The following is a 72,089-nucleotide window of genomic DNA, read 5'->3' as shown; positions in this document are numbered from 1 at the left end:
ATTGCTTTAAGAGGTTTTCTATTGCCTTTGGAAGATCACAAGAGCTTTTCTGTTGCTTGTAGAAGACCTTAAAAGGTATTTTATTATTTATAGAATATCCTGAGAGGTCTTCAAAAGCCTGTATATACCTTTGCATGTCTTTTATTGCTTATAGAGTCCTGAAGAAGACTTACATTACCTATATAAACCTTAAGATGTCTTATGTTGCCTACAGAAGACGTTAAGAGGTCTTATTTTGTCTATGAAAGAACTTTACAGCTGTTTTAGAGGTCTATAGAAGGCTGTAGAGGCCTTCATGTGCCTACAAAAGACTCTAAGATGCTTTCTATTGCCTGTAGGAGACCTTAAGATGCCTTGAAAAGGTCTTCTGTTTTTATAGAATACCTCAAGCCAAAAAGTAAGTAATTTAAGTTCTACAGGGGGAATTATGTACTTATTGTATGTGGCCTACGACCTTAGTTTTATTTTATTAAGGTAAATATGGTTGAATTCTTTTGTAACGGACCATGTGTCGTATGATATGCGTCAACACGTATACGTCCTAATGTTCTTCTGCTTTTGTCTTTAGAAGAGCTTACAAAGTTTTCTATAGTCTTTACCTTACAAGGTCTCCTATTGTCTGTAGAAGACTCAAGAAGTCTTCTGTTGGCTATAGCATGTCTTAAGGGGTGTTTTATTGCCTATAGAAGACCTTAAGTGTTTTCTATTGCCTTTGGAAGATCACAAGAGCTTTTCTGTTGCTTGTAGAAGACCTCAAAAAGGCATTTTATTATCTATAGAATATCCTGAGAGGTCTTCGTAAGCCTATATATACCTTTGACTTACGTTGCCTATAGAGACCTTAAGAGGTCTTATGATGCATACCGAAGAAGGTAAGAGGTCTTATTTTGCCTATGAAAAACCTTTTTAGGTGTTTTAGAGGTCTATAGAAGATTGTAGAGGCCTTCATATGCCAACAAAAGACGTTAAGATGCTTTCTATTGCCTTTGAATGTCTTTTATTGCATATAGAGTCCTGAAGAGGACTTACGTTGCCTATGGAGGCATTAAGAAGTCTTATGTTCCTCACAGAAGGCGTAAGAGGTCTTCTTTTGTCTATGAAAGACCTTCACAGGTGTTTTAGAGGTCTATAGAAGACTGTAGAGGCCTTCATCTGCCAACAAAAGACCTTAAGATGCTTTCTATTGCCCATAGGAGACCTTAAGATGCCTTCTACTGCCTTTCGAATTCCTTAAAAGGTCTTCAAAACTCAATATAAGACTTTTTAAGGTTTTCATAAGCAATAGAAGGTCTGCAAAAGACCTTAAAAGGTCTTCTGTTTTTATAGAATACCTCAAACCAAAAAGTAACTAATATAAGTTCTCTAGGAGGAATTATGTACTTATTGTATGTGGCTTACAACCTTAGTTTTATTTTATTAAAGTAAATATGGTTGAATTCTTTTGTAACGAACCATGTGTCGTATGATATGCGCCAACACGTATACGTACTAATGTTCCCCCAATGATTTCATTGTCTATTTAAAAACTAAAATATATTTTTATTTAATATTCTAAATTCAAACAGCGTTCGTATTCGTGTGTTTTGGGTAAACTTAAAAATCAAATATTCCTCACAGGGATACATGAAAATACATAACTTGCTTAAAATTCTGTTTATTGCAACTTTAAGTTCATAAAATTCTCCTGCATCCACCATGTATTCTTATGGTATGGCACACTGCATGCCATAGCTTACTGTACATGCAGATACTTTGAAGAAGATGTTCAAGTATGTAATAATATCTGTACTCGGAGAAAAGTTTTCCATATGTAGTCTTAGAATATTACAAGTGATTCAATAAGTATAGGAAACATGTTTCGCAGACATAAATAAGGATATTGTACCGAAGGGAAGGAAAAAGAAGGGAAGGGAGGAAAGGGAACGCCTTGTTTTATATTAAAAATTATAAAGACACAACTTGTAAAACGTGTTTCCTATTTTTGCTGAAAAACTTGTTATTGTATTCAAATGTAAGTCCATTAATATTACAAACATTTGCCCCCTCGGGGTATTTATGTTCCATCTCCCAAGATATGCATTTTCCGCACAGCTTCTCCCCCTTTCCAATTCTAAAAACACAATATTTACATTAAAGACAAGAGAAGGGGTATGCTGTTTTGAAATGTTGTAATATTTTCGTTCACAATCACGTGTATATACTTTTTGTTCGTTTTTGTTATTGTTACTGTTGTCGTTGTCAAATCGTATGCAATTGCTGCTGCAAATAGAATAGGAAGTGACCATTGTATCGTGGTCAATATCCTTATGGCTCTTCGTGTTTTAGCAGTGATCTGTAGTCATTGTTGTCGTTGGTCATGTTATCCTTATGACAGGATTTTCATGATTGCTTACCATACTATTCTGCTCATATGTGTGTGTTTGTGTTCATGCGTGCTTTGTTGGATTGTTCTTAATGTCGTAATGGTTGTGAATGTTACTTATGACTGTTGTTATATTTCGTGTCACATGAATAACAGTTAGATTTCGGAACATGAAATTATGAGGAGGATGGGACAGAATTATAGCAGAGTTTATGAGAAGGAGTAACGTAAAAAGGTCCATGGCATTTCAATGGCAAACTAATGAGAATAGGCCACAAGGCGTATACGTTGTGACACTACTTATACGCTCTGAGGTACATCAGTATTATTTTCATAAGCAATTCATTGTAGAGAATATTTCTCAGGGGTCATCAGAGCACAAAACGTTGCTATTTAAAGAATATTTTGCAGGGAGACCATAAGACCATGAAATATGGATTTTTAAAGAATATTTTTGCATGGTCATCAGACCACAAACGTGGATTTATAAAAATAGCTTACAATGCGTGTAACTTTTGACACTAATTATACGGCCTGATGTACTTCAATATTATTTTAACAATAGAATATTTTTTCCATTTCAACATATAAAAATAGGTTGCAATGCGTATACGTTGCGACACTACGTATACGCTCTGAAGTACGTCAGTATTATTTTCACAAGTAATTCTTTTGGATTTTAGAAAATATTTTTTTCAGGGATCATTAAAAATGTGGATTTTAAAGAATATTTTGTAGAGGCCATGAAACGTTGATTTAAAAGAATATTTTCCTGTGGAACATCAGACCACAAACGTGGTTTTATAAAAATAACTTACAAGCCGTATGACGTATGATACTACTTATACGTCCTGAGGTACTTCAATGTTATTTTAATAGGTAATACTTTTGATAGAATTGTAAGCTCAATAAACGATTGGGTCTACAAAAACTATTAAGGCCTGCGTACATAAGCTGCTCTGCCTGATTGCCTTGCTTTTCTGCTTCATTTTTGACATAATGAAAATAAAAGAATAAAGAAGGCCGAGGAAATTTCGAACTGGGTTGCCCTTTTCTTTTTTATTCTTTTATCAGAAGTAAGCAAGGTAAGCAGGGAAGGCAGCTTATGTAAGCAGGCCTTTACTTCCTTAAGGGACAAGCAGAGACTTCTGTTCCTATCAAAGTGTGCAGGTCGATCTTTTTTTACCTCACTGATATGGGACTTTCTTCTTATCGCCGAGCTGAATGGTGTGTCGAACATAGTTCGACCCACTTGTAGCACAGTTTTACATAGCTGATATACTTCGGAAAGGTAAACCAAGCCCAATGAAAAATTATGATGTTGTCCCGCCGTAGATAATATGACTTTTAGGCTTACTTTTAGAAACTATCATATTATCGATACATCAAAGGGGCTTCTGAAGATAATAAGAAAGTCATTTCAGGTCTTCAATGTAGACAATAGACAAAACTCTAGGTTTCAGTAACATTCCCGAGGCTATTTACTTTTGTAATCTTATGTAATCTAAGTTGTGGTTTGCGTATCTCATGAAACATAAACGTAGATTTTTTTGTAAAAGAACTTGCAGAGAAAACTGTTGGATATAGTGCATGGCGAAATATTGGAAAGAAAACTGTGGATTTATTGAGGTCTGCAGGAAAATAAACCTTTGTTTTTTAATGGTCTTCTGAAATCAGATGTGTGCATACACTTTGGAAAACTACAGAATAGTAACTCGTTACCATTTGTGGCATCATGGCGTATAAGTACTGACAACACTTATACACCACCAATTCCAACAAACTTTAACAGAGTTGTATCGTAAAAAACCCAATCGTGGTACTGGTCTAAGCATGCCTGTCTTGCTCAATGAATGGCTGAGTTCGAGTCTCCGGGCAAGACAACATCACACTTTTCAAAGGTGTATAAATTTCTCATCGTAAAATTGGCTTACATTTCCTGAGTCCATCAAGTCATATAAAATTGTTCTAAAAATGGTGTCGTTTTATTTCCACCATTCCTTTATAAACCTGTGAGGTCCCACAACATAGAATTGGACTGCACTCGTTGATGTTTTAAGAAAGGCTTCCTTGGTCCTATGGAGCTTTTGTGGAGAAAAACGAATCTGTTTTGTAAATTGCCTCACAAATCAGAAATTGTTTTGTAGAAAGAAACAAGAAAAACACGTGGCGAATGACATATGACACTACTTATACGACACGAGGTATTTCAACGTTGCTTTGGTAGATAAAATCCAGAGATCTTTAGGGTACATTTTTTTAAATATTTTTTTCAAGACTCTACAGACCACAGACCAGATCTTTAGTGTCCAATTTTTTAAATAATTTTTTTCAATACTAATCAGACCACAAAACCTGGATTTGTAAAGAGTATTTTTTTCAAGACTCATCACAACACAAAACGTGGATTTTTAAAGAATATTTTTCTAGAAATCATCACAAGACAAATCGTGGATTTTTAAAGAATATTTTTCTAGAAATCATCACAAGACAAAACGTAGATTTTTAAAGAATATTTTTCTAGAAATCATCACAAGACAAATCGTGGATTTTTAAAAAAAATATTTTTTCAGCACAAAACCAGGGTTTTTAAAAAATATTTTTTCAGCACAAAACGAGGATTTTTAAAGAATATTTTTTTAGAGGCACAAAAGACGGATTTTAAAAAAAATTCCATGAGTCATCAAAATACAAAATGTGGAGATATAAAAAATATTTTGGGTTCTTTTAAAAATCTTTAAAAAATCCACGCTAATTATCCTCTTTGGGTCCTTTTAAAAATCATTAAAAAATCCAAGATATTGTCCTCTTTGGGTACTATTAAAAATCTATAAAAAATCCAAGCTTATTGTCCTCTATCGATCCTTTTAAAAATCTTAAAAAATTCAAGCTTATTGTCCTCTATGGATCCTGTTAAATTTTTTTAAAAAACTCGCGCTTATTGTTCTCTTTGGATCCTTTTAAAAATCATTAAAAAATTCAAGCTTATTGTCCTCTTTACTTACTTAGCAGGCCCATTACAGAACATTTGTTCCATAGGCCGAACTAAGAAAAGATCTCCATTTCTATCTATTTGTTGCTTCGCACTCTGGAATACCGCGCCTTTTCATCTCGTCATCCACTTGTTTGCGCCATCTATTCCTTGACCTGCCAATTCTGCGTGCAGCTCCAAGCGATCCGTATTTATACGCGTTTTTAGCGGGTTCACCATCGCTGATTCTTATGATATGGCCTAGCCAACGCAATCGCTGCATCTCGATACGTTTAACAATATTGATGTCGTTGTATAGCAGATAAGCTCGTGGTTTATGCGACGTCGATATTCACCGTCAACGCAGATAGGTCCGTAGATCATTCGAAGAATTTTTCTCTCAACACTCACCAAGCACTACCATGTCTGCTTGCGCAAGTACCCAGGCTTCGGAGCCATACCTCAGCACGGGTAGTATCAGTGTTTTATAAAGCGTTATTTTTGTTTGATTAGATGTGGCTTTGTTTTTAAACTGCTTACTCAGCCCGAAGTAGCATCTCTTGGCCAATACAATTCTTCTTTTTATTTCACAACTGATGTCGTTTGTTGTGTTTACGGAGGTGCCGAGGTAGACGAAGTCTTTTACTACCTCAATATTATAGGAACCAACTTTCACAGTCAGTCTGAGCTCAATGGACGCATTGCGCTTCGACACCATCAACTTGGTCTTCTCACCGTTTACCGCCAGACCCACTTTAGCAGATTTTTCTTCGACCTTCATAAAGGTATCAGTTACTTCTTTTACTGATCGGCCCATGATGTCTATATCATCAGCATAAGCAAGTAACATGTGGCTATTGGTGTAGATTGTGCCACATTTTTTGACGTTTGCCTCTCGTATAACCTTTTCCAGCAGGATATTGAAGAGATCACACGAAAGGCTGTCTCTTTGTCTGAAACTTCTTTTGGTACCAAACTCTTCGGAGAGGTTCTTTCCTATTTTAACTGAGGACCTCGTGTCAGTTAATGTCATTTTACAAAGCCGGATGAGCTTTGCGGGGATACCAAATTCAGACATGGCTTGGAATACCTTTAAACGCAGCGGGCTGTCGAAGGCTGCTTTATAATAGACAAAAAGGTGGTAGGTGTCGATCTGCATCTCTTGGGTCTTCTCCAGGATTTGCCGCAGCGTAAATATCTGGTCAATGGTGGACTGGTCAGGTCTAAAGCCGCATTGGTATGGTCCAATTATCTCGTTGACCATAGGCTTTAGTCGTTCGCACAATATCCCTGACACGATGATGAAAAGTGTTCTTTCCATATCCTGAGTACACTATCTGTATCAGTTACCAAATTACCTTGCTGGTCTCTACAAGAGGATGTGCCTGTACCAAAGCCATCAGTTTGATGTTTGATTCTTTGGTAGAATTTTCGGACTTCATTCTGGCTCCTGTATATCTCGATTTTTTCACACTCCCGCTTTTCCCTCTCTCTCTTTTTCTGCGGAAAAGACGTTTCTCCTCTCTCCTTTTCTCCCTGTATCTCTCTCGCGCGCTACGCGTTGCTATGGATTGTAAAGTAACCTTATATGCCGCATTTTTCTCTTCGGTGGCAGCACGACACTCCTGATCAAAGCATGGATTCCTTGGTGGAGGTCTCTGGTATCCAAGTATGGATTTTGCGGCTGTTTGCATGGAGTGGGCAATGCTTTGCCATTGCGCTGATATGTTATCGGGATGAGGAGTGCTTTGATTAAGCAATTGGGCGAGTTGAGTGGAATATGCTGTGACTATCTGTTGTGATTGCAGCTTACCGATGTCTAACTTTCGAGTTGTGTATGTTCGTACTTTGTTTGCTATGTTTAAGCGGGTGCGTACCTTTGCTGCAACAAGGTAGTGGTCCGAATCAATGTTTGCGCCTCGGAACGATCGTATATCTAACACGCTCGATGAATGTCTTCCTTCTATCACAACATGATCAATTTGATTTCTTGTTTCCTGATCTGGAGACAACCAGGTGCCCTTATGGATGTCGAGATGTTGAAATCTGGTGCTGCTAACTACCATGTTTTTTGCAGCTGCGAAGTCTATCACCCTCATACCAATGCCAGATGTTTCACCGTGGAGACTGAATTTCCCGACTGTTGGGCCAAAGATATTCTCCTTTCTGAGTTTGGCATTAAAATCGCCTAGTATAATTTTAATGTCATGGGCGGGACAACGGTCATAAGTTTCTTCTAAGCGCTCGTAAAATATATCTTTGGTCTGTTCGTCCTTTTCTTCAGCGGGAGCATGAGCGCAGATAAAGCTGATGTTGAAGAATTTAGCGTTTATTCGAATTGCAGCAAGTCCAGACGTTTTAGCCTCCGACTAACTACGAATCTGCAACCAAACTCATGCTTTACGTCAAGGCAGTGCGTCACCTTTAGGTGTTGTTGTGACGCCTTCCCAATCCATCGTATTTCCTGTATGGCAGTAATATCGGCCTTGTACTTTTCAAGTACGTCTGCCAATGCGAAGACTGCATCTTCTCTATAAAGAGTGCGAACATTCCAGGTGCAGATTCGCAGATCATGGTCCTTAAAACGTTGCGGGGTTCGTCAACTTTTGATGGATTTGTTTTTCTTTTCTTTCGTTTTTTCATAGTAGGCTGTTTTTTTTTTTTTCTAGGGGAGGGTTACTAACCCGACGCCCAAATCCAAGTTTTTAACGTTCTTATGTGTGAACGCGCGGCACATGTTAGCTCACTACTTTTAACGGGTGTTAAAGACAGTTCCCCAGGTGACACCACGGGGAGGTCAGTGTCCACTTGAGATGAAAGAGGGACTAAGATAAATCCTGGGCTTTTCCTATGTTAAAGCCGGTCCTCTTTGGATCATTTAAATTTTTTTAAAAAATCCACACCTATTGTCCTCATTTGGCACTTTTAAAAATCTTTAAAAAATTCGCGCCTACTGTCCTCTTTTGTTTCTTTTAAAATTTTTTAACAAATCCACGCCTATTGTCCTCTTTTGGTCCTTTTAGGTTCCGTTTAAAAATCCTTAAAAAATCCACGCTTATGTCGTGTTTGGGTCCTTTTAATAGTTTTTAAAAAAATCCTCGCTTATTGTCGTGTTTGGTACCTTTTGTCCTCTTTTGGTTCTTTTAAAAATCTTTAAATAATCCCCGCTTATTTTCCTCTTTTCTTCCTTTTAAAAATCTTTAAAAAATCCACGCTTATTGTAGTGTTTGGCTCCTTTTAAAAATCTTTAAAAAATCCACGCTTATTGTAGTGTTTGGCTCCTTTTAAAAATCTTTAAAAAATCCACGCTTATTGTAGTGTTTGGCTCCTTTTAAAAATCTTTAAAAAATCCACGCTTATTGTCGTGTTTGGTTCCTTTTAAAAATCTTTAAAAAATCCACGCTTATTGTAGTGTTTGGCTCCTTTTAAAAATCTTTAAAAAATCCACGCTTATTGTAGTGTTTGGCTCCTTTTAAAAATCTTTAAAAAATCCACGCTTATTGTAGTGTTTGGCTCCTTTTAAAAATCTTTAAAAAATCCACGCTTATTGTGGTGTGTGGTTCCTTTTAAAAATCTTTAAAAAATCCACGCTTATTGTCGTGTTTGGTTCCTTTTAAAAATCTTTAAAAAATCCACGCCTATTGTCGTGTTTGGTTCCTTTTAAAAATCTTTAAAAAATCCACGCCTATTGTCGTGTTTGGTTCCTTTTAAAAATCTTTTTAAAATCCACGCTTATTGTCGTGTTTGGTTCCTTTTAAAATCTTTAAAAAATCCACGCTAATTGTGGTGTGTGGTTCCTTTTAAACATCTTTAAAAAATCCACGCTTATTGTCGTGTTTGGTTCCTTTTAAAAATCTTTAAAAAATCCACGCTTATTGTCGTGTTTGGTTCCTTTTAAAAATCTTTAAAAAATCCACGCTTATTGTCGTGTTTGGTTCCTTTTAAAAATCTTTAAAAAATCCACGCTTATTGTCGTGTTTGGTTCCTTTTAAAAATCTTTAAAAAATCCACGCTTATTGTCGTGTTTGGTTCCTTTTAAAAATCTTTAAAAAATCCACGCTTATTGTCGTGTTTGGTTCCTTTTAAAAATCTTTAAAAAATCCACGCTTATTGTCGTGTTTGGTTCCTTTTAAAAATCTTTAAAAAATCCACGCTTATTGTCGTGTTTGGTTCCTTTTAAAAATCTTTAAAAAATCCACGCTTATTGTCGTGTTTGGTTCCTTTTAAAAATCTTTAAAAAATCCACGCTTATTGTAGTGTTTGGCTCCTTTTAAAAATCTTTAAAAAATCCACGCTTATTGTGGTGTGTGGTTCCTTTTAAAAATCTTTAAAAAATCCACGCTTATTGTCGTGTTTGGCTCCTTTTAAAAATCTTTAAAAAATCCACGCTTATTGTGGTGTGTGGTTCCTTTTAAAAATCTTTAAAAAATCCACGCTTATTGTCGTGTTTGGTTCCTTTTAAAAATCTTTAAAAAATCCACGCCTATTGTCGTGTTTGGTTCCTTTTAAAAATCTTTAAAAAATCCACGCCTATTGTCGTGTTTGGTTCCTTTTAAAAATCTTTTTAAAATCCACGCTTATTGTCGTGTTTGGTTCCTTTTAAAATCTTTAAAAAATCCACGCTAATTGTGGTGTGTGGTTCCTTTTAAACATCTTTAAAAAATCCACGCTTATTGTCGTGTTTGGTTCCTTTTAAAAATCTTTAAAAAATCCACGCTTATTGTCGTGTTTGGTTCTTTTTAAAAATCTTTAAAAAATCCACGCTTATTGTCGTGTTTGGTTCCTTTTAAAAATCTTTAAAAAATCCACGCTTATTGTCGTGTTTGGTTCCTTTTAAAAATCTTTAAAAAATCCACGCTTATTGTGGTGTTTGGGTCCTTTTAAAAATCTTTAAAAAATCCACGCCTATTGTCCTCTTTGGTTCCTTTTAAAAATCTTTAAAAAATCCACGCTTATTGTGTTGTTTGGTTTCTTTTAAAAATCTTTAAAAAATCCACGCTTATTGTGTTGTTTGGTTCCTTTTAAAAATCTTTAAAAAATCCACGCTTATTGTGTTGTTTGGTTTCTTTTAAAAATCTTTAAAAAATCCACGCTTATTGTGTTGTTTGGTTCCTTTTAAAAATCTTTAAAAAATCCACGCTTATTGTGGTGTTTGGTTCCTTTTAAAAATCTTAAAAAAATCCACGCTTATTGTTGTGTTTGGTTCCTTTTAAAAATCTTAAAAAAATCCACGCTTATTGTTGTGTTTGGTTCCTTTTAAAAATCTTTAAAAAATCCACGCTTATTGTGGTGTTTGGTTCCTTTTAAAAATCTTAAAAAAATCCACGCTTATTGTTGTGTTTGGTTCCTTTTAAAAATCTTTAAAAAATCCACGCGTATTGTCCTCTTTTGGTCCTTTTAAAAATCTTTAAAAAATCCACACCTATTGTCCTCTTTTGGTTCCTTTTAAAAATCTTTAAAAAATCCACGCTTATTGTCGTGTTTGGTTCTTTTTAAAAATCTTTAAAAAATCCACGCTTATTGTCGTGTTTGGTTCCTTTTAAAAATCTTTAAAAAATCCACGCTTATTGTCGTGTTTGGTTCCTTTTAAAAATCTTTAAAAAATCCACGCTTATTGTGGTGTTTGGGTCCTTTTAAAAATCTTTAAAAAATCCACGCCTATTGTCCTCTTTGGTTCCTTTTAAAAATCTTTAAAAAATCCACGCTTATTGTGTTGTTTGGTTTCTTTTAAAAATCTTTAAAAAATCCACGCTTATTGTCGTGTTTGGTTCCTTTTAAAAATCTTTAAAAAATTCACGCTTATTGTCGTGTTTGGTTCCTTTTAAAAATCTTTAAAAAATCCACGCTTATTGTCGTGTTTGGTTCCTTTTAAAAATCTTTAAAAAATCCACGCTTATTGTCGTGTTTGGTTCCTTTTAAAAATCTTTAAAAAATCCACGCTTATTGTGGTTTTTGGTTCCTTTTAAAAATCTTTAAAAAATACACGCTTATTGTCGTGTTTGGTTCCTTTTAAAAATCTTTAAAAAATCCACGCTTATTGTCGTGTTTGGTTCCTTTTAAAAATCTTTAAAAAATCCACGCTTATTGTCGTGTTTGGTTCCTTTTAAAAATCTTTAAAAAATCCACGCTTATTGTCGTGTTTGGTTCCTTTTAAAAATCTTTAAAAAATCCAAGCTTATTGTCGTGTTTGGTACCTTTTAAAAATCTTTAAAAAATCCACGCTTATTGTCGTGTTTGGTTCCTTTTAAAAATCTTTAAAAAATCCACGCTTATTGTCGTGTTTGGTCCCTTTTAAAAATCTTTAAAAATCCACGCTTATTGTCGTGTTTAGTTCCTTTTAAAAATCTTTAAAAAATCCACGCTTATTGTCGTGTTTGGTTCCTTTTAAAAATCTTTAAAAAATCCACGCTTATTGTCGTGTTTGGTTCCTTTTAAAAATCTTTAAAAAATCCACGCTTATTGTCGTGTTTGGTTCCTTTTAAAAATCTTTAAAAAATCCAAGCTTATTGTCGTGTTTGGTACCTTTTAAAAATCTTTAAAAAATCCACGCTTATTGTCGTGTTTGGTTCCTTTTAAAAATCTTTAAAAAATCCACGCTTATTGTCGTGTTTGGTTCCTTTTAAAAATCTTTAAAAAATCCAAGCTTATTGTCGTGTTTGGTACCTTTTAAAAATCTTTAAAAAATCCACGCTTATTGTCGTGTTTGGTTCCTTTTAAAAATCTTTAAAAAATCCACGCTTATTGTCGTGTTTGGTTCCTTTTAAAAATCTTTAAAAAATCCACGCTTATTGTCGTGTTTGGTTCCTTTTAAAAATCTTTAAAAAATCCACGCTTATTGTCGTGTTTGGTTCCTTTTAAAAATCTTTAAAAAATCCACGCTTATTGTCGTGTTTGGTCCCTTTTAAAAATCTTTAAAAATCCACGCTTATTGTCGTGTTTAGTTCCTTTTAAAAATCTTTAAAAAATCCACGCTTATTGTCGTGTTTGGTTCCTTTTAAAAATCTTTAAAAATCCACGCTTATTGTCGTGTTTGGTACCTTTTAAAAATCTTTAAAAAATCTACGCTTATTGTCGTGTTTGGTACCTTTTAAAAATCTTTAAAAAATCTACGCTTATTGTCGTGTTTGGTTCCTTTTAAAAATCTTTAAAAAATCCACGCTTATTGTCGTGTTTGGTTCCTTTTAAAAATCTTTAAAAAATCCACGCTTATTGTCGTGTTTGGTTCCTTTTAAAAATCTTTAAAAAATCCACGCTTATTGTCGTGTTTGGTTCCTTTTAAAAATCTTTAAAAAATCCACGCTTATTGTCGTGTTTGGTTCCTTTTAAAAATCTTTAAAAATCCACGCTTATTGTCGTGTTTGGTACCTTTTAAAAATCTTTAAAAAATCCACGCTTATTGTCGTGTTTGGTTCCTTTTAAAAATCTTTAAAAAATCCACGCTTATTGTCGTGTTTGGTTCCTTTTAAAAATCTTTAAAAATCCACGCTTATTGTCGTGTTTAGTTCCTTTTAAAAATCTTTAAAAAATCCACGCTTATTGTCGTGTTTGGTTCCTTTTAAAAATCTTTAAAAATCCACGCTTATTGTCGTGTTTGGTACCTTTTAAAAATCTTTAAAAAATCCACGCTTATTGTCGTGTTTGGTTCCTTTTAAAAATCTTTAAAAATCCACGCTTATTGTCGTGTTTGGTACCTTTTAAAAATCTTTAAAAAATCCACGCTTATTGTCGTGTTTGGTTCCTTTTAAAAATCTTTAAAAAATCCACGCTTATTGTCGTGTTTGGTCCCTTTTAAAAATCTTTAAAAATCCACGCTTATTGTCGTGTTTAGTTCCTTTTAAAAATCTTTAAAAAATCCACGCTTATTGTCGTGTTTGGTTCCTTTTAAAAATCTTTAAAAAATCCACGCTTATTGTCGTGTTTGGTTCCTTTTAAAAATCTTTAAAAATCCACGCTTATTGTCGGGTTTAGTTCCTTTTAAAAATCTTTAAAAAATCCACGCTTATTGTCGTGTTTGGTTCCTTTTAAAAATCTTTAAAAAATCCACGCTTATTGTGGTGTTTGGTTCCTTTTAAAAATCTTTAAAAAATCCACGCTTATTGTCGTGTTTGGTTCCTTTTAAAAATCTTTAAAAATCCACGCTTATTGTCGTGTTTGGTACCTTTTAAAAATCTTTAAAAAATCCACGCTTATTGTCGTGTTTGGTTCCTTTTAAAAATCTTTAAAAATCCACGCTTATTGTCGTGTTTGGTTTCTTTTAAAAATCTTTAAAAAATCCACGCTTATTGTCGTGTTTGGTTCCTTTTAAAAATCTTTAAAAAATCCACGCTTATTGTCGTGTTTGGTTCCTTTTAAAAATCTTTAAAAATCCACGCTTATTGTCGTGTTTGGTACCTTTTAAAAATCTTTAAAAAATCCACGCTTATTGTCGTGTTTGGTTCCTTTTAAAAATCTTTAAAAATCCACGCTTATTGTCGTGTTTGGTTTCTTTTAAAAATCTTTAAAAAATCCACGCTTATTGTCGTGTTTGGTTCCTTTTAAAAATCTTTAAAAAATCCACGCTTATTGTCGTGTTTGGTTCCTTTTAAAAATCTTTAAAAATCCACGCTTATTGTCGTGTTTGGTTCCTTTTAAAAATCTTTAAAAAATCCACGCTTATTGTCGTGTTTGGTTCCTTTTAAAAATCTTTAAAAAATCCACGCTTATTGTCGTGTTTGGTTCCTTTTAAAAATCTTTAAAAAATCCACGCTTATTGTGGTGTTTGGTTCCTTTTAAAAATCTTTAAAAAATCCACGCTTATTGTGGTGTTTGGTTCCTTTTAAAAATCTTTAAAAAATCCACGCTTATTGTCGTGTTTGGTTCCTTTTAAAAATCTTTAAAAATCCACGCTTATTGTCGTGTTTGGTTCCTTTTAAAAATCTTTAAAAAATCCACGCTTATTGTCGTGTTTGGTTCCTTTTAAAAATCTTTAAAAATCCACGCTTATTGTCGTGTTTGGTTCCTTTTAAAAATCTTTAAAAAATCTACGCTTATTGTCGTGTTTGGTTCCTTTTAAAAATCTTTAAAAATCCACGCTTATTGTCGTGTTTGGTTCCTTTTAAAAATCTTTAAAAAATCCACGCTTATTGTCGTGTTTGGTTCCTTTTAAAAACTTTAAAAAATCCACGCTTATTGTCGTGTTTGGTTCCCTTTAAAAATCTTTAAAAAATCCACGCTTATTGTCGTGTTTGGTTCCTTTTAAAAATCTTTAAAAAAATCCACGCTTATTGTCGTGTTTGGTTCCTTTTAAAAATCTTTAAAAAATCCACGCTTATTGTCGTGTTTGGTTCCTTTTAAAAATCTTTAAAAAAATCCACGCTTATTGTGGTGTTTGGTTCCTTTAAAAAAAAACTTTAAGAAATCCACGCTTATTGTCGTGTTTGGTTCCTTTTAAAAATCTTTAAAAAAATCCACGCTTATTGTGGTGTTTGGTTCCTTTTAAAAATCTATAAAAAATCCATGCTTATTGTCGTGTTTGGTTCCTTTTAAAAATCTTTAAAAAATCCACGCTTATTGTGGTGTTTGGTTCCTTTTAAAAATCTATAAAAAATCCACGCTTATTGTGGTGTTTGGTTCCTTTTAAAAATCTATAAAAAATCCATGCTTATTGTCGTGTTTGGTTCCTTTTAAAAATCTTTAAAAAATCCACGCTTATTGTGGTGTTTGGTTCTTTTTAAAAATCTATAAAAAATCCACGCTTATTGTGGTGTTTGGTTCCTTTTAAAAATCTATAAAAAATCCATGCTTATTGTCGTGTTTGGTTCCTTTTAAAAATCTTTAAAAAATCCACGCTTACTGTGGTGTTTGGTTCCTTTTAAAAATCTTTAAAAAATCCATGCTTATTGTGTTGTTTGGTTCCTCTTAAAAATCTTTAAAAAATCCACGCTTATTGTGGTGTTTGGTTCCTTTTAAAAATCTTTAAAAAATCCATGCTTATTGTCGTGTTTGGTTCCTTTTAAAAGTCTTTAAAAAATCCACGCTTATTGTGGTGTTTGGTTCCTTTTAAAAATCTATAAAAAATCCACGCTTATTGTGGTGTTTGGTTCCTTTTAAAAATCTTTAAAAAATCCACGCTTACTGTGGTGTTTGGTTCCTCTTAAAAATCTTTAAAAAATCCACGCTTATTGTGGTGTTTGGTTCCTTTTAAAAAAAAACTTTAAGAAATCCACGCTTATTGTCGTGTTTGGTTCCTTTTAAAAATCTTTAAAAAATCCATGCTTATTGTGGTGTTTGGTTCCTCTTAAAAATCTATAAAAAATCCACGCTTATTGTGGTGTTTGGTTCCTTTTAAAAATCTTTAAAAAATCCACGCTTACTGTGGTGTTTGGTTCCTTTTAAAAATCTTTAAAAAATCCATGCTTATTGTGGTGTTTGGTTCCTCTTAAAAATCTATAAAAAATCCACGCTTATTGTCGTGTTTGGTTCCTTTTAAAAATCTTTAAAAAAATCCACGCTTATTGTGGTGTTTGGTTCCTTTAAAAAAAAACTTTAAGAAATCCACGCTTATTGTCGTGTTTGGTTCCTTTTAAAAATCTTTAAAAAAATCCACGCTTATTGTGGTGTTTGGTTCCTTTTAAAAATCTATAAAAAATCCATGCTTATTGTCGTGTTTGGTTCCTTTTAAAAATCTTTAAAAAATCCACGCTTACTGTGGTGTTTGGTTCCTTTTAAAAATCTTTAAAAAATCCATGCTTATTGTGGTGTTTGGTTCCTCTTAAAAATCTATAAAAAATCCGCGCTTATTGTCGTGTTTGGTTCCTTTTAAAAATCTTTAAAAAAATCCACGCTTATTGTGGTGTTTGGTTCCTTTTAAAAAAAAAACTTTAAGAAATCCACGCTTATTGTCGTGTTTGGTTCCTTTTAAAAATCTTTAAAAAATCCACGCTTACTGTGGTGTTTGGTTCCTCTTAAAAATCTTTAAAAAATCCACGCTTATTGTGGTGTTTGGTTCCTTTTAAAAATCTTTAAAAAATCCACGCTTACTGTGGTGTTTGGTTCCTTTTAAAAATCTTTAAAAAATCCATGCTTATTGTGGTGTTTGGTTCCTCTTAAAAATCTATAAAAAATCCACGCTTATTGTCGTGTTTGGTTCCTTTTAAAAATCTTTAAAAAAATCCACGCTTATTGTGGTGTTTGGTTCCTTTAAAAAAAAACTTTAAGAAATCCACGCTTATTGTCGTGTTTGGTTCCTTTTAAAAATCTTTAAAAAAATCCACGCTTATTGTGGTGTTTGGTTCCTTTTAAAAATCTATAAAAAATCCATGCTTATTGTCGTGTTTGGTTCCTTTTAAAAATCTTTAAAAAATCCACGCTTACTGTGGTGTTTGGTTCCTTTTAAAAATCTTTAAAAAATCCATGCTTATTGTGGTGTTTGGTTCCTTTTAAAAAAAAACTTTAAGAAATCCACGCTTATTGTCGTGTTTGGTTCCTTTTAAAAATCTTTAAAAAATCCACGCTTACTGTGGTGTTTGGTTCCTCTTAAAAATCTTTAAAAAATCCACGCTTATTGTGGTGTTTGGTTCCTTTTAAAAATCTTTAAAAAATCCACGCTTACTGTGGTGTTTGGTTCCTTTTAAAAATCTTTAAAAAATCCATGCTTATTGTGGTGTTTGGTTCCTCTTAAAAATCTATAAAAAATCCACGCTTATTGTCGTGTTTGGTTCCTTTTAAAAATCTTTAAAAAATCCACGCTTACTGTGGTGTTTGGTTCCTCTTAAAAATCTTTAAAAAATCCACGCTTATTGTGGTGTTTGGTTCCTTTTAAAAATCTTTAAAAAATCCACGCTTACTGTGGTGTTTGGTTCCTTTTAAAAATCTTTAAAAAATCCATGCTTATTGTGGTGTTTGGTTCCTCTTAAAAATCTATAAAAAATCCACGCTTATTGTCGTGTTTGGTTCCTTTTAAAAATCTTTAAAAAAATCCACGCTTATTGTGGTGTTTGGTTCCTTTAAAAAAAAACTTTAAGAAATCCACGCTAATTGTCGTGTTTGGTTCCTTTTAAAAATCTTTAAAAAAATCCACGCTTATTGTGGTGTTTGGTTCCTTTTAAAAATCTATAAAAAATCCATGCTTATTGTCGTGTTTGGTTCCTTTTAAAAATCTTTAAAAAATCCACGCTTACTGTGGTGTTTGGTTCCTTTTAAAAATCTTTAAAAAATCCATGCTTATTGTGGTGTTTGGTTCCTTTTAAAAAAAAACTTTAAGAAATCCACGCTTATTGTCGTGTTTGGTTCCTTTTAAAAATCTTTAAAAAATCCACGCTTACTGTGGTGTTTGGTTCCTCTTAAAAATCTTTAAAAAATCCACGCTTATTGTGGTGTTTGGTTCTTTTTAAAAATCTATAAAAAATCCACGCTTATTGTGGTGTTTGGTTCCTTTTAAAAATCTATAAAAAATCCATGCTTATTGTCGTGTTTGGTTCCTTTTAAAAATCTTTAAAAAATCCACGCTTACTGTGGTGTTTGGTTCCTTTTAAAAATCTTTAAAAAATCCATGCTTATTGTGGTGTTTGGTTCCTTTTAAAAAAAAACTTTAAGAAATCCACGCTTATTGTCGTGTTTGGTTCCTTTTAAAAATCTTTAAAAAATCCACGCTTACTGTGGTGTTTGGTTCCTCTTAAAAATCTTTAAAAAATCCACGCTTATTGTGGTGTTTGGTTCTTTTTAAAAATCTATAAAAAATCCACGCTTATTGTGGTGTTTGGTTCCTTTTAAAAATCTATAAAAAATCCATGCTTATTGTCGTGTTTGGTTCCTTTTAAAAATCTTTAAAAAATCCACGCTTACTGTGGTGTTTGGTTCCTTTTAAAAATCTTTAAAAAATCCATGCTTATTGTGGTGTTTGGTTCCTTTTAAAAAAAAACTTTAAGAAATCCACGCTTATTGTCGTGTTTGGTTCCTTTTAAAAATCTTTAAAAAATCCACGCTTACTGTGGTGTTTGGTTCCTCTTAAAAATCTTTAAAAAATCCACGCTTATTGTGGTGTTTGGTTCCTTTTAAAAATCTTTAAAAAATCCACGCTTACTGTGGTGTTTGGTTCCTTTTAAAAATCTTTAAAAAATCCATGCTTATTGTGGTGTTTGGTTCCTCTTAAAAATCTATAAAAAATCCACGCTTATTGTCGTGTTTGGTTCCTTTTAAAAATCTTTAAAAAAATCCACGCTTATTGTGGTGTTTGGTTCCTTTAAAAAAAAACTTTAAGAAATCCACGCTTATTGTCGTGTTTGGTTCCTTTTAAAAATCTTTAAAAAAATCCACGCTTATTGTGGTGTTTGGTTCCTTTTAAAAATCTATAAAAAATCCATGCTTATTGTCGTGTTTGGTTCCTTTTAAAAATCTTTAAAAAATCCACGCTTACTGTGGTGTTTGGTTCCTTTTAAAAATCTTTAAAAAATCCATGCTTATTGTGGTGTTTGGTTCCTTTTAAAAAAAAACTTTAAGAAATCCACGCTTATTGTCGTGTTTGGTTCCTTTTAAAAATCTTTAAAAAATCCACGCTTACTGTGGTGTTTGGTTCCTCTTAAAAATCTTTAAAAAATCCACGCTTATTGTGGTGTTTGGTTCCTTTTAAAAATCTTTAAAAAATCCACGCTTACTGTGGTGTTTGGTTCCTTTTAAAAATCTTTAAAAAATCCATGCTTATTGTGGTGTTTGGTTCCTCTTAAAAATCTATAAAAAATCCACGCTTATTGTCGTGTTTGGTTCCTTTTAAAAATCTTTAAAAAATCCACGCTTACTGTGGTGTTTGGTTCCTCTTAAAAATCTTTAAAAAATCCACGCTTATTGTGGTGTTTGGTTCCTTTTAAAAATCTTTAAAAAATCCACGCTTACTGTGGTGTTTGGTTCCTTTTAAAAATCTTTAAAAAATCCATGCTTATTGTGGTGTTTGGTTCCTCTTAAAAATCTATAAAAAATCCACGCTTATTGTCGTGTTTGGTTCCTTTTAAAAATCTTTAAAAAAATCCACGCTTATTGTGGTGTTTGGTTCCTTTAAAAAAAAACTTTAAGAAATCCACGCTTATTGTCGTGTTTGGTTCCTTTTAAAAATCTTTAAAAAAATCCACGCTTATTGTGGTGTTTGGTTCCTTTTAAAAATCTATAAAAAATCCATGCTTATTGTCGTGTTTGGTTCCTTTTAAAAATCTTTAAAAAATCCACGCTTACTGTGGTGTTTGGTTCCTTTTAAAAATCTTTAAAAAATCCATGCTTATTGTGGTGTTTGGTTCCTCTTAAAAATCTATAAAAAATCCACGCTTATTGTCGTGTTTGGTTCCTTTTAAAAATCTTTAAAAAAATCCACGCTTATTGTGGTGTTTGGTTCCTTTTAAAAAAAAACTTTAAGAAATCCACGCTTATTGTCGTGTTTGGTTCCTTTTAAAAATCTTTAAAAAATCCACGCTTACTGTGGTGTTTGGTTCCTCTTAAAAATCTTTAAAAAATCCACGCTTATTGTGGTGTTTGGTTCCTTTTAAAAATCTTTAAAAAATCCACGCTTACTGTGGTGTTTGGTTCCTTTTAAAAATCTTTAAAAAATCCATGCTTATTGTGGTGTTTGGTTCCTCTTAAAAATCTATAAAAAATCCACGCTTATTGTCGTGTTTGGTTCCTTTTAAAAATCTTTAAAAAATCCACGCTTACTGTGGTGTTTGGTTCCTTTTAAAAATCTTTAAAAAATCCATGCTTATTGTGGTGTTTGGTTCCTCTTAAAAATCTATAAAAAATCCACGCTTATTGTCGTGTTTGGTTCCTTTTAAAAATCTTTAAAAAAATCCACGCTTATTGTGGTGTTTGGTTCCTTTTAAAAAAAAACTTTAAGAAATCCACGCTTATTGTCGTGTTTGGTTCCTTTTAAAAATCTTTAAAAAATCCACGCTTACTGTGGTGTTTGGTTCCTCTTAAAAATCTTTAAAAAATCCACGCTTATTGTGGTGTTTGGTTCCTTTTAAAAATCTTTAAAAAATCCACGCTTACTGTGGTGTTTGGTTCCTTTTAAAAATCTTTAAAAAATCCATGCTTATTGTGGTGTTTGGTTCCTCTTAAAAATCTATAAAAAATCCACGCTTATTGTCGTGTTTGGTTCCTTTTAAAAATCTTTAAAAAATCCACGCTTACTGTGGTGTTTGGTTCCTTTTAAAAATCTTTAAAAAATCCATGCTTATTGTGGTGTTTGGTTCCTCTTAAAAATCTATAAAAAATCCACGCTTATTGTCGTGTTTGGTTCCTTTTAAAAATCTTTAAAAAAATCCACGCTTATTGTGGTGTTTGGTTCCTTTTAAAAAAAAACTTTAAGAAATCCACGCTTATTGTCGTGTTTGGTTCCTTTTAAAAATCTTTAAAAAATCCACGCTTACTGTGGTGTTTGGTTCCTCTTAAAAATCTTTAAAAAATCCACGCTTATTGTGGTGTTTGGTTCCTTTTAAAAATCTTTAAAAAATCCACGCTTACTGTGGTGTTTGGTTCCTTTTAAAAATCTTTAAAAAATCCATGCTTATTGTGGTGTTTGGTTCCTCTTAAAAATCTATAAAAAATCCACGCTTATTGTCGTGTTTGGTTCCTTTTAAAAATCTTTAAAAAATCCACGCTTACTGTGGTGTTTGGTTCCTTTTAAAAATCTTTAAAAAATCCATGCTTATTGTGGTGTTTGGTTCCTCTTAAAAATCTATAAAAAATCCACGCTTATTGTCGTGTTTGGTTCCTTTTAAAAATCTTTAAAAAAATCCACGCTTATTGTGGTGTTTGGTTCCTTTTAAAAAAAAACTTTAAGAAATCCACGCTTATTGTCGTGTTTGGTTCCTTTTAAAAATCTTTAAAAAATCCACGCTTACTGTGGTGTTTGGTTCCTCTTAAAAATCTTTAAAAAATCCACGCTTATTGTGGTGTTTGGTTCCTTTTAAAAATCTTTAAAAAATCCACGCTTACTGTGGTGTTTGGTTCCTTTTAAAAATCTTTAAAAAATCCATGCTTATTGTGGTGTTTGGTTCCTCTTAAAAATCTATAAAAAATCCACGCTTATTGTCGTGTTTGGTTCCTTTTAAAAATCTTTAAAAAATCCACGCTTACTGTGGTGTTTGGTTCCTTTTAAAAATCTTTAAAAAATCCATGCTAATTGTGGTGTTTGGTTCCTCTTAAAAATCTATAAAAAATCCACGCTTATTGTCGTGTTTGGTTCCTTTTAAAAATCTTTAAAAAAATCCACGCTTATTGTGGTGTTTGGTTCCTTTTAAAAAAAAACTTTAAGAAATCCACGCTTATTGTCGTGTTTGGTTCCTTTTAAAAATCTTTAAAAAATCCACGCTTACTGTGGTGTTTGGTTCCTCTTAAAAATCTTTAAAAAATCCACGCTTATTGTGGTGTTTGGTTCCTTTTAAAAATCTTTAAAAAATCCACGCTTACTGTGGTGTTTGGTTCCTTTTAAAAATCTTTAAAAAATCCATGCTTATTGTGGTGTTTGGTTCCTCTTAAAAATCTATAAAAAATCCACGCTTATTGTCGTGTTTGGTTCCTTTTAAAAATCTTTAAAAAATCCACGCTTACTGTGGTGTTTGGTTCCTTTTAAAAATCTTTAAAAAATCCATGCTTATTGTGGTGTTTGGTTCCTCTTAAAAATCTTTAAAAAATCCACGCTTATTGTGGTGTTTGGTTCCTTTTAAAAATCTTTAAAAAATCCATGCTTATTGTCGTGTTTGGTTCCTTTTAAAAATCTTTAAAAAAATCCACGCTTATTGTGGTGTTTGGTTCCTTTTAAAAATCTATAAAAAATCCATGCTTATTGTCGTGTTTGGTTCCTTTTAAAAATCTTTAAAAAATCCACGCTTACTGTGGTGTTTGGTTCCTTTTAAAAATCTTTAAAAAATCCATGCTTATTGTGGTGTTTGGTTCCTCTTAAAAATCTTTAAAAAATCCACGCTTATTGTGGTGTTTGGTTCCTTTTAAAAATCTTTAAAAAATCCATGCTTATTGTCGTGTTTGGTTCCTTTTAAAAGTCTTTAAAAAATCCACGCTTATTGTGGTGTTTGGTTCCTTTTAAAAATCTATAAAAAATCCACGCTTATTGTGGTGTTTGGTTCCTTTTAAAAATCTTTAAAAAATCCATGCTTATTGTCGTGTTTGGTTCCTTTTAAAAGTCTTTAAAAAATCCACGCTTATTGTGGTGTTTGGTTCCTTTTAAAAATCTATAAAAAATCCACGCTTATTGTGGTGTTTGGTTCCTTTTAAAAATCTTTAAAAAATCCACGCTAATTGTCGTGTTTGGTTGCTTTTAAAAATCTTTAAAAAATCCAGGCTTATTGTCGTGTTTGGTTCCTTTTAAAAATCTTTAAAAAATCCAGGCTTATTGTCGTGTTTGGTTCCCTTTTAAAAATCGTTAAAAAAATCCAGGCTTATTGTCGTGTTTGGTTCCTTTTAAAAATCTTTAAAAAATCCACGCTAATTGTCGTGTTTGGTTGCTTTTAAAAATCTTTAAAAAATCCAGGCTTATTGTCGTGTTTGGTTCCTTTTAAAAATCGTTAAAAAAATCCACGCTTATTGTCGTGTTTGGTTCCTTTTAAAAATCTTTAAAAAATCCACGCTTATTGTCGTGTTTGGTTCCTTTTAAAAATCTTTAAAAAATCCACGCTTATTGTCGTGTTTGGTTCCTTTTAAAAATTTTTAAAAAATCCACGCTTATTGTCGTGTTTGATTCCTTTTAAAAATCTTTAAAAAATCCACGCTTATTGTCGTGTTTGGTTCCTTTTAAAAATCTTTAAAAAATCCACGCTTATTGTCGTGTTTGGTTCCTTTTAAAAATCTTTAAAAAATCCACGCTTATTGTGGTGTTTGGTTCCTTTTAAAAATCTTTAAAAAATCCACGCTTATTGTGGTGTTTGGTTCCTTTTAAAAATCTTTAAAAAATCCACGCTTATTGTGGTGTTTGGTTCCTTTTAAAAATCTTTAAAAAATCCTGGTTTATTGTCGTGTTTGGTTCCTTTTAAAAATCTTTAAAAAATCCACGCTTATTTTCGTGTTTGGTTCCTTTTAAAAATCTTTAAAAAATCCACGCTTATTGTTGTGTTTGGTTCCTTTTGAAAATCTTTAAAAAATCCAGGCTTATTGTCGTGTTTGGTTCCTTTTAAAAATCTTTAAAAAATCCACGCTTATTGTCGTGTTTGGTTCCTTTTAAAAATCTTTAAAAAATCCAAGCTTATTGTCGTGTTTGGTTCCTTTTAAAAATCTTTAAAAAATCCACGCTTATTGTCGTGTTTGGTTCCTTTTAAAAATCTTAAAAAAAAATCCAGGCTTATTGCCGTGTTTGGTTCCTTTTAAAAATCTTTTGTGATCCTTTTAAGTATCCTCATTGCCCCATTAAACTGAGAGTCAATCATCTATGCATGTTTATTGTTCAATTTATTGAAAATAGACATATTGGTCACGAATACTATCATGAGAATTAAATCATAATATTGAGAAGAAATATTACAAAAAAAGACATTTCAAAATGACATCAACATTTTATAAGACCCATCCATTAAAAACCAATCTCCCAAGCACATTCCATTCGCAAAACAACATCCATCAAATGTTCAAAATAAAAATATTTTTTGTCCATTGCTGTCATGACCAGTGACATTGCTTTTATTGTTATGAAAATATACTTTCTGAACTTGGGAGAAAAGAACGAAAAAAAAAAATTGCCAAAAAAATACAAATAAAAATAAACATTTTATGACAGCACTTTGATGGAAAATAGGCACAGATGAAGAGAAGAGAACAGCTTGGTATATGGATATTTAACTTAATGGCAAATGTTTTATGTTTCTTTACAAAGTGTTTTGGACAATAAGTCCAAACGGAAAGAGAGAGAGAAAAAACACTTTGCAATCTACCTTTTGCCATTTCAATGACATAAAAAAGAACTTATTATGGCAACAACGGCAACAACAAGTATGACATTAAAAGCGTTATTGTGGAAACAACAACATATAAACAGCAGCAACAACAAACACCACCACCAACAAGAACAGCGTGCAACAACATCACATAGAATGATAAACAACAAAATTGTAAAGGAAAAACAAAACGTTGTTTTTGCTAAAATAAACACAAATGGAGGACTAAAGAGAGGGGTTCAGTGAGGATGGAGATCGGATATCATGTAACAACAAAGACACAACATTAATAGCCTCACTATTGTACTTGCGGCCATTAGACAACCTACTTCCTCTTAAGGTGATCTCTTTGCTATTTGCCTCCACCTCCTCCTCTCCACTCTTCACCACTTCAAAGAAACATACTCCCGCATTCTCCAAGACAAAACAAACAGAAATAACATACATACTTCAACATTAAGCACACACAAATATTTCTGTTCTTTACAACAAAGTGGATAGAAAGAAAGATAAGCGGGGAGAGGATGTTGTGTGGGGTATCTGATGGTCAAAAAACTTGCAGTTTTTTTGGTTTAACGAGTTAAGAAGGCTAAACAAAAACGTATGGCTTTATAAAAACACGTACAACATGAGCTTAACTGTATAAAAACACACAAAAATATAAATACTCACAAGTGTGTCTAACCCTCCGATTACACATGCAAGTAACTTGCCGACAGTTATGTATACGTATTATATTCGAAAACTTCAAAAAATTTGAATTTTGTGAGGAAACTTTCATGTATGTCTACAAAGGAAAGTGCAAGTTCATTTTAAAAATGATTTCAAAACGTAAACATCTCCTAAAAATTTCATTGGTTTTGGAATTAAAAAAATTGAAAGAGCAAGAACAAAATGAACAATTTAAGCAAAGGAAAAGGATAGAAAGGAAGAGATTTTGGGTGAAGCCGCTTTTGATTAGAAGATGTGACTTTGACATGGAAGCGCATTTAATGAAGGACTTGTTTTGGGAAGACGATGAAAAAGATTTTAATAATTTTTGCCGTCTCAACAAAGATCAATTTGAGGAAATACTAAGCCTGGTAGATATGAAAAGTGTTAACTGTTTTATCCGATTTTTTCTGTATGTAACTAAAATTGGATAGTTATTTTCGAATCGGGACGAAGTTTTTCCACATCAGCTCTTGTTTTTGAAATATATATTAGGGTCCTATTTTAGGATTTTTCGTTATCCTTGTCACCATAATTACTTTTTCGTTGTTTTTATACATGTGTTGGTTAAGAAGATGTCGACTGATCGACCCAAACAGTTTTTGCTGTATTCATAAAGCATTTTTGGTGACAAGGATAACGAAAATATTGGTAAAAATCCTAAAATAGGACCCTAATATCTATCTCTAAAACAAGAGCTGATGGAGAAAAAATGTGATGAAACAAAAGTGGTTTTGACCAGTGCAATCAATGAAATAATCTTGAAATATAACAATATTTATAGGTTGAACCCAAGATTAGAAAAAATGACACTCATATGAGGTTAGCAATTTCTCCAAGAACAAAATTGGCAATAGCTCTTCGGTATATGGCTACAGGAGATTCCTTTAGATCCCTTGAGTTCTTGTCGAGAGTTTCGAGAAGCACAATTGCCGTATTTATGCCAATTGTTATTGGTGCTATATATAACGCTCTTAAAGGTACCTATTTAAAGGAAAGTATATCCCAAACTAAATTTTGCGTTCTTGTCTTAACGGAAATTCCTCTTAAATTACAGATTCCGAATACTATACATGAATGGGTTACTGTCGCCAAAGACTTCCAGGATATTTGGCAGTTTCCTCATACTCTCGGAGCGCTGGACGGAAAACATATCCGTATCAAAGCCCCGGCAAACTCGGGATCTCAATTTTATAACTTTAAGGGCTTCTACAGTATTGTACTTTTTGCGGCTGTCGACGCACATTGTCGTTTTCTTTTTGTGAGTGTTGGAACTAATGGCAAAGCATCAGATAGTACAATCTATCAAGATTCAACACTCTACAGCAGCTTGCAAAATGGCGATTTAAATATTCCGTGCAGTAAGGAATTGGTGCATGACCAAGGAAATAAAATTCCATACTTTTTTATAGGCGACGACGCCTTTTGCCTCGATAAACACCTAATGAAGCCTTATAGTAGATGCCTGAAGTTAAATGTTTCGCAAGAAATATTTAATTATCGCCTGTGTCGAGCAAGAATGGTAGTCGAATGTGCTTTTGGTAGACTGGCAAAGCGATTTGGCATATTTAATCGACCAATCGAAACGAAAACCTCAACAGTTGACATGATTGTAATGGCGGCATGTGCTTTACATAATTATCTGACCAAGAAAAGGACCACAACACCAGATTCTGTCATTGAAAGTATTCCCACAACATTCTCATCAATTGGTCAGCAAGAATTGCAATCATACAAATATGCCTGTAGATTAAGGGATGATATTTCAAGATATCTAATTACAGACGGCAATGTGGATTTCCAGTGGAAAAAAATTAACAGAGAGCCTGTATCTTGAATTAATAAAAATGTACTACAAAAAATAAATAAATCAAACATCTTCCTATTTCACATATGCATTATCAAACAAAAAGTATTATAATTAATTTTAATTAATCGAGCTTTTAAATACCTGAGGAGAGTACATTGAAAAAATGATATCTAGCGAAGTTCTACATACATATCAACCGCTATACACATATTATAGTTCATTTAAACTATTCTGGATTTAGCAAATCCACTCGATTTAAGTTGTCATTTTCATACAAAATATGTCAAATAAATCCAGATAATTACTACATCCAGCATAGTCTAAATCAGGTATTATATTCTATAACTTAATAAGCTATGATTACTCTGTGACACAAAGTGGAACTCAATGTCTGTTGGTGGAAAATTCCATGAAAATCAATGGTGTATATAAAGAACCCAAAAGTATATGGTATACACCACACTGTATATAACATGCATATTATAATGTATTTGATGCACCATACATGCTACGTCTTTCGAATTTTGATGCGATTTGAGATGGTGACAATTGTGGAATGATTCAACTTTGAATGATTTTGTGTACCTCGGAACCTACAACAATTGATATGGCATCATCGGCTTGAAGGACAAATTGTCTGTGCTAGTATCCATATCAAATTGAAAATTTCTAGCTTACCCGTTCACCAAATATCAAAGTTATTTAAAATGTGGTCTTTATACAAGAGTTATAGGTCTTAACATCACAAGTTGTACATACTTCATTATATTAGTATATTGATTTATTTACAACAAGTTACAAAAAACGTTTTAAATTCATTTGCGATAACATATACAAAAAACTAAAAGGATTAAACACACACATGCGTTATATTCAAAATACGTCATTTTCGATTCCAGCGTTAGAAATAGCACAACTTAAAATGTCAACATTGGATGTACTTCGTGGAGTTGATGCTTGCAATGGTTTGGAGCTTCTTCCATTCAAAGAAGAGGTGACTTCAGTTGAATTATATCGGCTGCCCTCAACTGATATTGGACGAAACTTATTTTGTCGCATGTTGTACAATTTTCGTTGAACCAACAGGTTCTGAATTTCACCCATTAATTGATAGGCATCCTCTTCTGGAAATTTTTGAAGCTGGAAACCAAGACTTGCGCCAAAGGCTGTAAATTCATTTTCTTTATCACCTAAATCCATTAGTTTGTTCAGAGCAGAATCAAATTTTGACTCTTCTTCATCCTTTCTAGGGCGTTTCGAGACATTTTTGCTTGTGATATTAGAAATTTCGTCAGAGTGATCCTCGAACTCTCGTAAATTTTCGATATTCTGAAAGAAAAGGATGAAAAAACAGTGTTAGTACATGTACAGAGACCCATATACAAAAGTTCCATTGCAATACTCCTAACTGCAAATATAAGGCATTAGAGGTGTGTGTGTAATTACAATGGGACATTTGTCTACGGGGTATTCAATGTGCGCATACTAACCTGTTCCGAGTTATCTATGGACGTGCGAACTGCAATACTTGCGTCCAGAAATCTCATTTCCTCGAACCAAAATAAAGTAGGACGGTACACTTCTTCCGTTTCTGATCCAGATTTTTTGTACATTTTGTTTTTCTCACCTATATATGTGCTTCGTAGGTTACGAATCTTCTTTTTTACGACGTCAGTCGGCATACCCATTTGTAATGCTATGTCCTCATAAGCTTTCATCTTCAAATCGTTCCTTCTGTACAAATTGCTGTTCATATTCCACAAGCAATCATTACACCGATACAATGAAATTAATTTGATAATTTCATTTTTATTTAATTTCTTATCCATCTTAAAATTGCTTTTTCACTATTTCGCGTTTGTTTATTTTTCTTTTTTCTCTTCTCACAAATGAAACAAATCTAGTATTGCCGCGTTTTTAAAATTATACTATTTCTAATTACAACACTTCATTACCATCAAAAACAAGCAATAACGGTTTTAAATTATCCCAAAACTATCACGTCATAAAAATGTTTTTAGTTTTTTTTTTCTTTTTTACGTTGAAAAGTGCATAAAATCGTCAATTCAATTAAAAAACAAATGTACATGAATGATATAAGGTAAATTTGGCAACCTTTTTTTTCTTTTTGACATTTACTGCTTGCAAGTTTCAAAAATTTACTGCCGACGAAAAATCATCGGCAGTGCTGGTGTCAGTTCGAAAAATGTATGTGTGTTAGTGAAAAAATGTGAGTGTATTGGGTTTTTCGAACTGTTACTTGCATGTGTAATCACTGGGTTAAGGGGCTAGTACGAGTACTACGTACATACATATGTACATATGTGTGAGAGTGGGGAAGCACATGTGTACATTGTTTTCTTTGGAAGTGTGTGTGGGGCAACAATGTCCGAAGGTTTCGTGCTTGTTTTATTTTTCTATATAAATGGGAATATTTTTTCTGTTTTGTTATTATTTCTTTTTTTGTATTAAATAGTGGCCCCAGGAATCTGCCAGTTTTGGTTTGGGTCCGAGAAAGCATTCTCTCACGCATGTTCATATGTGTTTGTACTCGTAGTGGTGGACAAGGACATCTGTCGTGTAGTTGTTACCACAAAAACAGAAATTTGGGATTTAAGGAAAATATCATATTTTGGATTAAAGTACATTAGGGAGGGAAATAATAGCAATGGAGGAGGATAATATAAAAAAAAAATATTTTGGGATATGTAGCGTATGGGTACTGACAGCATGTATACGGTATGATGCACCATATAACCAAGTAAACATTTTTTAAATTAAGTTAAAAACACAAGACCAGGGGAATAACAACAATAAGAATAAATGTGGATTTTTTAAAGATTTTTAAAAGGAACCAAACACGACAATAAGCGTGGATTTTTTTAAGATTTTTAAAACGACCCAAAGAACACAATAAGCGTGGATTTTTTAAAGATTTTTAAAAGGACCCAAGGAACACAATAAGCGTGGATTTTTAAAAGATTTTTAAAAGGAACCAAACACAACAATAAGCGTGGATTTTTTAAAAATTTTTAAAGGAACCAAACACGACAATAAGCGTGGATTTTTTAAAGATTTTTAAAAGGAACCAAACACGACAATAAGCGTGGATTTTTTAAAGATTTTTAAAAGGAACCAAACACGACAATAAGCGTGGATTTTTTAAAGATTTTTAAAAGGAACCAAACACGACAATAAGCGTGGATTTTTTAAAGATTTTTAAAAGGAACCAAAGAACACAATAAGCGTGGATTTTTTAAAGATTTTTAAAACGACCCAAACAACACAATAAGCGTGGATTTTTTAAAGATTTTTAAAACGACCCAAACAACACAATAAGCGTGGATTTTTTAAAGATTTTTAAAACGACCCAAACAACACAATAAGCGTGGATTTTTTAAAGATTTTTAAAACGACCCAAACAACACAATAAGCGTGGATTTTTTAAAGATTTTTAAAACGACCCAAACAACACAATAAGCGTGGATTTTTTAAAGATTTTTAAAACGACCCAAGCAACACAATAAGCGTGGATTTTTTAAAGATTTTTAAAACGACCCAAACAACACAATAAGCGTGGATTTTTTAAAGATTTTTAAAACGACCCAAACAACACAATAAGCGTGGATTTTTTAAAGATTTTTAAAACGACCCAAACAACACAATAAGCGTGGATTTTTTAAAGATTTTTAAAACGACCCAAACAACACAATAAGCGTGGATTTTTTAAAGATTTTTAAAACGACCCAAACAACACAATAAGCGTGGATTTTTTAAAGATTTTTAAAACGACCCAAACAACACAATAAGCGTGGATTTTTTAAAGATTTTTAAAACGACCCAAACAACACAATAAGCGTGGATTTTTTAAAGATTTTTAAAACGACCCAAACAACACAATAAGCGTGGATTTTTTAAAGATTTTTAAAACGACCCAAACAACACAATAAGCGTGGATTTTTTAAAGATTTTTAAAACGACCCAAACAACACAATAAGCGTGGATTTTTTAAAGATTTTTAAAACGACCCAAACAACACAATAAGCGTGGATTTTTTAAAGATTTTTAAAACGACCCAAACAACACAATAAGCGTGGATTTTTTAAAGATTTTTAAAACGACCCAAACAACACAATAAGCGTGGATTTTTTAAAGATTTTTAAAACGACCCAAACAACACAATAAGCGTGGATTTTTTAAAGATTTTTAAAACGACCCAAACAACACAATAAGCGTGGATTTTTTAAAGATTTTTAAAACGACCCAAACAACACAATAAGCGTGGATTTTTTAAAGATTTTTAAAACGACCCAAACAACACAATAAGCGTGGATTTTTTAAAGATTTTTAAAACGACCCAAACAACACAATAAGCGTGGATTTTTTAAAGATTTTTAAAACGACCCAAACAACACAATAAGCGTGGATTTTTTAAAGATTTTTAAAACGACCCAAACAACACAATAAGCGTGGATTTTTTAAAGATTTTTAAAACGACCCAAACAACACAATAAGCGTGGATTTTTTAAAGATTTTTAAAACGACCCAAACAACACAATAAGCGTGGATTTTTTAAAGATTTTTAAAACGACCCAAACAACACAATAAGCGTGGATTTTTTAAAGATTTTTAAAACGACCCAAACAACACAATAAGCGTGGATTTTTTAAAGATTTTTAAAACGACCCAAACAACACAATAAGCGTGGATTTTTTAAAGATTTTTAAAACGACCCAAACAACACAATAAGCGTGGATTTTTTAAAGATTTTTAAAACGACCCAAACAACACAATAAGCGTGGATTTTTTTAAAATTTTTAACAGACATTTGGTAATAAAAATAGGTCTTAGTACAACAGAATCTCCAGTATTCACCATTCCCGTAGTAAATATTGTTTATATATATTTTGTTCCCTTTCCACATACGAAGTAGCGGGCATTTGCTAGTTTTTTTTATAAATCCACGTTTTGTGTTGTGATGATTTATGGAAAAATATTCTTTAAAAATCCACGTTTTGTGTTGTGATGAGCCTTGAAAAAAATACTCTTTAAAAATACAGGTTTTGTGGTCTGATGAGTCTTGAAAAAAATAATTTAAAAAAAAATTGGACACTGAAGATCTCTGGTCTGTGGTCTGAAGGGTCTTGAAAAAATTATTTAAAAAATTTGACCCTAAAGATCTCTGGATCTTATCTACCAAAGCAATGTTCAAGTACATCGTGTCGTATAAGTAGTGTCGTATGTCATACGTCATGTGTTTTTCTTCCTCCTTTTTACAAAACAATTTCTGTTTGGTAAGGTAATTTACAAAACAGATTCGTTTTTCTCCACAAAAGCCCCATAGGACCAAGCAAGACTTTCTTAAAACATCAACGAGTGCAGTCCAATTCTATGTTGTGACACCTCACAGGGTTATTAAGGAGTGTTGAACATAAAACGATACCATTTTTAGACAAATTTTACATGACTTGATGGACTCAGGTAATTTAAGCCAATTTTACGATGAGAAATTTATACACCTTTGAATAGTGTGATGTTGTCTTGCCCAGAGAACTCAGCCATTCATTGAGCAAGGCAGACATGAGTTTTTTTACGATACAAATATGTTAAAGTTTGTTGGCATTGGTGGTGTATAAGTGTTGTCAGTACTCATACGCCATGCTGTCACGAATGGTGGCAAGTTACTTTCATGTAGATTTCCAAAGTATATACACACATCTGATTTCAGAAGACCATTAAAAACAAAGGTTTATTTTCCTGCAGACCTCAATAGATCCACAGTTTTTCTCTCCAATATGTCGCCATGCTTTATATCCAACAGTTTTATGTGCAGGTTCTTCTACAAAAAAAAAAAAAAAAATAAATAAATAAATAAAAAAAAATAATAATTGTTGAACTCTGTTCCACAACTAGTTTAAGTATTTGAATTTAACGAACCCAATGAAGTACAATTTGAACACACTAACAGTTCTAATGTTAAATATGTTAATTTTACATCAGTGAGCTTTCACTCATTTACTATGTTTTCCATCTGATTCCATTTGTTTCGCTCTATATTTTTAACAAACCAAAATGTCTGCAATCAGAATGTCTTGTTACTTGTTAAACAGAAGCCAAACTATTAGGTTTCAAGGAACTCAATAAAACCCGCAACATAATTTATATTTGAAATTACATCCGCTGCCTTTTATTTCCACAAAAAATCAAGCACTTTACAATTCTGGGAATTGTACATGGTCCAGTCGAGTCTCTGAGGAAGAACAGAGCTACCTTTTATCTGGGATTACGTCCACCGCTAAAAGCTGAAGATTTCCTAAGGAAAACCAAGAGGTTACATCATGGAAAAAAGGTATGTAAGATCTTGTTAAAAGTGTGAGCATTAGGGTTTGTTTGACATTAATTGCTGTTTGAATTCAAACCTTGAATTCATACACATCATTGCTACCTCCCATAAACACGGAAAAGCTTCTGTCCAAGTCCGCAAAATCTCTTTATCAAACGAGTATTTTCGTACGTAGAGAACCTCTACCCGCTAAAAAACAAAAATTCTGCCCGCAACAGAATAAAAATTCTGTCCGCTACAAAACAAAAAAGAAAAAACCACATATTAAGAGCAAGGGAAAAATTTACATCACCCGCTTCAACATCGATTACGCAACGATTTGTCTTCATTACAATCTCTTTCAAGTCCAAGGTTATTGACTTTGAAGAAATAGATTGAACAACGAAAAAAAAACATTGCAAGCTCTTATTTTCATTTATTTCAAAGAGACAAATAGAAAACAACAACTCTCTCCGTAACAACAACAAACACTTACAAAGTTGGTAATAATTCTCCCCTCTACTTATTTCCATCCATGCAAAACCACACAAAATAAACCTACCATTGCAAAAAAAAACGACAACTTTACTCTTAAACAAAGAGTTTATGCATGCGTGCATGTCTTTCTGTATACTTCCATTCTGCCAAACTTGCGCCAACCATCACACTGGTAGGGTTGACACGCACACTGAACGTACTCATTGCTAAGAGAATCGTCGTTGACGGGGTATAATTCTGTCACTCGTTCTCGCCAGCAGAGCAACATCACCAATACAGACGGCATACCATTCTCTCAACCACTCGCGCACACACTAGACAGGGATGCCAGATAAGTTTGGTCGAAAATCGGCACTTTTCGGTTGCCAAAATCGGCAAAATCGGCAAAAAAAATTTCAAAATCGGCAAAAAATCGGCAAATTAAATAACGTTTATTGCAGTTCAAATTATTGCTATATTTAATAAGCATAAGTTAAAAAATTAAATTTTAAGTGCAACAAAACAATTAACAATTCATAAATCAAGGCAATAATTCAAAATATGTATGAATACTCGTATAAATGGTTTTACCATATCATATGCATATGGTAAAACCATTTATTTAGTATATATTTATAAGTACTTGTATGTATATATGAAATCAATATATTTTCAATTCAGTCAAGCTAAACAAAACGTATACAAATATTGTCTTAAGAGGTTATTAATAAGGTGATTGTTTTTATACCCTCAGCATTTATGCCAACGAGTGTATATAAACTTTCATACGGGCAAAATGTGCCTCATCGAAATAATGGTTTTAGACCCCATGTATGTATTGAAGGGAGTAACCTATTTGGTCCATACTTTGCACATTATGAAATGTCTACCAGACTTAGATGAGGTTCCAATACGTACTCAATCGGTCCACTCCTTCAGGAACCTCCCACACAAAAGTCCAAGAATGTTCGGAAAAATTGTACGCCCGATAACTCTTGAAAGGAGTGACTGATTTAGTCGATTTAGTACCTTACACATCCTAATATGTCTACAAGATATAGGTTAGGTACGAATATGGACTCTATTTGTCTATTTCTTCGGGTACCTCCCACACTAAATTTCGTATAAGTTTTCTGAGGGCCAATTCCGTTTCTATGAAAATGTAAAATGAAAACTTTTAGAAAGGAGAAAACTGTCAAATGAAAAAAATTATTAAGGAAATATTTTTCATAGAACAATAATCCAGCCCCTGCTCTCGAATCACTTCGATTTTGGTTGAAACAATTTGAATACGCTGCCTCCATTACGACGGTAAAAGCTTTTTCAGGGGCATGTCCATACTTCTTGAGAATATAGCCCGAGAGGTGTAAAAACCCCTATGACACCAAATGTAGTGGCTGTAGAGCACGATAATTCTCGAACTGATCCACCGATTCCAAAACTTATACGATGAACCACTGAAATGACTAGTGGGCGCGATATCTATCGAAAAGATATAACTCTCAAAATAAAATCCACTTCCCTAATGGACTATGTCGGTCCATTCCTTTAAGTACCACCTCCACAACACTTTTGAATTTAAATTTTAATCCACATTTTTCGGCAAGTTCAAATGTCTAAAAATGGCCACATAATTCTGAAAAGACCTTAAAAACATTCGATCTGTCCGCAGAAGAAAGTTTCAATTCACATAGGCTGAGGATCATGACACAATAAGAAGGTAGCATTATCAGCCCAGCTGATGGTAACATAATGTGTCAATTGCATTGAATTTATGCCAAATTTTGACATTTTATGTTACCAAAAAACGGCAGTTGCTGCTACCTTCTTATTGTGTCATGCTGGGGATATACCTCTGTCAGCAAAGCCGACTGACACTTTCTTACTAGTTGTATTGGAAATTTGAAATGTTGGTTTACAATTAAATTCAATTTCTGTAATAAATATTTGAATTAAAGTTTTGTAACAAATCATTTTTAATGACAACATTATAACAGTTAGGGCCATTATTACATGTGTTCTTTTACTATCTGATGGATTTGAAAACGCAAAATAAACCATTTTGGTGGCATTAAAAATATAATTTTTACATTGAAAGTTAATTCCAAAAAGATCCTCCTTGAAATTCAATCATCACTTTAAACTTTAAGTTAACCGGAACGCTATAAATCTGTTCGGTAAATCCAAACTATAACAAAATAATACTTATAATAATGGGGGTTAGACTTATTTAATTTTAAGTAGTCTTTAGTAAAGAGAATTCCTTTCATCGAGACCCTAACTAACCGATCTCGGCACTTGTTATACCCTATACCACAATGTGGAAAAGGGTATTATAAGTTTGTTTTGGTAAAAATTCATGTAACACCGCGAAATATTCGTCGGAGACCCCCAATGTGGTATACCAATCTTCATATCTCGACGAGATAAAGCGATTTTGAGATGTGTGTCCGTCCGTCAGTCCGTCCGTCCGTCTGTCCATTATAAATTGTAAACATGCTCCAGGCCGCAATTATAGACCGATCGTCACGAAATTTTGTATGGAGGTCGGGTTCAAATCAGAATAGATCCCTATTCTTACTGGTGATGATCGTGAAATATTTAGCGGGTGAAATGGACCAAAAACATAATATTTATCCAATTTTCTAGCGGCTCTGTAGGTCTCAATAATAGTCCGATCAACGCGTAATTTTAAATAAGGTAAGAGTATATCACAAAGGAGAAGCTTGCAATTTGAGATGGCGATCGGATAATATTTAGAGGGTTAAATGGACCAAAACTTTTGTGTGAAAATTGTGAAAATTTTTAATATACAGCTTATATCTTAATTCCTGGAAGTGACATTCTGGACAAGTGAGATATACTTGATAGTGGAACACTTGACCTTTCAATTGATGCCAATTATGTTGGTGTGCATGATCAGATAACAGAGTTACAGCCTAATATATTCCGTTATTTGTTTGTAGTGTAATAAAAAACTCGCTAGAAGTCGCAATTATACATCAATAGTCACGAAATTTTGCACCGGGTAAGAGTATAGGTCGAAAAAGATGCCTACAATTTTGAATGATGATCTGATATTCTTTAGCGGGTGAAATGGACCATTACTTTTGTATGAAAAATATAAAAATTTTATTTTTGGTCGATATTTTAATTCCTTGAGGACATATATATTTCGCAAAGTAGCCTACATATGGAAAAAAACTATTGACCTTTCCTCTGATGTAAATTGCAATAAAGTGTTTGCTAGATAACGGGCCTACTGCCTAATATATAATGGGTTCTGTGTAGAGAACCACATTTCTATCCCATGCTACATATTGTCTCTCCAAAAGGTTATGTAACACCACGAAATATTCGTTCTAGACCCCTTATTTGGTATGTCAAAATTCATATCTCGACGAGATAAAGCGATTTAGCGACGTGTGTTCGTCCATTAAAAATTCTAAACAAGCTTAAGGCCGCAATTATGGACCGATTGTAACGAATTTTTTAAGGAGGTTGGGTTCGGGCCAGAATAGAAATGATTAGTTTCGTGAAATGTTCAGGGCATGAAATGGACCAAAAACAAAATTTTAACCAATTTTGTAGCGGCTATGTAGGTCAAAATAATAACCCACAAAATTTTAAACAAAGTTTGAGTTTATGATGAAGAGGAAGCGTACAAACTAACGTGAAGATCAGACAATACTTAGCGGGTTAAATGGTGTGAAATTGGTAAAAATTTCAAATTTCATAAGTAGGTTTCATTACATTTTAGTTTGTGTGAACTACATTTTCCTTTCCTGCTACAAAAATGTCTTTGTCATGCTAGATAACTTTTTGGTTTTGGTCATAAGTATTATACATTACATCTCTGATATTTGATAATTAAATTTTTACAATCATTGAAAAGAAGTTCCGTGGAGAGCGATTGTCCAGGGATAGTGGTATAGGGTATCCCATGGTCGACTTCGTCCGACTATAGACTTCACTTACTTGTTTTTATTTAAATTTACTTGGCTAGAAACTCTTTCCACATTTGCAGAAGAATGTGGCAAGACTAAAACACGTTTAATAAATTTGGACAAAATAAGAAATAATGATTCATAATTTGCACATATTAATGCACACATTGTTTTCCAAAATTCTAGCAACCCTACGTTTTTATCTTTAAACAAATTTTTGGAATTTAAACGTGAAAGTTCTCGTGATTCTTGCTTTTCGTTTATGTTTATAAAGCATTCGTATTCATTAATAATGTCGAAAAATGAATCTTGTGTGCCATTTATTATAAAACTTTGATTTATTGAAGCTAGGCACTTAAATTTATTTTCAAAATTAAACCGCTTCAAAATCTGACCACAAAATTCAATGTAAAAGTTTGTGCAGTTTTTATTTATTTCCACTTTTCGACAATTTCGTTTTTTGAACAATTTCCTTGACGTATATACTGAAGTACACGTTATGGTAATCAAGAAAATTCAAACTGTTTTTATAAAATATTATTATTAATCAAACTACTCTTGACAATATAGTTGTCTTTGTTATTGTACCAAATTAGTTCTAGCAACCACAATTTTCATACAAAATGGAAATTTTATGTGAACAAGTTGCCTTAACTAAAAATCGCCATTTTAGGGGTAAAAATCGGCAAATCGGCATTTCTATTTTTTTGGACTAAAAATCGGCAAAATGCCGATAAATCGGCAAATCTGGCATCACTGACACTAGATAAGATTATCGTGAGAGTCGGCGCGCTGCGGCAGCGACTCGTCACACAAATTGGCGGTCGAAAGAAGAAGAGTAGAACATTATTAGTTAAAATTGTCCATCGGTAAAGCAAGTGGTTTGACAAAGTATGGTGACAAATTAACTATTTTTTGCAGAAATCGTTTGCAAACCCACAGTAATAAAGGGTTTGAGCAATATTACTAAATGGAAATTAACCACTTTACAAAAAGAAAATAAAATAAAATAGATTTTGTGAAAAAAAAAACTGGAACAAAAGTTGAAAATTTTTGGCAAACCACATCGTGTACATAACAAAATCCACAAGTATTAGAATAATAAAGAAGAAAAGAAACAAAAGTTTGCCGCTGTCAAAAGAAAAACGACGAGAAGAAACAAAACAAAAAAAAAAGTAGAAAGGTACGAAATTGGCGTGAAACGAAAAAACAAAACTAGAAACCAATCAATATAATAACAACAGTTTGTGATTATAAAAGAAGGAAATTGCAATTACAACAATACCATAATTTTCTTCGTTACAAAAATAAAACAAATTTGTATCAAATTTCTCGAATACTCCTCTTTTTTGCAATTAGCAAAATTACACAAAAAAACATATTCACGTCGGCAATATTGTGGGCTTAAACCCAATTTACACTGCCACTAAAAAAGTGGTCGAACAAATTCTTCTCTTGTTTATGCATATTCAAAGGGTTAAACCCAATTTACACTACCGCTGCATAAAGTGATTGGTTTGCAGGTATACAAAAGCTTAACCCCTATTCACACTACCGATAAATAAAACCTTTCAGCAAATTCGTCTTTGTTCACAGAAAATTCAAAAGGGTTACACCCACTTTACACGAACGCCAAAATAAAGTGTTAAAACAAGATAGGGTTTGTTTACAGAAAATAAAAGGACTTGCACTTTATATACACTAGCGCCTAGATAAAGGGTTTGAAAAAATTTGTCCTCCATATCAAATGAAAAACGAGTTTTATTAAAACATGTCTGAGGTAAATGAATCTCCAATGTGATAAGTCAAACAATCAAGAAGGAACCTCCTGTGTCTCTGTTTCTAAAATAGGCTGATTTTTTCGTCACGTCTCCTCACAATGTCCTTTAATAAACTATTCCAAAAGGAATAGAATATCAAAGCATACCCACTTGCAATCTTGCAAATTATTTGCTGTATGACGTGTTTTTCATAAATCAAAAACCAATGGTTTGACACTGTGCTTAATTTTATTGGAAATTCACACGTCAACAAGATTTCTCGCTTGGTAAAAAAGGTTTTCACAAACAGTTTCAAAAGTACATTGCGTTGCCTGGTATTGTCCTATATTTAACATCAATTTGGCCCAAGGGAAAAATGCCAAAACCTCTTTATTAAAAAAATAAAACAAAAAAAAATTGAAAGAGAAACAATAAGCAGGAAACTGTAGTTTACAACAACCAAACCCAAAAAATATAATAGCGAGAAAACGAAGGAAGATATATTAAGTGCAAAACTAACAAAGAGAAGTAACCTCAGCACTACAAAGCTACAGTATCCAGTACATAGCACAATAGGTGATGAACAAAAAATAATTGAGTGCGCACAACTTCGTATGTGAGTCAAAAATGTGCGCAAATTTTAACATCAAAAGTATTTAAAAATTATCTGCTGCAAACGGTTTTCTGATTTCAATTCTATGGAGTATGCATCAAATAAATCCTTTTAAAAAGGTTAACCATCCAAAACGCCATAATACTAAACTGGCTATAAGTCACTTAAGCACTTGATATGATTGTCGTAAACAAGAATTTGGAACAAAACCAATTTCTGTGTAAATCCGCTTTGCATCATTTAAAATAGCCGTCAGCTCAAAAATCACCATAACCGTAATTCCGAGTGAATAAGAAAGAAACCGCAAGAATCCTGAAAATCTTTAAAAATTCTTCCTCATAACGTGCAAAGGGTTACAAGTTTGAGTGCAAGAAAACAAATATACTCTTCAACGAATGTGCTAGGAAAAAGAAGTTAAATTTCTTCTAATTTTCTTAATTGCTTTCGTGTTGTTATTGATTGGGTACGTTTTGTTTTCTTCGTTTCGGCGATCACTGCATATTCATACAAGACTTTGTGAATCAGTTGTTCTTTTTTTCTTTCTGTGGCACTTCAGCATATGAATAATACAACAACCATAAAACCCGGATTACTTTAGGAGGTAAAACATAATTGTCAGCTAGCAAAGTCATAAAATTCCACGAAACCAAATATCTCCACCAACATTGCATTTATTATCATTATCGCAACATCCAAACTTGCCCACGTTAAATGCAACAGGCAACAGCTGTGAATTGAAGTTTGTTGTACTATGGGAGAGAAGAGTTGACTGTGGTCAGCACCAAAGAGTTTAAGAGTACATACAATAACATACTGGATAGAATTTGTAGAGGAGGAGTATCACGGAAGATAATTTTGGATGCACCCATAAACAAAACCATTGTGAGTACAGTACAAATCAGGTTTATAAGGTACGTTTAAATGTGCATGAAATGTTTCGTCATTAAATATTCCATTCATCACTTCAATCAAGGGAACATCGAATTACCTGTGGAGTTACACTAATTAAACAAAAATTAATCATCGGTCCTGGGAATAACGTAAGTCAATGTACTATCATTCTTTATTCAGGGTTTGAATCTATAAGAGACAAAACATTAAATTGATACATTGCTTTAATGAGAAATTTCACCCCTTTATATAAAAAAAATATTGGATATCAACAATTTTTGAATACTACAAACTATCTGCTTTTCTTAGTACACTCGAAGATTCTCGATTTTCAACACTAGTTGAGCGCATCAAATTATATTGAAAAACAAATTTGAAGTTTCCATTGGTACTCGGAAAAAATTAAGTGAATTTTTTTGCGCATTCTTTTCCGCAATTTTCTTAGACTTGCTATTACAACTGGTTTACATTTTGTTATTGGTTTTCAGTACACCCTATTGAGTAATAGTTGAGGTTTCCAGCAGCTAGCACAATCCTTACCAGCCCTTGGTTTCTGTTTTCGGCTACTTTTGAATTAACACAAAGGTTGTTTCAAAATTTCTCAGTCTGGTATATATGCGTAAGATTTTCACAATATTTGTTTGGCAAGTCATTACAACAAATATTGATCGAAAATCCGAAATTTTCTGATAATACTTTTGTTCATTCTGCTTATACGTTGCAGATTTCTAATTTAGAATATTCCGAAGGGAATATTATCGTATAATTAGTAACATCTTCAACTAATTGAACTAAAAGCTACTTGGGAAGATTTGCTTTCAACCTACAACCTTTTTTTAGTTCATTATGGCCACTGACAGTAACAGTACCCTTGCCCCTCAGAAATTTATTTTCTTTTCCGACCAAGTGATCACGTTTTGTGCTGAATTTGGCCTAATTCCGGTTCAGGATCACACTGGGTCTAGCTTACAAGTTGAACTTGATGACTTGGAAAGACGTTGGCGTCAACTTGTAAACGTGTATGAAAATGAGATGACTTCTGCTGACCCCACTTTAACAAAAGAGGCCAGAGGAGAAATCCATGGAAAATTTACAGAATGTTGTCGATCCTATAAGGAATGTAAATCCTCAATACTTGATCTAATTAACATTGAGCACCAAAAACTTCTGACCTCTGAGCCCAAGTCTAAAGAAGAAAAAGTTTCCAAATCTAGCACAAGTTTTTCATTAAAGTTACCGCCTTGTGACACTGAATTATTCAACGGCGGCTACGACAAGTGGCCTAGTTTCAGGGATATGTTTACCGCTATTTACATTAAACATCCCGAATTGTCACCTGCGCAAAGGCTCTTTCACTTACGGGCAAAAACAAGAGGCGAAGCCAATCACATTGTAAAAAGATTTCCTCTCACTGATAGCAATTTCGATTTGGCATGGGAGGCTTTACGTCAACGCTTTGAAAATAAGCGAATTTTGATAAATCATCAGTTGAGAAAGATCTTTGATATTGATCACGTTTCTTCGGAGAAAGAAAAGCCCTTGAGAAATCTCCAATATACAATCAACAATTGCTTGTCTGTCCTGCGGACGTACAACATTTCGGTGATATCGTGGGATCCAATTTTAGTTTATTGGGTCTCTTCCAAATTACCCGAGGATACACTAACAGCTTGGGAAAGTTCTCTTGCAAACAATAAAGAAATGCCCTCGTGGGATCAACTAGACGATTTCATTACAAAGCGTCTAAATATGATTGAATCTGTTTCCGATATAAGAAAGCAGAATTCGCATTCTTCTAGTTCTCAAAAAGTTGCCTCGTACAATACTTCCGCTTCCACTGAAAGTTTTCAAAAAACATGTAAAGCATGTAAACAAATTCATCCTTTAAGAAATTGTTCTAAATTCCGCACATGGCCGTTGTCGGATAAAAGAAAATTCGTGTTCGATAATAAGGTTTGTGAAAACTGCCTGTCATACGGTCACATTGCCAAACACATTGCCAAAAGATGCAAAAGTGAACATCGTTGCCAAACATGTCGTCAATCACACCACACATTACTCCACCCTGATGAGAATAATAACAGGACTTCTGTTTCAACAACCGCGGGTCCTCGACCCAACCAAAGGTGGCAACCGCAAAAATCCGCCTCCGCTTACCATGTTGAAACATATTATGATGAACAGCCGACCACGTCAGCTGCCGCTTACTCGCAAATTCAAAATACACAATCCCATTTCTCTCAATCAGGAGAAAGAACTGTTTTGCCAACTGCGTTGATTGACATTGAGCATCAAGGACTATTCTTCACCATTCGCGCGTTCATTGATCAAGGTTCACAAGAATCCTTTATATCAAATCGCATTATAAATCGTTTCGATATTCCAACCAGAAAATCATTCACAATGATTTCTGGACTTGGTGGCACTGTTCTTGAGAATTCCTCTAAAAGTTGCCAAATCACTCTAATATCTAGACAATCTGACTTCAAGTTGACTACAACCGCCATCGTAGTATCCAGTCTTAACCACTTAATGCCAGCTTCTCCTACCGCAATCTACGATTTCACCAACTTACAGAAATTACAACTGGCTGATCCAAACTTTTTCAAACCTGCTCCAATTGACATGCTCATCGGTAGCGACGTCTTACCAAGAATAAAGCCAGGTTTGGAAAAGAATGTTTCTGGTGATCTTTTGGCCCAAAGTACTGAATTTGGGTGGATAGTAAGTGGTAAACCCACTTCTAACTCGGTTGTCTCGTTTGCATCTTGGACGGCAACAATTGATCCACTGAATGAAGAACTGAAAAAAATCTGGGAACTTGAAAACATTTCTAATGAGAAGACCTTGTCCGCATCTGATATATGGTGCGAAGAATTTTACATGAACACTGTTACTCGAAGAGCAGATGGTAGATATGTCGTAAGTCTACCGTTCAAACAAAATTTACCATGTGACCAATACCTCGGGTCTTCTCGACCTGCCGCAATGGGACAATTCTTAAGAATGGAAAAAACACTGGAAAAGAACCCTGAACTTGCAATAGAATACAATAATGTACTTGCGGAATACCTTACGTTGGGTCATATGAAATCGACCACAAACACCGAAATTGTTCAAAATTCTCATTTCCTCTCATATTACTTGCCCCATCATGCAGTTGTGAAACCTGAGAGGACTTCCACTAAAGTCAGGGTCGTGTTCAATGCATCCAAAAGAACTGCTAGTGGATTATCATTGAATGATATTCTATACACTGGACCCACATTGCAAAATGAACTAATGAACGTTATTCTTCGCTGGAGATTCTTCAAATATGTCTTCAATGGCGACATTCAAAAAATGTACCGCCAAATATTTGTTCATGAAAAGGATCAGCAATTTCAACGAATTTTGTTTCGATCTTCTCCTTTAGAAAAAGTTGAAGATTATTGCTTGAAAACTGTCACATTTGGGGTAAATTGTGCACCGTACTTGGCGATACGAACTTTGCTTCAATTAAGTGATGATAGTAAAGACTCACACCCAACAGCATCGCAGATCCTCAAGAGTCAAATTTACGTGGATGACATCTTATCTGGTGCTCATTCACTAACCGAAGCAAAGTCGTATTTGCATGAGGTGATTGATTTGTTACATTCCGGTGGTTTTCCCTTGAAAAAGATCACATCAAATCATCCTCAAATACTACTAAATCTGCCCCCGGAGGATCTTCTTAGCGAAGATTTCTTACGGCTAGAAGAGGTCAGTGAAACTAAAACTTTGGGTATTCAGTGGAATGCCATTTCCGATCATTTCTTTTACAAGGTGACACATTTCGATTTACCCACTGCTTCCGTAACAAAACGAAAAGTTTTGTCAATAGTTGCAAAATTGTTTGATCCTGCTGGATGGTTGGTACCCATTATCGTAGTTGCGAAAGTGTTGATGCAACAACTGTGGATTGATGGTACTAACTGGGACGAAGAATTAACACCTCAGTCATTTGAAAAATGGAACGTTTTCATATCAAATTTTTCGCAGATCGAAAAGATTAAAATTCCACGTTGGATTCACTTCTCTCCTGCAAGTCAAATTCAAATACACGGCTATTGTGACGCTTCCGAAAAAGCTTATTGTGCCTGTTTATATATCAGAGCTACCTCCCCAGATAATATTACGCATACCAACTTACTTGTTTCGAAAAGCAAAGTTGCTCCTTTGAAGACTTTGAGTCTCCCAAGACTAGAGCTTTGCGGGGCTGCCATGTTGTCAAAACTCATCAAATCTGTTTGCCAAAACCTGGAAATTTCATCACCAGAAATATATTTATGGACTGATTCTACAATCGCCTTATCGTGGATCAGCAAACCACCTTTCTATTGGAAGACTTTTGTTGCAAATAAAGTTTCCGAAATACTTGAAAATGTGGGTAATGCCAACTGGAGGCATGTTGTTTCTGCTGACAATCCTGCAGACCTTGGCACTAGAGGATGTACAGCTGAAGACCTAAAAGCCAATGATCTTTGGTGGCATGGGCCAAAGTGGTTAGCCATGGAACCAGAACATTGGCCAAAATCCTATACAACCAAAGAGTCAGAGCTCGAGAAAAAGGTTTTTTCCTTACACGCAGAAGTGGTTGGTGATACACTACTGGAAGATTTTTCATCACTAGCCCGAGCTCTCCGAGTTTTTGCTTATGCATTCCGTTTCATAAATGGATGTCGAAGAAACACTATTGCTGGATTACAGAAAAATGTCATACTTTCTCAAGAAATAACTGTCGTTAAATATCACTTTATACGATTGGCACAAATGGCACACTATCCTTGGGAATATCAGGCGTTAAAATCTAACCAACCGATACCAAGAAAAAGCAGATTACTAACCTTAAATCCATTACTCGATGAAGCCAAATTACTTCGCGCTAATGGACGCTTAGTCAACACTTCCAATAGTTACAATGAAAGACACCCAATTATTCTTCCGGAAAAGTCTCGATTCTGCAAACTGTTTATTGAATACACTCACACTATTTTACTGCACGCTGAACATCAAGTAATGCTACGAGCAATTCGACAAGAATTTTTCATCATCCGTCTTAAAAGTGCCGTTCGATCCTGTATTCGCAATTGCCGAACTTGTACTATATACAAACACCGCATGCAAAACCAAATCATGGCCCCATTACCAATCGAACGTTGCACATTTTCCCTCCCATTCACCAATACCGGACTTGATTTTGCGGGACCATTCGATCTTAAAACATCCCGTCTACGAAATTCTAAACTCCAAAAAGGTTATGCCTCTATATTTGTCTGCCTATCAACTAGAGCAATCCATTTGGAAGTGTGTTCTGACTTGTCCTCTGAATCCTTTCTCGCAACTTTCAGTAGATTTGTGGGTCGAAGAGGTCTTCCGCGCAATATATTCTCTGACAATGGAACTAATTTTGTGGGCGCAAGCCGTTCTCTTGCCAAGGAATACAAAACTTTCCTCCGATCCGCTGAACAACATATCGTTTCCAAATACAATTTACATGGTTTTACTTGGCATTTTATACCGCCACATGCTCCACACATGGGTGGTTTGTGGGAAGCCGCTGTTAAAAGCATGAAGACACATTTGAAAAAGGTCGCAGGTAATACCAAATACACGTATGAAGAATTTTCCACATTATTGGTGAGAATTGAGAGTATTCTGAACTCTAGGCCGTTGTCTCCTCTAACTGAGGAACCTAATGAACTCATTCCGCTCACACCTGGTCATTTACTACGAGGGGCTCCTCTCGTCGCTACTCCTGAACAATTTACTGATCACTTATCTCTCATGAATCGATGGCAACGCTTGAAAACAATTCAACTGAATTTCGCTAAACGCTGGAAGGATGAATACATCACTACACTTCAACGACGATACAAATGGAAGCAAACCCAGCGAAATTTAGCACCTGACGACTTCGTTGTTATTAAAGAAGATAACCTTCCTCCGACAGAATGGCGACTTGGCAGAGTCATTAAAGTGTTTATGGGAAAAGATTCCAGAGTTCGCGTAGCCGAAGTTCGCACGCAGAACGGAATCATTGTTCGCCCACTGGTCAAACTTTGCATCCTCCCAAATTGCTAATTTTCTTTCCCTATGCTCACACATTTAATAACATCTTACGTTTTCAGCAACACACCTTTGCCTAAATGTCGCATATGTCACGAGAGACATTTTATCCGATCCTGTCCAACGTTTCACAACATGGACGTTATAAAAAGGAGAAACATAGCTCAGCAAAAAGGGTTTTGCTTCAATTGCTTGTGCACTGCCCACAAAAGAGAATGGTGTCCCAGCAGGAAAACCTGTATGGTTTGCCATAAAACCCACCATACTCTTCTGCACATAGACTCAGACGCAAAATCAAAAAACGTTGCAACGAGAAAATCAAAGCCTCATGACTCCAGTTCGGAATCAGAATCTCCACCTAAAAGGAAAAGTCGTCCTCCTCAACGTAACACATCCCCCGTTCCAAAACCGTCTACGTCGACGGCAGCGAAAAAACACCACCAGAGCAGGCCAAAATCCAATGTGAGTGATCGCTTGAGTTGTCGTACGAGGATCCACGTTTTTTTGCCTACCGCACTAGCAAAGGTCTTGACTGCGGAAGGTTGCGACAAGGTCAGACTAATACTGAATTCGGGGGCAACACAAACGCTGATATCCGTTAAACTGGTTGAGCGACTACAACTCAAAATAACGCAGAAAGCCGGTCGAACGTTCACAGCCATAAATCTTCAGTCATTCCATGACCAAGCCGTCAAAATTCACGTCACTGGAGAAGTCCGTAGTCAGCTTAATACGTCTTTACCAGAATCCACCAAAGATAAGAATCTTCAATCCCTTTACAACCATTTAACAGACTTGGCCGACCCTCATTTCTTCAATCCCGTCAACGTCGAAATCGTGATTGCCAATGACCAAATTCCAAAGATCTTAAAGGCTGGTCTTATACAAACCTCATCAAACATGCCCATTGCCCATAGTAGCGCCTTTGGTTGGATCATATCCGGAGGCTGCCAATACTGAATAAAACTTCAACAAAACGGGCCGGCATGTTGAACTCTGTTCCACAACTAGTTTAAGTATTTGAATTTAACGAACCCAATGAAGTACAATTTGAACACACTAACAGTTCTAATGTTAAATATGTTAATTTTACATCAGTGAGGTTTCACTCATTTACTATGTTTTCCATCTGATTCCATTTGTTTCGCTCCCGCAACATAATTTATATTTGAAATTACATCCGCTGCCTTTTATTTCCACAAAAAATCAAGCACTTTACAATTCTGGGAATTGTACAATAATAATAATAATAATAATAATAATAATAATAATAATAATAATAATAATAATAATAATAATAATAATAATAATAATAATAATAATAATAATAATAATAATAATAATAATAATAATAATAATAATAATAATAATAATAATAATAATAATAATAATAATAATAATAATAATAATAATAATAATAATAATAATAATAATAATAATAATAATAATAATAATAATAATAATAATAATAATAATAATAATAATAATAATAATAATAATAATAATAATAATAATAATAATAATAATAATAATAATAATAATAATAATAATAATAATAATAATAATAATAATAATAATAATAATAATAATAATAATAATAATAATAATAATAATAATAATAATAATAATAATAATAATAATAATAATAATAATAATAATAATAATAATAATAATAATAATAATAATAATAATAATAATAATAATAATAATAATAATAATAATAATAATAATAATAATAATAATAATAATAATAATAATAATAATAATAATAATAATAATAATAATAATAATAATAATAATAATAATAATAATAATAATAATAATAATAATAATAATAATAATAATAATAATAATAATAATAATAATAATAATAATAATAATAATAATAATAATAATAATAATAATAATAATAATAATAATAATAATAATAATAATAATAATAATAATAATAATAATAATAATAATAATAATAATAATAATAATAATAATAATAATAATAATAATAATAATAATAATAATAATAATAATAATAATAATAATAATAATAATAATAATAATAATAATAATAATAATAATAATAATAATAATAATAATAATAATAATAATAATAATAATAATAATAATAATAATAATAATAATAATAATAATAATAATAATAATAATAATAATAATAATAATAATAATAATAATAATAATAATAATAATAATAATAATAATAATAATAATAATAATAATAATAATAATAATAATAATAATAATAATAATAATAATAATAATAATAATAATAATAATAATAATAATAATAATAATAATAATAATAATAATAATAATAATAATAATAATAATAATAATAATAATAATAATAATAATAATAATAATAATAATAATAATAATAATAATAATAATAATAATAATAATAATAATAATAATAATAATAATAATAATAATAATAATAATAATAATAATAGAATAAAATCGACGTATATGTTTCATGAGGTATGCAATCCACAATTGAGGTTACATAAGTACTTTTGGAAAAGTAAATAGCCTCAGGAATGTTACTGAAACCTAGAGTTTTATCTATTGTCTACACTGAAGAGCTGAAGGGACTTCCTTGTTGTGTTCAGAAGCCCATTTTGATGTATCGACAATATGATAGTTTCTAAAAGTAAACCCAAAAGTCATATTATCTCCGGCGGGACAACATCATAATTTTTCATCGGGCTTGGTTTATCTTTCCTAAGTATTTCAGCCATGTAAAACTTTGCTACAAGTGGTGTCGTACTATGCTCGACACACCATTCAGCTCGGCGATAAGAAGAAAGTCCCATATCAGTGAGGTAAAATAAGATCGACCTGCACACTTTGATTGGAACAGAAGTATCTTCATGTCCCTTAAGGAAGTAATAGCTTTTGTAGATCTAATCGTCTATGGAGCTCACAACTCTACCAAAAGTATTACCTATTAAAATAATGTTGAAGTACGTCAGGGCGTATAAGTAGTGTCATACGTCATACGCCTTGTAAGCTATTTTTATAAAACCACGTTTGTGGTCTGATCATCCATGGAAAAATATTCTATAAAATCCACGTTACATGGCCTCATGACCTCTGCAAAATATTTTTTTAAATCCATATTTTTGATGATCCCTGAAAAAAATATTCTCTAAAATCCAAAAGAATTACTTGTGAAATTAATACTGTCGTACTTCAGAGCGTATACGTAGTGTAACAACGTATACGCATTGCAATCTATTATTATGTGTTGAAATGGAAAAAAATATTCTATTACACTGTGCAACATTTTAAAGGTGATCTTGTGCAAACAATTCGAACTGAGGATTTTTTGAAAGTACAGACCCAAACAACAAGAAACCCTAGTTGGGTTTTGTTGTGTCAGATCCAGCTCGGATGTTATGGCCAAATCTAAACATGGTTAATTATATAGATTTTTTAAAGAAATTCGGGGCTATATCTCTGAAACCAATGCGAATCTTCTTCTGACCTCTGAAGCAAATTTGTAGATAAGGACAAGAATAAAATATTTGGAGAAATAATGAACTCGAAAAACAATATCTATTGCCTCAAATTGTATAAAATATCGAAAATGTCCATAATTTGTATACACTTGGCAGCATATCTCCAAAACCCTTAATTTTTTCTGAATATTTTCTTTTGGAAAAATCTTCCCAGGAATGTAATACACAACTCTTCAGAACATGTCATTGTTGTAAAATGCCTTTGTTTCGTAGTTTTCAGTACATTTTTCAAGGACGATTTAATAAAAATGTCAATAGAGTAGTGAAATCCGAAATGCGAGAATAAACTGTTGGTGTGAACTGTGTTTGATATACGTGTTGTAAAAGGCTGAAACAACATGAAGAAGGTATTTTAGAGTTTCAGAATGTTCTAAAGAATTGTGGAGAACTCTATTTGGAAGATTTTTGCAATGGGTTACTTGGTTCAACTCCCAATAGTTTAGACGATACTGACCTGAATTTCAGCAATTATGTAAAATTTTCTATATTTTATAGATTTTGATGCCCTAGATGGAGTTTTTCTTATGTGGGGTTTTCAAAAGATAACTTGTACTAGTTTAGGGCTACAATATTGCTAAAGACAACAATGCCAAATTCCTAATCGTTTCTGAGATAAAGGCCCTATAAATGCAAAAAACTGTAGTTTTAGCCCGGTTTAGATGAGGCCATAAAATCCGAACAGGACCTGACAGGACAAAACCCTACTAGGGTTTTTGTTGTCTAAATATGTACTTTCAAGAAATCCATACTAGAAGTTGTTTGAATTTTCACTGTTGCATAGTGTTATTAAAATAATATTGAAGTACCTCAGGCCGTATGAATAGTGTCATAAGTTACACGCATTGTAAGCTATCTTTTATAAAACCAAGTTTGTGGTATGGTGATACATGTAAAATTTCTCTTTTAAAATTCACATTTCATGGTCTCATGGTCTTCCTGCAAAATATTCTTTGAATACCAACGTTTTGTGGTCTGATGACCCCTGAGAAAATATTCTCTAAAATCCAAATGAATTGCTTGTGAAAATAATACTAACGTACCTCGAGCGTATAAGTGGTGTCACAACGTATACGCCTTGTTGCCTATTCTCATTGGTTGCCATTGAAAAGCCATGGGGCCTCTTACGTTACGTTTTCTTATAGACTCTGCTATAATTCTGTCCCATCCTTTCAGTCTCATAATTTCATGTTCCGAAATCTAACTGTTATTCATGTGATACGAAATATAACAACAGTCAGAAGTAACATTCACCAACATTACAGCATTAAGAGCAATGCAACAAAGCACGCATAGACACAAACACACACATGAGCAGAATACCATGGTGAGCAATCATGAAAATCCTGCCATAAGGATAACATGACCAACGACAACAATGACAATACAGCATCACAGCAAAAACACGAAGAGCCATAAGGATGTTGACCACGACACAATGGTCACTTCCTATTCTATTTATAGTAGAAATTGCATATGATTTGACAACAACAGCAACAATAACAAAAACGACGGCAAAAACGAAAATATTGGACATTTTCAAAACAACAAATGTCTCTACGTAATGTAAATATTGCGTGTAGTCATAAAAGAAGTGATAACGGGGAAGAGATATGGAATAAGAAAGATGTTGTACATCCTAGGGCAAATGCCTGTAATCGACCTAAATCCGAATACAATAACAAGACCATAAGACAATAGAAAACACATTCTCCAAGATATATCTTTATTATTTTAATATAAGATAAAAAAGGACGTTTGTTATTTTTGTTTGTTGTTCGTTTTCTTTATTGGGACGCATATAATATTGGGAATTTGCATTTGGAAAACTTATATAAGAGCATTTTCCATAAATGAACATCTTAAAGGTATTTGCATGTACATGCTATTGCATATGTTGTGCCCCAAGAATGCAGGAGAATTTTATGAACTTAAAGTTTTAACAAACTGAATATAAAGTTAAGTCATTTCCGAAATATTTGATTTTAATTTGAAATCAAATAAAGTAATAACTGTTTTTAAATATTGCAAATATCAAGTAAATTAAATGGTAAAATATTTGCTCTAAAGTAATTCCAATTGATGTATTCCTTGGGGGCGTATACATAGCGTCGTAACTCATACGATCCAATAATGCTGCACTTTCCTAAGGTTGGTGAGGTGAACATTAATGCATATTTTCGATATTGATGAAATGCTGGAAGATGTGTGACCTAAATGGTTGCTAAATGGGAGGGTAATATGTACATGGTTTATTTCCAGAGAATTTATAAATGAAGTGGATCATTAATTTTTTTGCCTCTAATTTGCGTTAGTTGCTAATTTAGATATTGTTTGAAATGATTGCAGCACTAATAAAATTTTAGAGGATTGACTTGTAAGTGTTGTCATACGTTAAGATTCTAAAATCATGCAATTTACTTTCCTAAAATTTTTCGTTATTGCAAGCTTCTTTAGATTAGTTTTCCTAGAATTATTCCCTTCTTCCCTTGATGTTGTATGATAACATATTCACTAAAAAATTCAAGTTTCTTCCCCTGAAGGAGGAAAATTATTCTTTAAAAATCCACGCTTCTTTCTTTGATTGTGTAGAAAGAAATTTTCTTTAAAAATCCATGAAAAAATTCCAATATGTTTAAAAGTAAACCCCTCCTCGTATAACTGTTGTCACTACTAATACGCCATGGTGAACCATGTGTTTTTTTATTATTTAAAGTGGCAATGAAGCTGTATTTCAATTGCATTTCTTTTGACAAAGAAAAATATTTTCTTAGAATTCCATTCCTTTAAAATGAATCATCATAAAGTCGACCTTATAAATTACATTGTTTATATATAAATAAAACTTATTGAAAGTATAATTTGTGTTCAATCTATTATCATTGTGTGAATTCTACAATACCTAAGTTAACCACAAAATGTAAATCAATATTTTGGTAGTTTAGTTAGTTTTTAAGAATCATCCTTCTATCTTCCCCCGAACAGACATCCAAAAAAATAAACAAAAGGGTTTGTGGTAATTTCTATTGGAATAAATTTCTCAATAATTATAAAAATATAAATACAATTTGAAGAATAAACAAACAAATTTGTGGAGAATAGTTTTTAGAGGCTCTGTAAATTTATGGAATATTTAAGGAGCGACATCGGGCATCCGCTGAGGCTCGTAAAGGTTATAGAATATTGTAACCGAGCTATATGTACAATATCAAGTCTTGCTAAATTTTGAAAATAATTTTAATAAACTAAGTGACCTCTAACGAGCTCAATGGGTTTTTAAGAATATTTTAGAGACCCACCTGGCATCTGTAGAATAATTCTACCGCTCCCTGGTAACTATACAAAGACCTTGTGGAATTCTTAAAATATTCTTTAGTTCCACTTGGCCTCCCCTTAACATAATTGAGCTGTAACAATTTTCTTTGAGTTCTTCCTAGCCTCTACTGAGACAGGTACATTTTTTTATAAATAATTTTATATATAACTATTACCGATTTGCTTTAGCTTGTGAAATTTTAATATATTTTGAACCCACTTGTACCTACCGTAGCTTATTGATTTTAACAAATATTTTTAGAGCGCCATCTGAATTTTACATAAGCTCTTTGACTTTATAGATTTTTAGGGAACAGCATCTGGCCTCCAAAGCGGCTTGAGTTTTGAGAAAATGTGGTGGTTCCTACAAAGGTTCCTTGAGTTAAAAGGAAAAGGGCACCACGTCGACTTCTCAGGGGCTTGAATATTTTTAAGAATATTTTAATATCACATATTGATCTCTTTATAGGCTCAGTAGTAAACACCTATGCTCGTGGACTTCTGTAAGGAATTTTTTTTAAATATTTCTGTACTCTTTATGACATCTAGAGAAGTTCACTAGAAAATATCTACGCTCAAAAAGATGCTCAGGGATTTTTTGATTAATTTTCATTTTATCGCTTCTACCGGGAATATTTTTAAGACACCCATTAGTCTTAACGGAAGCTCAGTGGATTCCCTTTTTTCATTTCTTTCGTTTTTTCATAGTAAGCTGTTTTTTCTGGAGAAGGGTTACTAACCCGACGCCCAAACCCAAGTTTTTAATGTTCTTATGGGTGAACGCGCGGCAAATGTTAGCTCACTACCTTTAACAGGTGACACCACGGGGAAGTCAGTGTCCACGTGAGATGAAACAGGGACCAAGATAAATCCTGGACTTTGCCATGTTAAAGCCGGTAAGGACTGTTCCTTGGTATCTGCTATCCCCTACGCATCCAAAATATTCTTTAAAAATCCACATTTTTGATGATCCCTGAAAAAGAAAACATTCTCTAAAATCCAAAAGAATTACTTGTGAAAATAATACTGACGTACTTCAGAGCGTATACGTAGTGTCACAACGCATACGCATTGCAACCTATTCTTAGGTGTTGAAATGGAAAAAAAAATCTATTATTAAAATAATATTGAAGTACCTTAGTGTCATAAGTCACACGCATTGTAAGCTACTTTTATAAACCCACGTTTGTGGTCTGATGACCCATGGAAAAAAACATTTTTTAAAAATCCACATTTCATGGCCTCCCTGCAAAATATTCTTTAAATACCAAAGTTTTGTGGTCTGATGGTCCCTGAGAAAATATTCTCTACAATCCAAATGAATTGCTTATGAAAATAATACTGACGTACTTCAGAGCGTATAAGTAGTGTCACAACGTATACGCCTTGTGGTCTATTCTCATTAGTTTGTCATTGAAATGCCATGGGCCCTTTTTACGTTACGACTTCTTATAAACTCTGCTACAATTCTGTCCGAACCCTACCATTATCCTCATCATTTCATGTTCCAAAATCTAACTGTTATTCATGTGATACGAAATATAACAACAGTCATAAGTAACATTCACCAAACATTACAGCATTAGGAACAATTCAACAAAGCACACATGTGCACAAATATACACTCCCACGCAGTATAGCATGGTAAGCAATCATGAAAATCCTGCCATAAGGATAACATGACCAACGACAACAATGACAATACAGCAAAAACACGAAGAGCCATAAGGATGTTGACCACGACACAATGGTCACTTCCCATTCTATTTATAGTAGGAATTGCATATGATTTGACAACAACAACAGCAACAATAACAAAAACGACGACAAAAACGAAAATATTGGACATTTTCAAAACAACAAATGTCTCTACGTAATGTAAATATTGCGTGTAGTCATAAAAGAAATGATAACGGGGAAGAGAAATATATTGTACATCCTAGGGCAAATGCCTGTTATGTTAATCGACCCAAATCCGAATACAATAACAGGTCCATAAAACAATAGAAAACACATTCTGCAAGATGTATCTTTATTATTTTAATATAAGATAGAAGAAGGACATTAGGTATGTTTGTTTGTTGTTATTGTTCTTTATTGGGACGCATGTAATATTGGGAATTTGCATTTGGAAAACTTATATAAAAGAATTTTCCATAAATGAACTTCTTAAAGATGACAGATGACCCTTTGACGACGGATCAGGTCGAAAGGGTCATCTATGATAAAACATATGATTTTACTTTTAATAGGTCTATTGACTTCTAAAAATGCTCATGATTTTCCACAGATACTTCGGAAGTTCTAAAATGGCTCCTGGTTTTTTTTAAGTAGATATACAGAATATTTGTTGTACACCTACGAAAGGCCCTTGTCATCTTCAAACTTTCCTAGAACTCTACAGAGGCTTGCAAATGTTAGGACATATTTTTAGAGCATCTACTGAACTTATAGATTCTTAAAAAATTAACAAAAGTTTTTAGAGCACCTACTGGTTTCAAAAAAAGGTTTGTGGTATCCGAAGCAGGGTCATGGTTCCCTTACATTGTTTCCCTAATGTTTAACCCAAATTTTAGAAGGCATACCGACTTTTAAAAATGCTCCTGAATTTCTATAGACGTTTCTGGGTCTTTACTTAGGCCCTTGGTTTTTTAAGAATATCCAAAAACTTTCCTGGACTTCTGCAGAGGCTTGCATTGGTAACCAAATATTTTTAGAACACTTTATGACTTCTACAGAAGGCTTCAGGAAACATATAGGTGATCATGGACTGCTTGAGAGGGAGCGAATATTTTGAGACCACGTAGCGACTTCCAAAAACTTCGATTCTAAAGCTCCTCTTAATTTTTAAGCGTAAACCTTTGAAATTTCATTCAATATGAGAAAACATATTGGACTTCTACGAGAAGATGATAGATGACCCTTTGACGACGGATCAGGTCAAAAGGGTCATTTATGAGAAAACATTTGATTTTACTTTTAATAGGTCTATCGACTTCTAAAAATGCTCATGATTTTCCACAGATACTCCGGAAGTTCTAAAATGGCTCCGGTTTTTTTAAGAAGATATACAGAATATTTTTTGTATACCTACGAAAGGCCCAGGTCGTCTACAAACTTTTTTGGACCTCTACAGTGGCTTGCAAATGTTAGGACATATTTTTAGAGCATCTACTGACCTTATAGATTCTTAAAAATGTGAACAAAAGTTGTTAGAACACCTACTGGTCTCAACAAAGGTTTGTGGAATCCGAAGCAGGGTCATGGTTCCCTACATTGTTTCCCTAATATTTAACCCAACATTTAGAAGGCGTATCGACTTTAAAAAATGCACCTGAATTTCTACAGACGTTTCTGGGCCTTTAGAGAGGCCCTTGGATTTTTAAGAATATTCAAAAGCTTTCCTGGACTTCTACAGAGGCTTGCATAGGTTACCAAATATCTTTACAACACTTTATGACTTCTACAAAGACTTCAGGAAACATATAGCGGATCATGGACCTCTTGAGAGGGAGAGAATATTCGGACTTCCAACACGTATAGGCAACCGATTCTAAAGCTCCTCTAAATTTGAGTAAACCCCCTAAGCTTTCATTAAATATAAGAAGACTTATTGGACTTCTACGAGAAGACAGATCCGTCGTCGAAAGGGTCATCTATGAGAAAACATATGATTTTTTTAAAAGAGAGAGAGAATTTGGAGATGACCGACTGGTCTTCTATAAGTAGAGCTAAGCATATCGTCGTACTAAAACGATTTTTAAGAATATTCAAAAGCTTTCCTGGACTTCTACAGAGGCTTGCATAGGTTACCAAATATCTTTACAACACTTTATGACTTCTACAAAGACTTCAGGAAACATATAGCGGATCATGGACCTCTTGAGAGGGAGAGAATATTCGGACTTCCAACACGTATAGGCAACCGATTCTAAAGCTCCTCTAAATTTGAGTAAACCCCCTAAGCTTTCATTAAATATAAGAAGACTTATTGGACTTCTACGAGAAGACAGATCCGTCGTCGAAAGGGTCATCTATGAGAAAACATATGATTTTTTTAAAAGAGAGAGAGAATTTGGAGATGACCGACTGGTCTTCTATAAGTAGAGCTAAGCATATCGTCGTACTAAAACGATTTTTAAGAATATTCAAAAGCTTTCCTGGACTTCTACAGAGGCTTGCATAGGTTACCAAATATCTTTACAACACTTTATGACTTCTACAAAGACTTCAGGAAACATATAGCGGATCATGGACCTCTTGAGAGGGAGAGAATATTCGGACTTCCAACACGTATAGGCAACCGATTCTAAAGCTCCTCTAAATTTGAGTAAACCCCCTAAGCTTTCATTAAATATAAGAAGACTTATTGGACTTCTACGAGAAGACAGATCCGTCGTCGAAAGGGTCATCTATGAGAAAACATATGATTTTTTTAAAAGAGAGAGAGAATTTGGAGATGACCGACTGGTCTTCTATAAGTAGAGCTAAGCATATCGTCGTACTAAAACGATTTTTAAGAATATTCAAAAGCTTTCCTGGACTTCTACAGAGGCTTGCATAGGTTACCAAATATCTTTACAACACTTTATGACTTCTACAAAGACTTCAGGAAACATATAGCGGATCATGGACCTCTTGAGAGGGAGAGAATATTCGGACTTCCAACACGTATAGGCAACCGATTCTAAAGCTCCTCTAAATTTGAGTAAACCCCCTAAGCTTTCATTAAATATAAGAAGACTTATTGGACTTCTACGAGAAGACAGATCCGTCGTCGAAAGGGTCATCTATGAGAAAACATATGATTTTTTTAAAAGAGAGAGAGAATTTGGAGATGACCGACTGGTCTTCTATAAGTAGAGCTAAGCATATCGTCGTACTAAAACGAATTTTTCCAAGGAGTTAATTTTCAATCGCCACATATTGTTACTTATTTTTTATTTGATGGTCCATGGCGGCGTATAACTACTGTCAATACTTATGCGCCATTAAGGAAATCATTTGTTGTGCGAAAAATTATTTTAATAAGAATATCTTCTTTCTTGATACCAAGAAATCTTTCCTTAGTAACACAAACAAGCAATTAATTTTCAATCTTCACATATTTGTTAATTAGCTTTTATTAGAATTTGCCATGGTGGCGTATAACTACTGTCAATACATATACGCCACTAAAGGAACAAACTTTCTATGAAAGAATTAATAATAATATAAAAACAGCTAAGGTTCTTCTTTCTTTAAGAACAGAAAATATTTTTTTTCACAAGGAACTAATTTTCAATCGCCACATATTGCTACTTAGCTTCTATTAGAATGTTCCATGGTGGCGTATAACTGCGGTCAATACTTATACGCCACTAAGGAACACATTTTCTATGAAATAACTATTTTAATAAAAGAGCTAAGGGTCTTCTTTCTTCAATATATTTTTCATAAGAAATTATTTTTCAATCACCACATTTAATTACTTTGGTTTTATTAGAATGTTCCATGGTGACGTATAACTACTGTCAATACTTATACGCCACTAAAGGAACAAACTTTCTATGAAAGAATTAATAATAATAAAAACAGCTAAGGTTCTTCTTTCTTTAATAATAGAAAATATTTTTTATAAGGAATTAATTTTCAATCGCCACATATTGTTACTTAGCTTCTATTAGAATGTCCATGGTGGCGTATAACTGCGGTCAATGCTTATACGTCACTAAAGGAACATTTTTTTTCTATGAAAGAACTACTTTAATAAAAACAGCTAAGTTTCTTCTTTCTTTAATAACAGAAAATAATTTTTTCACAAGAAATTCATTTTCAATCACCACATTTAATTACCTTGGTTTTATTAGAATTGTCCATGGTGGCGTATAACTGCTGTCAATACTTATACGTCCCCGTAGTAAAACTTCTGTTTGTATCAAATCACCAATAACTTAAGTTTATTTGCCCCAAGGGAAATTTGTTTTGCCATTTCCTATTGCAAATGTTTTTGTTTTCACTTAGCTATTAGAAAAAGTTACTCACAAAAAAAAGCACTCTTAGATATTTGTACGTAGCTATATTTATTGATTTAATTACTCAAACGTGTGCGGCATCCTAATGGCATATACTTTGTGTCATCAGTCATACGCAACCTAATTTTCAGTTAGACTAATTAAATAAATTCTATTATAATACTAATGATGCAGACATGTTTGTGGTGACAACGAATTACAATTACTATTTTCATTTATTACCGTGGGGAAACAAATAGTTTTATGTGCAGTCTAGACATTAGAAAATTGTTCATTACAATTCTAGTGGTTATATTGGAAACAAAAGTTCATTAAACTCGAATCAGTAGCTAATGAGGAAAATTTTAATTGGTAAATGTATGTGCGTGAGCTTTAAATTAAATATCAAACATTTTTGGCTAATGAACTCTTGTGGCGTATGAGTTGTGACACAAGTTATACGCCTAAGAGTACACTACACAGGTATTCTAATTGTTTAATGGCTTGAAACAATGTTATATTCGAACGGTTGGAGGAGTTCCCGATTTTTTTCGTTTACGGAAATATTCTGGGTTGGAAGGCAGACTCCGGTTATTTTTGGGGCTACCAAACTATGACTCTGCCTACACAAAAATTATTTCTCATCATTGCCCATAATAAACAAAACATTAATTTTGTTTTAATTTCCTTTCCAATTTTCTCTATTTTGCACTTAATTGAATTATTTATATTTTCGTAATTTCCTCATGGCTTATTGCACAAATTGCCAAATAATTATTCTAAACAATTTTCCAAAACGAAAACGATAATCTATCTCCTAATGGCTTTATTGCCCAAAAGCCAAAATATTTTAAATATAAAATTAAATATTAATGATATATGCCACAGGCATCTGTATATAGTCATATAATCATAGTCATTAGCCACCCAATATTATTTTAGTAACAATTAACAATATTTGAAATTAATTTCAACTTCACAAAATACTTTGGTTAACTCTTTTAATCTTGCCCGAGAAACATGAAAAGTTTTGCAAATTCTGTTTAAATTAAAATGTTAATAGAAATTACCACAAATTCGTTTGATAATATCTGTCGGATGAATGGAAGAAGGATTGTTCTTTAGAAGTAATTAAGGATTTTGTTATTGATACTATAATAATACCTACCACAATTTAAGTGTTGTATACGAGTGCTAAATAAACAAAATATTTATTTAAAGGTTGTGGTTTACTCAAGAGTTAAGGAGTCAATTACAAAAGTTAGACCACAAAATATATATTTTGAATAGGTCGTATTTATATAAATAATGTAATTTATAAAGACAATATTATGATGATTGGTTTAAAAGTAAGGCATTCAGAGAATATAATTATACTTAACAAAAATTACAAGGGCAAATAAACAAATATAGACAGCTTTACTGCATTGAATTACAAAATAACCGATGGTACACTATGGCGTATGTGTTGTGCCCACAGTTATACGAGGAGGGGTTCATAATTAATTTTATATGAGGATTTTCTATAAAATCATATTTTTCTTTTGCAAAAAATTAAGAAGCGTGGATTTTTTAAACATTTTTTTTTATAGAACATCAAGGAAAGTTGTGTGGATTCTAAAAAAATATTTGTTCATACAACATCATAGGAGGAAGCGTGGTTTCTTAAAGAATATTTTTAATAGACCTTCAGAAGAGTAAGTGTGCATTTTGTAAAGAATATATTTTCATAGAACTTCATGAGAATAAGCGTGATTTTTTAAAGAATATTTTTTCATAGAGCTTTTTTCATAGAATATTTTTATGGGCCTCAAAAGAGGAAGGCAAAGAGCCGGAACGTAGAGGTCATTTTAGCTTGAATAGATTCTGTAGATATTTTTAAAAATCCAGGAGTCTCTTTATAAGTCCAGGAGTGTTTGTAGAAATTCAGTAGCATTTGCGAGCCTCTGTGGGGTCCTTGGGCCTCGATTTAATTTTAAAAAGTTTTGTATAGCTCAGTAAAAGTCTAGAAAAGCCAGGAGATGCCCAGGACTCTTTGTATAAGTCAGTAGTTGCTCTACAAATATTTACCAACCTCTGCAAGCCTTTATAGATGTTCAGGAATGTTTGTGGATGACCAGGGACGTTCCTAATGGTCTGTAGGTATCCTAAATTAATCTGTAGATATTCTTAAAATTCTAGGAGCCACTTTACAATTTCAGGAGCGTTTGTGGAAATCCACGAATATGTTCAGACGTCTGTAGGTCTTCTATAAATAGAGTTAAACATTTGCGAGCCCATTTAGGGGACAAGGGACCTCTGTATGGTAGCAAAACACTTAGTTGGGACCAGAATGTTCTTCAAAAGATATTTCTTTACATTTTAAAGAGTTTGAAAACGTTCAAACATGTTTGTAGATGGTCATAAGCCATCGTTTAAGTCAATAGGAGCTTTAAAAGTATTTCCTAACACCTACAATCCTTCGAAGAAAACCAGGAAAGTTTGTGGATGTCCAGTAGCTTTTTTAGGGGTCAGTAGGTGCCATAGAAATATTTAGTAAATATTCTTAAAAATCTAGGAGCGTATTTAAAGGTCCAGGAGCCTCTATAGAAATTCTGGAGTCTCTATAGGGGACCAGCGGCATGCCGAGAAGTCCTAAACCTTTATTAATACAACTAGGTGCCGTTACAATAGGTTTTAACATTTTGCGGGGCCTCGTGGAGGCCCATTGACGTCAGAAGTGACTAAGAGGCATTTGTAGATGTGCTCTAAAAATATTTCCCAAGCCTATTTAGTGGTTCTGAACAGTTTGTTGATGATCACGAGCTTTCCTAGACGCCGGTAGGACTTCCAAAAATATACCTTAACAATTGCTAGCTTCTTTAGGGGAACAAGGGACCCGGGTAGGAGTAAAAAAACCTTTGTTGAAACCAGCAGGTGTTCTACAAATATTTTTTTCACATTCGTAAGGCTTCGTAAAGGTCCACAAATGTCTGTAGACGCTCTTTGTAGGAGTTCATAGGTGGTCTAAAAATATTTCCCAACATCTACAAGCCTCTGTGGTAGTTCAGGATAGTCTGTGGATGTCCAGGAGCTTCTGTAGGTGTCCCAAAAAATATTCGGTAAATATTCTTTATATTACAGGAAACTTATTATACATCCAGGAGCGTCAGAAGCATTTAAAAAACCTGGTAAGTCTTTCAAAATAGGCATAGGGAACCAAATGCCTTTTTTTGGGATTCTAAAACCTTTGATGCGATAAATAGGTGCCATAAAATACTGTTGTCAGATTTTTAAGGTCCCGCAAAGGTCTATGGACGCCTAGAGATGCCCATGAGCCTTCCGAGAGGTCAATAGGTGATTTGACAAAAATCTTTAACATTACATACACTCTGTAGAAGGCCTGAAACCTCTTTAGGTGTTCCAAGGATAGTCGTACAACAGCGTGGATTTTTGAAGAATATTTTTCCATAGACCATCAGAGGAAGAAGCGTGGATAATTTAGGGAATATTTTTCCATAGACCATCAGGGGAAGAAGCGTGGATATTTTAGGGAATATTTTGCCATAGACCATCAGAGGAAGAAGCTTGGATATTTTAGGGAATATTATTCCATAGACCAGAAGTGTGGATATTTTAGGGAATATTATTCCATAGACCAGAAGCGTGGATATTTTAGGGAATATTTTTCCATAGACCAGAAGCGTGGATATTTTAGGGAATATTTTTCCATAGACCAGAAGCGTGGATATTTTAGGGAATATTTTTCCATAGACCAGAAGCGTGGATATTTTAGGGAATATTTTTCCATAGACCAGAAGCGTGGATATTTTAGGGAATATTTTTCCATAGACCAGAAGCGTGGATATTTTAGGGAATATTTTTCCATAGACCAGAAGCGTGGATATTTTAGGGAATATTTTTCCATAGACCAGAAGCGTGGATATTTTAGGGAATATTTTTCCATAGACCAGAAGCGTGGATATTTTAGGGAATATTTTTCCATAGACCAGAAGCGTGGATATTTTAGGGAATATTTTTCCATAGACCAGAATTTTAGGGAATATTTTTCCATAGACCAGAAGCGTGGATATTTTAGGGAATATTTTTCCATAGACCAGAAGCGTGGATATTTTAGGGAATATTTTTCCATAGACCAGAAGCGTGGATATTTTAGGGAATATTTTTCCATAGACCAGAAGCGTGGATATTTTAGGGAATATTTTTCCAGAGACCAGAAGCGTGGATATTTTAGGGAATATTTTTCCATAGACCAGAAGCGTAGATATTTTAGGGAATATTTTTCCATAGACCAGAAGCGTGGATATTTTAGGGAATATTTTTCCATAGACCATCAGGGGAAGAAGCGTGGATATTTTAGGGAATATTTTGCCATAGACCATCAGAGGAAGAAGCTTGGATATTTTAGGGAATATTATTCCATAGACCAGAAGTGTGGATATTTTAGGGAATATTATTCCATAGACCAGAAGCGTGGATATTTTAGGGAATATTTTTCCATAGACCAGAAGCGTGGATATTTTAGGGAATATTTTTCCATAGACCAGAAGCGTGGATAATTTAGGGAATATTTTTCCATAGACCAGAAGCGTGGATATTTTAGGGAATATTTTTCCATAGACCAGAATTTTAGGGAATATTTTTCCATAGACCAGAAGCGTGGATATTTTAGGGAATATTTTTCCATAGACCAGAAGCGTGGATATTTTAGGGAATATTTTTCCATAGACCAGAATTTTAGGGAATATTTTTCCATAGACCAGAAGCGTGGATATTTTAGGGAATATTTTTCCATAGACCAGAAGCGTGGATATTTTAGGGAATATTTTTCCATAGACCAGAAGCGTGGATATTTTAGGGAATATTTTTCCATAGACCAGAAGCGTGGATATTTTAGGGAATATTTTTCCAGAGACCAGAAGCGTGGATATTTTAGGGAATATTTTTCCATAGACCAGAAGCGTAGATATTTTAGGGAATATTTTTCCATAGACCAGAAGCGTGGATATTTTAGGGAATATTTTTCCAAAGACCAGAAGCGTGGATATTTTAGAGAATATTTTTCCATAGACCAGAAGCGTGGATATTTTAGGGAATATTTTTCCATAGACCAGAAGCGTGGATATTTTAGGGAATATTTTTCCATAGACCAGAAGCGTGGATATTTTAGGGAATATTTTTCCATAGACCAGAAGCGTGGATATTTTAGGGAATATTTTTCCATAGACCAGAAGCGTGGATATTTTAGGGAATATTTTTCCATAGACCAGAAGCGTGGATATTTTAGGGAATATTTTTCCAGAGACCAGAAGCGTGGATATTTTAGGGAATATTTTTCCATAGACCAGAAGCGTGGATATTTTAGGGAATATTTTTCCATAGACCAGAAGCGTGGATATTTTAGGGAATATTTTTCCATAGACCAGAAGCGTGGATATTTTAGGGAATATTTTTCCATAGACCAGAAGCGTGGATATTTTAGGGAATATTTTTCCATAGACCAGAAGCGTGGATATTTTAGGGAATATTTTTCCATAGACCAGAAGCGTGGATATTTTAGGGAATATTTTTCCATAGACCAGAAGCGTGGATATTTTAGGGAATATTTTTCCATAGACCAGAAGCGTGGATATTTTAGGGAATATTTTTCCAGAGACCAGAAGCGTGGATATTTTAGGGAATATTTTTCCATAGACCAGAAGCGTGGATATTTTAGGGAATATTTTTCCAGAGACCAGAAGCGTGGATATTTTAGGGAATATTTTTCCATAGACCAGAAGCGTGGATATTTTAGGGAATATTTTTCCATAGACCAGAAGCGTGGATATTTTAGGGAATATTTTTCATGAACGATCAATGTAAGAAACGTGGATATTTTAAAGAATATTTTTTCATGAACCATCAATGGAAAAAGCCTTGACAACACTTATACGTCACCCAATAAAATGCTTAAATCTTTTTGTTTGTAACAATTTCATTCTGGAAGTTTCGCATATTAAGTCTTATGCCAAACTATGAAAATTTTCAATAACATGAAAATGAATTTATAGATATGAGGGGTGAGGGGATTAAACTCTGTATACAAGGTTCTGTAATCTGAAATTATACTTTGTGTTTAAATTCGTAACTCTCAAACCAATGAAAAGCAATGAAAATATCAAAATTTTCATATTATTTTATATATGTGTGTGGACATCAATGAAATTTTAAAAAAGAATAACAAAGAATTTTCTTATGAAAATTTTCATAGTCTGGCATAAGACTACATTTGTTTGCTGTTGTGTTTTTGTTTTTGTTAAAAAAATTGTTTTTCTCGTTGACCTTTAAAAGTCTGCCCTACGGTTGTTACTCAAATTACATTAATTGAGTGTCCTTTCAGTGTATTGTATTTCAACAAGTAATTTGTGATTTTCCCCATGGGGAATTCATTACGGCACCTAAAATTAATTATTCATTTGAATTTCGGGATTGTTGAAAAACAACAAAAAAGTTTTTGTTGCTGTTTACTTACAGATATACAGTAAACAAATAAATATTTTAATGGCGTATAATTGTTGTCAACACTCATACGCCCTGGAGGTTTTTTCCGTAGAATACTTAAGGGAAATTTTGGAGGTTTAATATTCGTCCAATTGAAGCGTAGATAAAAAAAAAAATCAAAAATATTAAATTTTCTTTTCACCATATTGCAGAACCTCCTTTGGAAAAAAAACCTTCCGCCCTTTTAGTTCATCTTTCATTGGCAATAATTGCCATCACAAACATTTTTCAATTCGATATTTCAGTGAAATTGTGCAGTTGTTTTGTTGATTTTTTTCTTTTGCTATTTCATGTTTTACAATTGTAAGGCAATTTTTTTCTCGTTTACATACCTATATCCTGTATAGGGGACCTCAAATTTGTTTACACACATAGACTGCAGCAACACATTCTTTGTACATTTGTGTAGCATTTTTTTCTTCTGTTGTTTGTGAAACGCTCGTCTGGGGTTTGTGCATTGTTTGCCGTCACTGGAAATAAACAGCCTTTTGCATGTCCTTTTAAATGAGTGTGTGCGTGTGTCTGTGTGTGGATGCATGTCCAAGTTGAGGGTGTTATATCAACTAAAGGTGTCACTTACCCTTTTTTGTTTGGTTAATGGTTGTTTTTCGCTTTGACCTTAAATGCAGATTTCTTTTCTCTTTGTCCTGCATATCCTGTGAAGTGGGTTTTTTTGTTGCTGTTTCCCAGTAGCATTGGTAACTGTTGTTGACTGTCCACCTTAGATCAAATAGAATGAATTCAGTGTTGGTTGCCGGGGATTGTTTTTGTTTAGGGCCATACAACATTGTTTCATCCGGGAGGACATTTATCATGGCTATGCAGGATTTTTTTGAAATTAGTTTTTTTGGTTTTCACAAATCTTTGGTTTTTTGATTTGGCCAACTTTCATTGTCCTCTTTTTCCATGATTTGGCCAGTATACCTATTTTACATATCTCCTTCCAAGTGATTGCTTACGTGTTCATATCCTGCTGAGTCTAGAATATGTTGTCTTTTTCTTCTTTTCGTCCAGCTCCATAAATTATATTGTCTTCTAAGTCTCTTCGTCGTCACTCAAACTGACCTTCATTGTGGTTTTTGTTTGTTTTTTTGGCATTTGATTTCTTTTGCGATTTTTCATCGCTTTACTCTGTTCATTGTTTGTGTTTTCTTACTTTTGGCCACATTAACCAAAATTTATGGCATGTTTTTGTTTCCATCTTTGTATTTACATTGCAAAAATTGAAGGCTGATTTATTGGCAGCACAGTTCGAGGTTTACTTGTGATATTTAAGTAAATATAGTTTTCTATTTTTGTCTCTTTTTTTTTCTTAATTTACGGTCCAAGCTGCATAACATTAAAGAAATTGGCTTACAGCCTAATTAAGAGACATAAATTTCATTGAAAGTTCAAAGGAAATAACTGTTAGGTAATTCCATAAATTATAAATAGATATTGTGGCGTATGAATACCTCTACAGAGGACTTCTGTTGCATACAGGGTGTCAGTAAGATGATTATCTCAATAGAGACCATCTGCAACAGAAGAGATACCCTCCATCTATAACATAAAAGACCTCTGTAGATCTCTTCAGTGGCATAAAAGACATCTAAAGACTTTCACCGTAGCAATTAACACCTGTAGCATAAAAGACCTCAAGAGGTCCCACGGCAGCGGGTTCTTTGTACCGGATTGACCCGGAACTGCACAACATCATTGTTCCGGCCAGCGGCTGCCACCTCAGTGTACATATGTTTGTATTTGTTTCGTTTTTCTGTGTTAGGAGCAGCATATCCCCTAATGCCTGCTCCGAATATTTTTGGTCCGTGCCGGGACGGAGGAAAACCCAGTATCAATATATTTGTGCTCGGTTTGTCACATCCGCATCTTCACCCACATCCAGCCTTCGTGTTCATCTAAGAGGGTTGCTCTGCATGCTGTGTGAATACAGTCCCCAGTGAGTCGTCATCGGATTACGAAACTCCCTCGTCGTCTGATTATGAGACTCCCCCGCAGTCCCCTCGACAACAACCGCACATGCAGCCTTTAACACCAGCCGTTGTTGTCCCAATCCCGGAAAATGTATCCTTTTTTGCAATTTAATTGCAATGGACTACGAGGTAAGATCGAGGAAATAGTAGATTTCATGAGTCGGAGGAATATCAAGGTCACTGCGGTGCAAGAAACCAACAGCAACTGTAGCTTACAACGTTGAGATGTGGCATTCGGCCCTCGGAAACGACCAGAGAGGTACAGCGTTGAGTGAGCAGATTGACAGCTCTACCTTTTGCACGGTCAATGAGGACGCTCCTACCAGAATTAGAGGAGAGTGTCACAGCTTGCCAGATATAACCATCGTGTCACCTGGTCTGACAAATGACGTTACCTTATCCGCTGCAGAGAACTGCCCAATCCTTTTGATGTTCGGGTAGCGGTAGGGACGTTCCGAGACATCATCACTGCTGCAGCCGCTCGCCATATCCCTGCTGGTCGAATACCCGAAGTAAGACCAAACTTCCCAGCAGAGGCGACGGGATTAGCAAATGAGCGTGATGAGCTTCGCCGAACCAACCCCAATGACCCCAGAGTCAGGGAGCTGACACTGGAAGTCAACAGGCTGGTCGGAGAGCATAAGCGGAACAAATGGTTAAATCATCTGAAGTGTTGCAACATTGGAGCCGGAATTGTGGGCAACGGTTAAGTCACTCTCGAACCCTGGATGAAGGGAATATAGGACCTCAGTCACGTTTAGCGACGTTACGTTGACTGACACGAAGAGGTGCGCAAGTTATTTCAATCGATAGTTTGTCGAGCATCCCGAGAGTGATGATGTTGCCAATGTCATCAGGACCGCTAAATCATCCAAAGCGTTGGGCCCTGATGGAATCTCCATGGTAATGCTGAAGCAACTGGATGAGCCGGGAATGGAGTATTTCACTAAAGTTCTCAACATGTCGCTATCCACCCTCATTGTTCCCGAAGTCTGGAAAATGGGCAGGGTGGTCCCACTACGGAAGCCCGGCAAGGATGCCAGCAAAAGTGAATCGTACAGGCCGATTTCGCTTTTGTCGCCTGTAGCAAAGACCCTTGAGGCCTTAGTCCTTCCCTGTATCAGAAATAGCTATCAAGTTGCCGATCATCAGCATGTATTCCGTAAGTAGCACATCACGACAACTGCGCTGCACGCCATTACCACACATATTTTTCATGGACTCAACCAGAGACGGCCGTGCGATAGAACAGTGATTGTGGCGCTTGACTTATCAAAAGCCTTTGATACAGTCAGGCACTCCACGCTGTTGACATTGAGCAGACAACCCTCTGGTCAAGTTTGAAACGTTGGATAGTTAATTATATGTGTGGACGCCAGTCGTACGTGGAATTCAGGAACAAGAAGTCTAAACCCCGTAGAGTGAAACAGGGCGTTCCCCAAGGTGAGGTATTATCTCCGGAACTGTTTAACCTCTACCTCTCCTGTATTCCACCCCTCCAGACAGCATCATGATCGTAACGTATGCGGATGATTGCACGATCCTGGCATCGGGTACCTATCCTGATGACATCTGTGAGAGACTGAACAACTATTTAACTGATCTTACCACATTTTTTTCCATTCGCGGAATATGCAGATTTCCGCCACAAAATCAAAAGCCACCACATGGACAGTGCAGTTTGGAAGAGAATTGAATGTCGTGGTCGACGGTAGCAGGTCCTCAAGTCTCTAGCCGGCAGCACTTGGGGTGCAGATAAAGAAATCTTGTTGACCACATAACACGCGATAGGTCGGTCTGTGGTAAGCTATGCGGCGCCAGTCTGGTCCCCGAGATTGTGTGATACGAATTGGAAAAAATTTAAAATTGCCAGAATGTCACCCTTAGAACAGCAACAGGGTGCCTCCTCAAATCTTCAGTGGACCATCTACATGAGGAGGCATAGATTCTTCCAGTAAAGCAACACAGTGAGATGCTTTCGTTGTAGTACCTGCTTGGATGTTACCGTGTGACCATCCCAATCACCATCTTGTGGGTAGGCCCGACACATTCAGGCAGATCAAGAAGGATATCCATGCTCTAGAGGGAGAGGTCCAACGATACAGGAGAGAACCCCTAGATCAACAAGCATATCAACCAGGTTTAAATAGTATTCACACGGATGCAGTTGCCAAGGCCTTAAGCAATTATAGTGTGAATAAATTCCTCGAAATACATCCGCCATCTATTGCAGCTGAGGAGCGTCAGCTGCCACGACAAACCAGAGTAGTTTTGGCTCAACTACGCTCGGGATATTTCAATCGCCTAAATTTTTATTGGGCGGAAATCGACTGCGCCGTGCAAGACATCTGCCCAGTATGTGGCTTGGGCCCGCACGACACAAAACACCTTTTCAACTGCCCAGCCAAACCTACTCCTCTAACTCCAGTGGATCTGTGGTTACATCCCATCGAAACAGCCACTTTCCTGGAACTGGAGATAGACCCAGAGCCAGATTGAACAGAAGAACGAACGTACAAACATAACAACAAACACTGTTACAACAACAACAAGAAGTTGTCCTCTGTAACATTAAAGACCTCTAGAAATCTCCTCTGTGACATAAAAGACCTTTACAGAGCTTCTTTGTAGCATTAAATACCTCTATAGAGCTCCTCCGTAATATTAAATACCTCTATTGACCTGCTCTGTAGCATAAAATACCTCCAGACCTCCTCTGTAACATTATACACCTCTATAGAGGTCCACTGTAACATTAAAGACCTCTACAGAGTTTCTTCGTAGCATTAAATATCTCTATAGAGCTCCACCGTAATATTAAATACCTCTATAGACTTGCTTTATAACATGACAAACATCCAGAGTTCCTTTGTAACATTAAGTGCCTCTATTGAGCTCCTCTGCAACATTACAGACCTCTACAGAGCTCCGCTGTACCATAAAAGATCTTTATAGAGCTCCTCTATAACATTAAAGACCTCATAGAGCTTCTCTTTTACATAAAAGAACTCTATGGAGATCCGCTTCAACTTTAAATATCTCTACTGAGCTTCTCCGTAGCACTAAGTACTAAGTACTATAATGCTCGTCCGTAGCACAAAATACTTCTATAAAGCTCCTCTGTAACAGCAAAGACCTCTATGGGGCTCTTATGTACCAATAAAGATTTCAATTGACCTCCTCTGTAACATGACAAACATCCAGGGTGCCTTTGTAACATTAAGTACCTCTATAGAGCTCCTCTGCAACATTACAGATCTCTACAGAGCTCCGTTGTACCATAAAAGACCTCTATAGAGCTCCTCTGTAATCTCAAAGGGCTCTACATAGCTTCTCCGTTACATAAAATACATCTACTGAACTCCTCTATAACATTAAAGACCTCATAGAGCTTCTCTTTAACATAAAAGAACTCTATGGAGCTCCTTACTTACTTACTTAGCTGGCCCATTACAGAACATTTGTTCCATAGACCGAACTAAGAAAAGATCTCCAATTCTCTCTGTTTAGTGCTTCGCCTTCTGGAATACCGCGCCTTGTCATCTCTTCATCCACTTGTTGCGGCATCTAGTGACAACACGTATACGCACCCACATATATTTTTATTTTATTGCATAAAGAGATCATTTCATTATTTTTTTCAACATATTAAAAAGTTAATTATGACCAAAACAATTACGTTTTTACTATTTATTCCTCTTTCGCTATGTTGATGAAATTTCATAATCACTCATTAATTTGTATGTTTGTAAAAGACTTCAGCGAAAGTCATTAGAGGACTTCTGTAGGTCTGTAAATTCATCAAAGGTTTTCTTTATGTCACCAAAGGACTGTGATAGATTAGTATATGAATAAATAACTAAGAGATCATCTTCATGG

At 33.9% G+C, this 72,089-nt stretch overlaps 3 protein-coding genes across 3 annotated transcripts; 2 read left to right on the top strand and 1 right to left on the bottom strand.

The window, feature by feature from the left end:
* The first annotated feature begins 25,169 nt into the window (after positions 1-25,169).
* Positions 25,170-26,834, top strand: LOC141402698 (uncharacterized). The gene is made up of 2 exons (XM_073984485.1): positions 25,170-25,314; positions 25,728-26,834. Exons 1-2 carry the CDS (start codon positions 25,210-25,212, stop codon positions 26,778-26,780), a joined length of 1,158 nt encoding a protein of 385 aa, XP_073840586.1. The 5' UTR covers positions 25,170-25,209; the 3' UTR covers positions 26,781-26,834.
* Positions 26,835-27,516: 682 nt separating this feature from the next.
* On the bottom strand, positions 27,517-28,786 carry LOC141402271 (uncharacterized). The gene is made up of 2 exons (XM_073983175.1): positions 28,244-28,786; positions 27,517-28,082 (listed from the first exon to the last, which is right to left on the bottom strand). Exons 1-2 carry the CDS (start codon positions 28,580-28,582, stop codon positions 27,627-27,629), a joined length of 795 nt encoding a protein of 264 aa, XP_073839276.1. The 5' UTR covers positions 28,583-28,786; the 3' UTR covers positions 27,517-27,626.
* Positions 28,787-41,609: 12,823 nt separating this feature from the next.
* Positions 41,610-47,813, top strand: LOC141403295 (uncharacterized). The gene is made up of 3 exons (XM_073985482.1): positions 41,610-44,656; positions 46,136-46,383; positions 47,374-47,813. Exons 1-3 carry the CDS (start codon positions 41,610-41,612, stop codon positions 47,811-47,813), a joined length of 3,735 nt encoding a protein of 1,244 aa, XP_073841583.1.
* Positions 47,814-72,089: the final 24,276 nt, after the last annotated feature.

This window comes from Musca autumnalis, unplaced genomic scaffold, assembly GCF_047663935.1.
Source record: "Musca autumnalis isolate F117 unplaced genomic scaffold, ASM4766393v1 scaffold_4, whole genome shotgun sequence".
Taxonomy (NCBI): Eukaryota; Metazoa; Arthropoda; class Insecta; order Diptera; family Muscidae; genus Musca; species Musca autumnalis.
Note: the sequence above shows the minus strand (reverse complement) of the source record. Positions and strands in the feature narration are given on the sequence as shown.

What these genes read in the sequence shown, in the direction of transcription:
- LOC141402698 (XM_073984485.1), top strand. Translation starts at nt 25,210, where the DNA reads ATGGAAGCGCATTTAATGAAGGACTTGTTTTGGGAAGACGATGAAAAA. An exon ending in TTGAGGAAATACTAAGCCTG is followed by an intron (nt 25,315 to 25,727) that starts GTAGATATGAAA and finishes CAATATTTATAG; the next exon opens with GTTGAACCCAAGATTAGAAA.
- LOC141402271 (XM_073983175.1), bottom strand. Translation starts at nt 28,582, where the DNA reads ATGGATAAGAAATTAAATAAAAATGAAATTATCAAATTAATTTCATTG. An exon ending in CCATAGATAACTCGGAACAG is followed by an intron (nt 28,083 to 28,243) that starts GTTAGTATGCGC and finishes CTTTTCTTTCAG; the next exon opens with AATATCGAAAATTTACGAGA.
- LOC141403295 (XM_073985482.1), top strand. Translation starts at nt 41,610, where the DNA reads ATGGCCACTGACAGTAACAGTACCCTTGCCCCTCAGAAATTTATTTTC. An exon ending in TTGTTTGATCCTGCTGGATG is followed by an intron (nt 44,657 to 46,135) that starts GTTGGTACCCAT and finishes CGCAACTTTCAG; the next exon opens with TAGATTTGTGGGTCGAAGAG. An exon ending in ACATTTGAAAAAGGTCGCAG is followed by an intron (nt 46,384 to 47,373) that starts GTAATACCAAAT and finishes CTACCGCACTAG; the next exon opens with CAAAGGTCTTGACTGCGGAA.